Here is a 72,089-nt window from a genome sequence, read left to right as displayed (position 1 = left end):
AAGATACTCTTTAAACTTTTGATTGAGTTTAAACGAATAACTAGCTTGATGAAAAGCAATGAAACTGATTAACTTTAAGAGATTGATTCAGATGAAGACAATATCACTTTAAATTGAAGCGATGGAACCGATATGCCCCTAGCGATTGATTTGACTCAGATGATTGAGAGATCTCAACTTGATATGAAGCGATGAAGCTAAGATGCGATAAGGTTTTGTTTGACTTTCTTTAGTTGAAAAGATTTTTTCTCGACTTTTGATGAAGATTTGAAAATTTTCTCAACTGTGAAGATGTGAGGTCATGAGGTCATGAGTATGCCCCCTTGGGAGCAAAATCGAAAGAGAGCGCGGGTACATGATTTTAGGCAATTGGTGGTGATTATAATTATTTGAGCACAAAGATTGAGTCAAAGGAACATGTGAAATGGAATGCAAATTGAAGAAAAGAATGAGAATGTGATGAAAGCGCTTAGTGATCTCAGTTGTGCGAAATTGACTAAAAGAATGATCTCGTATTTTGATTTCAATCCCGAAAATGGAATCAGGACGGGCAAATTAGCTAAGGGTACAATTTTCATTTCCATCGGAGAAAGTTGAAAAATTAGGTTTTTGGCTATATAAGAGGTCAAAGTGTCATTTTCAATTCATTTTAGCCTCCCAAGTTTGAAATTCAAAAAAAAAGTCTTCTGCAAAGAAAAATGGTCATTCTGATCCAGGAGCACCGATTTGAGCGCCAGAGACATCATAATCGACCGCAGAATTACGAGCCAACGATAAGAGACTAATCTTTTGCCTTTTATTTCATCAATTTTGCTTTTTTTGTTGAATTTTTTCTTTTTGTGGCGTTGAAAGCCTGTCAATGTCGTTTTGTCGTACGAGACCATACTGTGTCTCGTACGACAAACTATTTTTTTTTGGTTTCGTCATTTTTGGCCATTAGATTTGTCGTCTGAGACCTCCCCGTGTATCGTACGAGTTTGTGCTTGATAGACCATTTTTTCATGTGAATGCGCGTAGTTTATCGTATGAGAGTCTTTTGTCGTGCTACTTGCATTCCTGACTCGTACGAGTTTCTAATTAGACTGTTAAATGTCGTATGAAAACAGTGAGCATTTTTAGGTGTCCAAACATGAAAATTTGATTTTGCAATTGATGTATTTGGATTTGTATGATGTTTAATTTGTTTTGTAGCGTAATTTGGATAATTTTCTGATGCTCTATTATTTGATTCTTGCAAGTTTGGTTTCCACATGTCCTTTTTCGATGTGTTTATCCTCCTACAATGAGGCTAGTTCATGAGTTATCCGATATAGATAGAGCACATATTGACTTGTGCGAGTTTACCCACCTTCTATAGATGCCAGATATTCGTGTGAATCACGGGATGCTTACTGCACAGGTTGAGAGATTTCATTCTGAGCATAACATGTTCCATTTACTAGTTGAGGAGATGACCATCACTCCAGAGGATGTTTACAGGATATTGAGGATTCCATTTGTTGGGGATAAGGTTAATTACGATTCTGCTCAGCGTCCTGGTATATTAGCCTTGAGACACATTTTTCATGATGAGGACATCCTTACTCGGGCTATCAGTTGGGATGATATGATGGCCAGGTACAGTGATCAGTTTCCCTTGGCACGTGTCTTGGCAGGATTCATTGGTTGTTTCATTATGTCAGACAGAGGACAACAGAGTTTCTTATGCGGCTGGGCTAGGATGCTGGAGAGACTTTTTTATCATCCTGAGAGATTAGGATGGGTTTCTTGTCTATTATCTCACATGTATCATGAGATGCATGAGGTTGTATATAGGGAGGGGAAGAGCATGGTAGCAGGTGTCCTGGTTTTACAGATATGGGCCTTGGAGCATATCCCAGTTTGCAGACCTATTGTGGATGATGCCAGAGATCCATAGTAGCCGATAGTTTATAGATATTCTAGATACATTACATTTTATCGTACAAGACACAGTATGGTCTCGCATGACAAAATGACACTGGCCGGTTTTCAACGCCACAAAAAGCAAAAAATTCAACAAAAAAATCAAAATTGATGAAATAAAAGGCAAAAGATTAGTCTCTTACCGCTGGCTCATAATTCTGCGGTCGATTATGACGTCTTTGGCGCTCAAATCGGTGCTCCTGGATCGGAATGACCATTTCTTCGCAAAGGACTTTTTTTTTTAATTTCAAACTTGGGAGGTTAAAATGAATTGAAAATGACACTTTGACCCCTTATAAAGCCAAAAACCTAATTTTTCAACTTGCTCCAATGGACATGAAAATTGTACCCTTAGCTAATTTGCCCATCCTGATTCCATTTTCGGGATCGAAATCGAAATATGAGATCTTTCTTCTAGTCAATTTTGTACAACTGAGATCACTAAGTGCTTTCATCATATTCTCATTATTTTCTTCAATTTGAGCTCCATTTCACATCAATCATCGCTAAATCTTCACATGTTCCTCTGAATCAATCTTTGTGCTCAAATAATTATAATCGCCACCAATTGCCTAAAATCATGTACCCATGCTCTCTTTCAATTTTACTCCCGACGGGGTATACTCGTGACCTCATGACCTCACATCTTCACAGTCGAGAAAATTTTCAAATCTTCATCAAAAGTCAAGCAAAAATCTTTTCAACTAAAGAAAGTCAAACAAAACCTTATCGTATCTCATCTTCATCGCTTCATATCAAGTTGAGATATCTCAATCATCTGAGTCAAATCAATTTCTAGGGGCATATCGGTTTCATCGCTTCAATTTAAGTTGATATTGCCTTCATCTGAATCAGTCTCTTAAAGTTAATCAGTTTCATTGTTTTTCATCAAGCTAGTTATTCGTTTAAACTCAATCAAAAGTTTAAAGAGTATCTTTGATCACACGCTCAATCTAAGAAGGTGTTCAGTTTCATTGCATCAAATCAAGCTGGACAATTTACCTTTGCTCATCTTGTCTTGATCCATCAAGTTCAAGATCGATTTTATCTTCGCTCACTGCGTCTAGTTCAATCAAGTTCTAGATCAGTAAGATCCGCTTCTTGATCAATCAAGTTCAAGTTCGGTATCTTTGCTCTTCATTGGTCCTATTTCAATCAAGTTTAGGATCGGTTTCTCTTTAATCAACTTTGTTTAGCTTCATCGCTTCAAATCAAGCTAAACACCTCGCTCTTCATTTGGTTCGTGATCAATCAAGTTCATAACTGGTATCTCCTAGACATCAACTATTCTTTGAACCAACGCGCTGCTCGCACATTAATTCAAAGAGGGGAAAATGTAATACCCTAAAATTGGTCACCTAAACCATGGGCCCCTAATCTCGACAACATCACCAAGGTCCTAACCAAAGGCAATTAAATCAACTTTGAGCACACAATTAATTAATTCTTCAATCATTAAATTTCACATGGCAAATGAATTATTCTATATTAATTAAATGTTTATTTAATTAATTAAATCATTCCAAGAAAATTATTTTTGATCAATTATCCTATTTAATTTATTAAATATAAATTTGCCATTAATCATAAAAAAGGAATTAATTTATTACAAAAGATGAATCAATATGCAAATCAAGAGTTAAATTAAAAATAAAATAAAAGAATTGAATTGAGAGAGAAATCAAACTTGAGATATTATTTCTTCTTCTAAATTGAGAACTTGAAATCAAAAAAGTAATTAAATGAATTTAATCATTCTCTAAAATTGGAACTTAAAGCTTTTGAGAAAAGAAGTTCGTTGCATTGAAAAGACTCTTTTCTTAAATAAATCAAAGAATATGTTTAAAATCACTTATTTTCATCTCAAGTGCATGGAATTAATTGAATTATATCTCTAATGCAAACTTGAACTTATAATCTGAATGCATTTCAATTCAACTATAATTGGAATCTATCTCAAGGTTAATTGAATCTAATCTCTCAATTATTTCAATTATCCTATATTGTATTTTTTATTGATCTCTCTTGTGATTCTCTATAAATTCAGCCTTCATCTCTCATTCAAAACACCCTGGAGATTTATTGTTATTATATAGTTTTTTCTCTAGAGTCATTGAAGATATTGTGCTTGTTTTTTGAGTTTATTGCATCTTAGTTTAGCTTTTTGCATATTTAGTTCAATTATGATTGCTTGAATTCATATAGTTTACTATTCATCTATCTAGCATAATCTTGCATTCATTTAGCTTAATATCATGCTCATATAGATTAAATCCTTCGTCTTGGTGTAGTCTAGTCACTGGTATTGCTTATACAAATCTGGGAGCAAGTCTATATACTCACATCTTTTAGAAGGCAATTGATCGATTTGTGATGGTTTTATTATTCATGTGTATATCTGTCTAACCATACATGTAATGACTTAATTGAAGTGTTGTGTCTTACAGCTTGCAAATACTTATTCCACTTTTCACACACCGGGATAGATCCAATTGGGATAGTCTCCAACCGAGATACAATGTTGACATCAATGACAACACTTAACCAAATCCAGCATATTACCAACATTTATGTCCTCTCAATAAAAATAAATGAATATTTCAAAAGCAAAAATATAAAACGAAAAGAAAGTGGGATCAGATGAAGAGTATGAAGTGGAAGCAGAATAATTCTAAGGGTGAAACTATTGAACAAAAAATATCACAGAAAGAGTGAAGTAGATATTTTTGAGTAAAATATTTACTTAGGGATAGAGGAAATCATGGTAAATAATTTTCACAAGATGAACTTCTCATGTAAAAGATAATGAAGTACACCAGGACAATTTATTTCCATCCACAGGAAGGTCAAAATAGAGAAATATTTCAGGAGGACTATTATTTTCTTGAAGTGTGAAGACGAAAGATTAAAATTAAATTATTTTAATCTTGTGAAGACATTTAATTAATGAAGGATGTGACTGATCATGTCAAGGGTTTCAACCCTAAAGTTGTAAATATATATATGCAGCATTGAATATGATAAAAAAAAAATTAAAAATAGAAATTAGGGGAGACCAAGATTAGAATCATCTGTAATATACCAATGACATTTAATGTACTTTTTATCAAAATTTATAATACAATATAATCTATGCTTTTTGTTCAAATGTGTTGTTGAAAACTCATATTTTAGATATCTGTTCTCCTATGATATTCATTTCTAGTAAATGAATGTTGTTTTAAATTATTTTATGAAAGAATTATTGATTGTCACAATAATTTGATAAAACAAGATCATTTGTGATGACCATATCCTTGTAATTTTGTTGATTGGTCTTTTAAGGGAAAAATTAAACTCAATCAAACTTATTTGTTGTGGTAAATAGTAGTTCAATTAGTATTGAGAATTGGATGTGTTGACAGATCTATCTAAGGGGTGGGTTTAAAAATTGTCTCATAGGGGTTATACGTGAGATTCTAGAAAGGAGTGACTTTGTAGCCCAAGCGATAGGAAGGCACTGATTGGTTATCAAAACATACTTACTCTTATTCAAAACATTTACATTTTTTAGTTTCATCTTGAAGATACAAGTAGGATATAAGTGTAGGAAGTAGGAACAAATAGGAGTTAGAAGAAGCTAAAGAATAGATAACTTTATCTCAGAAGCAATTGCCACTTGGAGATAAATATTAGAATATAATGTAAAGTATAATCTGCTGTAAAAAGAAGATCAGCCTAAGGAAGTTAGCTGGTGAATAGGTAAACCCACCTAGGTCCTACAGAGCCTAAAGTATAGGGAGTGATTAATTCAAAGGGTTCTCTATGTCAGTTGGCCAAGTCAGTTGGATGGTTCGAACATAAAGCTTGGAATCCTTTTAGAACTTTCCAATCTGTTGATTTGGGAACCAACAACACCTATGACAACAAGTTTGGCCCCAAAGTGCAGGTTATGTGGCAATTTGTGTCCCAATCCCTAATGTTGGATGCAAACAAACTAGAATGCTTCAAAATTAGGATGTAGCACAAAATCTCTTCCTAGAAGCTCATTGGAAATCCTTGGGATCATGATGGATCTTTTGTTCTGGTCCTCTTTTTTTTTCCCCTATAAAAGTTAGATCTAATCATCGTTGTCTTCTCTACTGAAATCTCCATCTATGGCTCCTAGATCTATCGCCTACACACAAAAAGAAGGTAAATAGTATTGTTGATATGGGTTTGACTCAAGTCGAACCCCAACATTGGAATTAACCCTTATTGAATTAAAATTTTAATGGAAATGTCAAAGTAAACTTTGAATGCTATACCTCACATCTGTTGCAATTAATAATGGATGATGAGGAAATGCTCTTTAGATGTGATCACAAGTGTTGATGCAATAACATGACTTTCACATAACATAAACATCAATGAAATAATCAAACACACATGCTTGCATGAAGATTGATGTAAATTCATTGCTCCATGATGGTTGAAGGATATGGTGGGATGAAATGTTGCCTTGAATGCTTGAGAATTATTGATGATGAATTGTACTAGGAATGCTTAGAATTTTAGACTGCTTAGATGAAAATGAATAGAAAGAATTCTCTTATATAGGGTTCCCAAGGTAATTTACTAATTAGGGTGACCTCCAATGGTAAAATTGAGACATCGAGGACCGAAATCATTGGGGCAGGGAAGTGCATTGACCCATTTAAATTTGGTCATGTTTAAGAAGGAATAAGACACCCCAAGCACCATGGTCTTGGGACTAGGATGCCCCAAGTGCCATGGTCCTAGGACCAGGATTCCCTAGGTTCCATGGTCCACCAAAAATAGGAAAAACCAACAGGTTATCAAGGTGTACAACCCGAGAAATATGTTCAGTTCTTTGTACAAATAGATGGCATCAAATTCAAGGTGAAAAGGTAAAAAATGGACCTCGGAGAGAGCTAATATAAGACACACTAAAGTAGGAGCACAAAGGGTTGTGTAAATTGCATAAGGTTACAATTTACAATGCTACATTTAGTCCTCACTTTAGCAAAAGTATGAGCCTATGCACATACTCATGGTAAAGTAGCAAAAAGATCGAGATGAGCAATCGAGAGCAAGATCACAAAGAGGTAAGACATCACTATATTTGAGGGAACAAACCCCCAAGATTAGGATATTAACACATACAATCATATGCAACTACACATAAGAAAATGACAAATAAAATATACATACAAAAATAAAAAAGACACAAAGGGGGTTAGTATGAAAAATAAAGGCTCTAAGTCAATTAGTTGAAGAGAACCCGATAATTAAAATATCTCAACTGCTAATATTCTCATAATGTTATTACAAGGGCACAAGTGGTCACATGGAAAGAGAAAGAGCATGCATCGAGTGGTAAACCATGATCCAATGACTAGCAAGGTATGCTATGCTTATGGGTTCATGAGGGAGAGAAGAGAGGAAGCATGGATTCCATAGGCTAGCAAGTTGTGTTATGTTACATGATCCATGATTGGAAAAGCAAGAGGGAACATGGATACCATAGGCTAGCAAGTTGTGCTATGCTAGGTGATCCATGAAAACATAGATTCTCATAGGACAACAAGTTGTATTATGTTGTCTGATCTAGTCATCCTAAAATGAGAGAGAGGAGTTGAAAGGTCTAGCAAGTTGTGTTTTGCTAGTCAAATCATCCTCCAAAAATATCGCCTGGTTTTAGGAGTTAAGCATCTTGTCTAAGATTTTTGCATGGTTTTGAGCCTGCAACAACCTGTATAAGACATGTAATAAGTATAACCAAATAAAACACATTGTTTGTAAGGAAATATGCAAACTTGAATCGAACAAGGATAACCAAGCAAGGCACTATGCAAGGAAATTAACTGGTTGAATTGAACATATGCTACAAGGAGGTCATGATGTATTCCCCCCCTTAAGATGTCAACATATACCTATGTTGATGTCTTGAGGAAATAATAGAAACAAGGATACACACCTTCATAACCAAGGAGATACCCTTTAAGAAACAATGTACATAACTTCAAGCCAAAGAGGCATGACTATTACGAGCAAGGTAAAGATATTTGTTAAAGAGATATCTTGGAACAAGTGTAAAGGGATCCTTTTGAGGGATGCATGGAGGAAGAGATATTTACATAAAGATATCTATCTCCAAAAAATAGAGGACATTTTTAATAAGGATAATGTCTTTGAAACGAGAAGAAGAATGAGAATACACACCTTCCCCGTTGCTAGAAAAAGTGGATTCTTAGTGAGAGATTGTACATATATTCACTAAGGAGAGATCAATCATGAAAGACATACCATTGCAAACAAAGAACAGATCCAAGCTAGAGACATACATGTACTCACATGGAGGACCATCATATGGAATAAAGTACCTCAAATTAATGAAAGATGCAACTCAACAAAGGAAAAGGAAATCATTGATAAAAAGAGAAGATTGAATAATACTCTTGCCCCCCAAGCATGGAGACAACTCTCTTCTAAAATATGGAAAATCTCCCCATCAGGGATACATTTTCCTATAAGAGGGATGGGATCCTTCGTAGGGATATGTACATCCACAATATAGAAGGGTTTGAATTATAAAAGATACAACTCAATAAATGGAAAGTGTGTGCTTAAGAAAGAGGAAGATTTTATGAATGATTAAATGTCAACACTAAGGAAGAGGTCCCAATTAAGGATACATACTTCTAAAGTGAGGATAATATCCTCATCGGGGATACTTATTCTAATAAGAGGGAGGGGATCCTCAACTGGGATATACACCTCCACAATCAAGAAGAGATCCTTATATAAAACACATCCTCAACAAAGGAAAAGTTTATTCTTAAGAAGGAGAGAAATGTTTAAAATGTATTCTTTCTCCCTAGCATAGAGATAAGAGAAAATACAAAATAGTCTATTATGTTGTTACCAAAGTATGATTGTGCATGAAATTGTACCACCATGAATGACAATGAGCCCCCAATAGGTAAGATACTAATGTCACATAGTGAGGAGAAACATAATGGCCACTAATGTTATTTAATTACATGATATATTGGATGAAGAAGTTGAATATGACATTTTAAATGCTCCACAATCAATGGAAGTGAAACCATACATGAGATGATAATCTCACAAGAAGAAATTTGTATAGTTGAACTTTTTAAGTTTGATAACTCGTAAAGGTGAAAAAGTGATCAAATGGTCTCTTCGGAATGTTAACAAGATTTGGTCTTCTCTAAAGAAAGGTGAGTGATTAGGAACTATTATAATATCATGCGAAGAAATGTGTCTAGACAAGAAAGAAGTAGGGAAACTTATATCATAAGATATAAGATCTTTAGGGTCAGTGATTTCTATATCATGTCCACTATATTCTTGTTTAGAAAGGATGTCAAAGTCAAGATTTCAATGCATGTGAAATTTTAATGAAGAGGGAATTTCATCACAAACCTTATTGAGATTGGTAGTGTAAGTATATTGTGAAACACCAAAAGGATGAATAGAATAATAAAGATTGATCTTTATTGGGAATACACATCCTTATTCACAAAATTCATGTCCATTTGGGAGGTAAAGAAGTCCTCTTTCATTTTGGGAGACATGTCTTCAATAAAGAAAGCATCATTATGTTGTATTAATATCTTGACCAACATAGTAGTCTCTATGGCAAGAATAGGCTTCTAATTCGTGTTCCTCTTGCACCCAAGTATTCTCATGGAGGATGTTATGTTTGGGAGGAGATTCATCATTCTTCAATGCTTCATCTCCAAGAGGGAGTTCATTAAAGGAAATGATAATGGTATACTCTTTTGGCACACAAATTTCCTTATGCATAAGAAAAAATTTAGGAAAGGGACAAGTATGATTCATTAGGGCTTCATTCCTATAAGGGAGGATTTTGGAATGAATAGAAGGTAGAGATTCATAAAGAGGATTTCCAACCATAACAACTTCTTGTATCATATAAGATTCTTCATGCATAGAATTTATTTTAGATTGAATGGAAGGGAAATTTTGATAAAGTGGATTTACAATCACTTCATCATGAATAGGATTGATTTTGGATTGGATAGAAGGGAAATCTTCATAAAGGGAATTGTCAATCATACCTTCATGAATAGGATTAATTTTGGATTGGATAGAAGGTGAACTTTCATGAAGGGGTTTTTTAGGAGGTTGAAGGTCATATTGATGAAGGTGGACAACAACTTGATTGAATTGATCTTAGTTAAATTCTTCATCTAGTAAAGCTTCATCTTTAGGATAGAGAGCATTTTCATGGAGAGGAGTCTTAATGGTGTCATCTTCTTGTCCTAAGGTATAAGCAAGAGTAAAACAAACTTTAGGAGAAGGAAAAATATAACTCATTAATGCTTCATCTTTAGAGGGATGGTCATTGAAATGGAAAGAAGGTATAGTGTTACTAGGAAAGATGTACGTAAATATCCTCCTCTAGCACCAAATGATCCTCATGAGGGAGGTACACTTTGGGAGAAGGATCAACATCACTCTTTAAAGTTTCATCCTTGAGAGGGAGATCTTTAAAAGAAGTGTTAATAGTTGCTTCTCAAACTAGTGTGTCTTCATGGGTGGGGCCGATTTTGGGACATGAACAAGCAATATTTATTAATGTTTTTTTCTTTAAAAGTGAGAGCATTAATATAAGTGTTATTGAAATAATTCTCTTTCATCAAAATGTCCCTAGAAGGATCTTTAGGAGTGGAGTGAAGGGTCATAAGAAGGTCTAAGAAACTATCACACCTAGGCATTATGAAATTAACTAAATGAAAACAATATGAATACAATTTTCAAATGACAACCTATTAAAAATGTGTAAAAAGAGATAACAAAATGCAATTTTTTAATTTTTTTTACTAATGCAAGTACATAAACCATGAGCAAATGCATTTAAATCTTATATAAAAATTATCTCTAAAATTAGAAATATGCAAGTGTAAGAAGAGTAGGGTTCACCAAAATGTAATGTATGAAAAATTAGAGTTTCACAAGTTAAGCCTTGTAAACTAGGAAATGACCCAACTTTCCAAACAATACATTAAAGGAATGGTGAACTCAATTTATCCAATGCAAAAGGATTGAATGTAGATCAAGTTATTTTTCCTTTGTATTATTGAAATTGATTTCAATCTATTTGAATGCTAGATCTAGGGTGAATGACAAAGAATTGACATGAAAAAACATAAATAATGAGCTACAAATGAGATAAAGAGACACAGAGCTAAGTATGCACAAAAGAATTATAGAGGCACTTGTGACAAAAAGTTTGGCTTGAAAGTGCAAGACCATGTGGCAATTTGTGTCTCAGTCCTTGATGTCAGATTCAGATAGACTAGAATGTTTTAGAATCAAGATGTCGCATAGAATTTGTTCTTAGAAGCTCGTCATAAATCCTCAAGATTGCGGAAATTGTTTTCTCTCATTCAAATGATTTTTGCCCTGCAAAAGTCAGATCTGATCATCATTGTCCTTTCTACCAAAATCTCGATCCATGGCTCTTAGATCTTTCGCCTACACACAAAAAGAAGGGTAATAGTGTTGTTGATAGGGGTTTTCATTAGGTCAAATCTCAACTTTGGAATTAACCAGAATTGAATTGAAATTGTAATAGAAATGCTAAAGTAATGGTTGAATGATATACTTCAGATTTGTTGCAATTGATAAGGGATGATGATGCATTGCTCTTTAGATGTGATCACAAGTGTTGATGCAATAACATGACGACATAACATGAAAATTAATGAACTAATTAAAGACACATGCTTGCATGAAGATTGATGTAAATTTGTTGTTCCATGATGCTTGAAGGATATGGTGGGATGAAATGCTACCTTGAATGATTGAGAATACTTGATGACAAATTGTGCTAGGAATGATTAGAGTATTAAATTGCTTAGATGAAAATGAATAGAAATAATGCTCTTATATAGGGTTCCCAAGGTAATTTACTGATTAGGCCAACCTCCAATGACCAAATTGAGACATCAATGACCGAAATTACTGGGGCGGGGAAGTGCACCGACCCATTCAAATTTGGTCCTATTTAAGGAGGACTAAGACACCTATGGGCCATGGTCTTGGGACTAGGACGTACTGGATACCATGGTCCACCAAAAATAGGGAAAACCAATAGGAGATCAGGGTGCACAACACAAGACACGGGTTGAGTACTTCGTGCATATAAATGACATTAGATTCGAGGTGAAAAGGCTGAAAATGGACCTAGGAGAGAGCTACGATAGGACATACTAAAGTAGGAGCACAAAAGGTGGTATAAATTGTATAGGGTTACAAATTATGACACTACATTATGCATGCATGCATGCATACATATGAATAACACTATTAACCTATTACATAACTACTAAACAAATACATTGTAGGACACATACATATGAATAACATGAGTTTAACAAACAAAGATTGTTAACCTGTTACGTAAATACAAAACAAACATGTTGTAGGACAAATTTAGAAATTTAACAAAAATTACCAACCAAAGGACTAGACACATATGTATACTTAATATCTTTGAATATACACATACATACATACATACATACATACATACATACATGCATACATATATATGTGTATGTATGAATGTATGCATGCATGCATGTATGTATGTATGCATGCATGTATGTATGTATGTATGCATGTATGTATGCATATATACACATATGTATGTATGTATGTATGTATATATATGTTCACATATATACATACATACATACATACATACATACATACAAACATACGTATCTACATACATAAATACATGTATATGCATGCATACATGTATATATACATACATGCACAAATATGAATGACAAATAAAAGAAAGGGGATGAAAAACAGTAAGAGTTTAACAAACTAAGACTATTAACTTATTACTCAAAATAATAGCAAGAGGAAGGTTGTAGAGCTATATGAATTCCTTTGTATGTATACATATATGCAAAGGAGAACTATTAACCTATGACTATAATCAAGAACAAACTAAAACCAATACATGATGGGTAACATTTGCAAATTGCATTCTCATAGTTAGTAAACACAAATACATGCACAACAAACTGGGAACAACATTGACATTGTACATACAATAAAAAAAATGTTCAAATTGAGATCTCAAGAAGACTATTTGACTTGGAAATTGTAGTATGGTATTTTTTGGGTAAGTATGATAGGAACAAATTAAGAATATATGTAAACATATCTATAAATAGATATCTACTTACACATTCAATGAAGGAATGCTCAAGATTTGTACACAATGCGGTAGACATAAGGGAAAGGGATGCAAAGTTAATGCCACTATAAGGAAGAGTGTAGGGTAATGACAAGAGATAAATGATTACAAGTTGGATTAAAGGGTGGCAAAGTTGACTATGAAGAGGCCAACTTTGTGAAGGATAGTTAATGAGAAAATTTAAGTCGTCTATAGACCTAGATAATAGTGATCAGGCTTGTTACAACTACAAGAGAGCTATGAAGGGTTTTGGCTTTAAAAAGACTCTTGAATTTGACAATGGTAAAGAATAATAATGATAAACTAGATTAGGTTATAAGTGATAGTCCTTTTGAAGACAACGTAAGCTAATTATGACACACATATATAAACTATAGCAGTAAAAGCAAGAAGCAAATTAGGTCAACTATGACAACGAACAAACCATCATAATTCCTATCAATAATAGTCACAATAGTATGACAACGAACAAACCATCATAATAGCGTGGAAAGGCAATGCGATGGACACAAATAATGTGTAGAGGAAATAATAGGAAAAAATAGTCGTGTGTGGGGTTTCAAACTTTGAATGCTAAGTATGACACAAATATATATCACTTATAATAGTAAAAGTAAAAGACAATTTTGACCAGGTAAACACCAAAAAAACCATCATAACACCTATATATGAAATGATGGGACTAAACAAAAAAATTAGTAGACATAATTTAGGTATTGGTGAGACCAAAGATACTACGTAAATGTCAACTTATAATAATTTGTAGACCAAAATGTCTTATGCTTTTGACTATCTTTGAATGAAGAAACCTTATTAAAGGTAACAAACTTAAATGCACAACAAAAAGCTAAAATAAAAGGTTGGAACAATATCTCTTTTGGTAACATCCTTCACAAAAAGAAGTTTCTAACTAATAGACCGAACAAGATTCAAACAAAAATAGAAAAAGGAGATTCAAATGTTAACCTATGTAAGGAAGAAAGAGAGTTGATAATAGAATGGTGAAAAATATCTAAACAGGAAGAGACTTTTTGGAAGCAAAAATCACATGTTCTTGGCTCACTAAAGGAGACAGGAACACTAAATTCTTTCACCAAGCCACTATGAATCACATGAGCCAGAATAGGATAAGCGACTATGAAGCACATGAGACGGAATAGGATAAGAAGTCTTCAAAAAGTGGATGGCTCTAATGCTTTTGAGGAAAATGAAATAGCAAAAACTATTGTTTCCTTCTTTATAGATTTCCAAAACGTGAATCTTCCATGGGTTGACTATGGTGATCTCCTTGAGGTAATCCCAAAGGTTATAGGTCCTGAAGATATCAAAAAACTTGAGAAACAAGTGACCCTTCAAGAAGTTAAACAAGCTATTTTTTCTTTTCGAGGTTTTAAGGCCCCGAGGTCGAGCAGGTTTCCCCTTGCCTTTTTTCAAGAATTATGGGATATTCTTACTCCATATTTGTTCAATGTAGTCAGAGATTTTTTCAGATAAGGTAAGATCCTTAAACAAATCAATGCTACATTCATTGCTCTTATTCCCAAATCTAAGAATTCTATCCCAGTGAAAGATTAAAGACCGATAAATTTGTGATACTATCTATAAAATTATCTCGAAGGTATGGTAAATAGACTTAAATTGGTGCTGGATAAAATGATTTCTACTAGTCAAAAATGATTTGTTAAGGGTGTGATTTCCTTGACAAAAATTTAGAGGATGAATGGATTTGGAAGTTGACTATGACGGGGAAGTTCTCAGTTAAGTCGACCTGCTCTTCGATGGAGAATCACACTTATATGTCAATGGATTGGAAACAAGTTTGGATACCCAATCTGATCCCTAAAATTAATTTTTTTTGGTGGTTGGTATCCTTAAATAAAATATTGACTATTGATAACCTCATTAAAAGAGGATTATATTTTGCCTATTGATGCTCTCTATGCTATAATAACTTAGAGGATGTTCAACATTTACTTCTACAATGTCCCTATACCTCGAAGGTTTGGAACTATGTTCTCTCCCAACTTAATGTTGATTGGGTGATGCCTAGTTGCATTGGACATCTTATCCCAACTTGGTCCTCATATTCGGTTTCACACCATGTCATTAAGGACTTATGCAGATAGATTACCCCCTTTGTTGTGTGGGGAATTTGGAAAGAAAGAAACAAAAGGATATTCAGAGATGAGAGAAGAGATTCAAAAGTCATAATCCAAGTTATAAAACAACAAATCAAAGAAAACATCAATGTTGATTCCTGAAGAAGTTGAGAAATACAACTTCAGAGATCCCAAGAACACCTGCAAGCAAAATACCTATCACAAGAGAAGAATGGAGACAAAAAAGCAATAATGGCTCTGAAGAAATAGATTATCATTCAGAGAGGGAATCAAATAAAAAGTACAATATAATCCTTATAAAAGGATAATATGCAACCCTGAAGTTGTGCAACCCTAAAGAAACCCTAAAGGGATAAAGTGTATTTAATAATTAGACCTACCATATTATTTAATGCCCAAGTTTATCTTAAGCATAGAGGATAATAGACTAATAATTAAATAAATAATTATTAGCTAATACATGATAACTCTAACACCCCCCCTAAGATGAACTTAGGGAGTAGCGAAAAAACTAAATGTATGAAGAAAAAAATGCAACTACATGATGAGGGCAAATTTGGGTTCCGGCAACAAAGCTTGATGAGGTGCCCAAGTACAAAAGATCTCTCACAACTGGAGAAAAGTAGAAAACCTCATGGGAAAAACTCCTCTCCTAAAGACAGAAAAAATACAAGCGAAGGACTGAAGAAGCCTCCAAACAAGAATGTTCCAAAAGATAGGAACAAAAGAAGAACAAAAGAATCATTGAAGCATGAAGAACCTGCAAACATTGTCGAAGAATAACTGTCAATCTGAAGAGCCTCCACTAAAATAGAAGATGATCAGGTAGAGAAGACTGTAATCTGCATGAGTGCCCTCAAATAACACTACTCGAATCAAATGGCAAACAAAGGCAAACAACTGAACTCGAAGATATAGATGGCAAAAAACACCAAAGTCTGAAGAGTTGATCAATCAAAGATGGAAAGTTGCCTCCAAAAATAGGAATGGAAGAGTGTCCATATGGAAAATGATCCATCTCATCGAAATGCATAGGTAACTAGCCACTACATCCGCCTAATACATAGGAACAAATATTGAATACATAGCTCACTCCAATGAACGAAGGAAGAATTAGAACCAACAACCAACATGAGAACCCCCCCCCCCAATAATGTTGATAAGGGAGAGGTGACAAGTACACCGAAACTGAATGCCAAGAAAAATTGCATGACGAAGAACCAGGAACATCCAGAGTGCAGCAGAAAGTACAAACACATATAAAGGCTAGTGTCGTGGAAGGAACACTCACTTGACACACATCATGAAGCTAATTTCGTGGAAGGAACACTCACGCGACAAAGGTAGATGGCAAACAAGGTAAACATCAAACCCCCCATGGCACTTTATAATGGAGTGCGAGTACAATAAGGCACAAGATGTGCAAGATCCCAAGCATGCAAGGCATAGTGGCACTGTATCTCAGTGCGTTTGCAAAAAGGAAAATGCTTACAAAATGATGTATACAATGCTCAAAGAAGACAAAATACTGGAAATACATGAAGAACAACCAAAAACAAGTCATCCCACGCAAATGAGAAGTTTCCACAACGTCATAGTCCAAGTAATTTACTAGAGTGTGAAAACACAAAAAACTGAATAAAATTTACCTGGAGTAAAATATGGAAAAAGTGCATGGATGGCTGCGAAGAGATTTGAAACACCATCCCAACGCCGTTGGAATCACGAAAATCAAAGAAACTGGTGAAAAGTTATGAGCTTGGGACTGAAAACAACACCTATGACTTCAAATGTATGTAGAATACACCAGCAGCAAAACCAGATGATGAAACCCACATATTTGTAAATTAGACAAAACCAGTTTTCCAACGATATCTCGTTTGCCCAAAAACGATATCGTATGCCTAAGATATGGCCAAAAGAAAAAAAAAACCCTCTTTTAGGGCACAAAGAGGGTCATAGGGGGCCATGCAAGCCATCTGTACCATTGATCTCAGCATGAAGTCATGATGATGTCAACGAAATATTCCTAGAATATTCCATGTCTACTAAAAAAAAATATCCCTTCATCGGAAAAAAAATTTGTCGCCTAAAAAAATGCCTTGTCGGAAAAATTTGTCTCACTGGAAAAAGATGTCGTCTGCTAGAAAAAAATACTCGTCGAAAACAATATGCTAGCCACCGGGAAAGTGACAGGGCCCGGGAGGCGGCGACAACAACAATGGTCGACGAGTGGGGGCCTGGGCGACGACGATAATGGTGGTGGCTGGGAGGCGGTCGGGGGCCTGGGCGGCGGCGGCAGCGGCCGTGGACAATGGAAGCAACAGACAAGCCGGAGGCGAAGCATGGAGCATAGGGCACGGGGCACAGGTGGGGCCGGGTCCATGACCTGTTGCAGGCCGTACAGACCTACAAAGGTCGACGAACCCCTACCTATGTGCTCTTTTTTGTTTTTAAAAAACTTTTTTACAAATTTTATATGAAAATGGGCATTTTCCGGTGTTCTGAGCTCAACGATGAGGTCTGTTTTAGCCCAAAATGCCCAAAAACAAAAAATCTCCCCAGATGCAAATTAAAAAAAACTCTAAAAAATCTTGAAACCCTCCTTCAAAAAATCTTCTGAAAAATCAAGAACAAGTAGCAGCAGATGTAGGCTCTGATACCATGAAGAAATTGAGAAATACAACTTCAGAGATCCCAAGAACACCTGCAAGAAAAATACCTATCACAAGAGAGGAATGGATACAAAAAACAATAATGGCTTTAAAGAAAAGGATTATTATTCAGAGATGGAATCAAATAAAAAGTACAATACAATCCTTATAAAAGGAGAATATGCAACCCTAAAGTTGTGCAACCCTAAAGAAACCCTAAAGGGATAAAGTGTATTTAATAATTAGAATTATTAAATACCTACCATATTATTAAATGCCTAAGTTTAGCTTAAGCATAGAGGATAATAGACTAATAATTAAATAAATAATTATTAACTAATACATGATAACTCTAACAATTCCTATGGGGCAACTAAATCAATGCCTAATTATACTGAGTTGAGGGTAAACCAACTATGGGGAATCAATCGGGATCTTCTTAAAATCAACTGCAAAAGATAGAGGCTAGAATGAATAGAAAATGTGAAGCTCTTGATGAAGGATGGATCAAATGCAACTTTGATGGTTGCTCAAAAGGGAATCCAAGAACCTCTGAGGTAGGAGGAGTTATTAGAGAGCAAAGAGGATATCTGATAAAGGCCCATGGGTGCAATATAGGACTCTCTTCTAACAAAAAAGTTGAAGCGTATGTTGCATGGAAGGGACTTAAAAGACTTAAACAAATGAACCTAGATGAGATTATATTGGAGGGAGACTCTAAACTAATTATCTCGATTTTAAATGGTCAAAGTATTGTCCCTTGGGAGATAAGAAAATTGATGGAGGACAACAGACAAATTATATGGGGTTTTTCATAATTTTAAAGTGGTTCATACCTATAGGGAAAGTAATACGATCGCAAAATTAATGGCAAATATAGCCTTAAATTATAGAGTAAGAAATTTTAAATTTTCAAGATTGTCCTAAAAATTTGAAGGAAGTCGTCTTTAAAGAAAGGCAAAAAGGTGGGACTTTTAGAAACATTATGTGTAATGATGAAGGATAACCCTCTTAAACACTCAAAGATGCGCAATTCTCGTCACCTCCGCATGAGGGAGAGATACCGGCATCAGAAGCCCCATCCAAAAAATTGGCTTGAATTAAATTTTAAAGTTAAGCAAGGGATGTGCAATAATGATTTATATCCAGAACAGTTGTAGTGAGTTCATGTGGAAGGACATTTGTATTATTGAGAGGCATGTCAGTGTTCGATAAATTTTGAAAATGAGTTTTTGTAAAAGCTTAAGCATAATTCCCCACAACTGCAAGTTTTTCGGTCTTGAAAGAAATAAGATGACTTTGCATGAGCAAAATTTGAGCCTTGCTGAAATGGGTGGAGCTATGAAGAGAACAGAGTTGAGGGATTGCTTGTTCTTGCAAGAGAATGAACAACTTTGGGGCCTTCTTGACAATGCTAGGTTAGTTCCTTATATCCTCTCCATGAAAGGTCATAACAAAACCTTGTTTGCTAAGTTTTGTAATTCCTAGTCTAAAGAAACAGTTAAAGTTGGTAGTGTTAGCTTCAAAGTCACTCTGCAATTGATTGTGGAAGCCACATGCATTAGTTATAGTGGAGTGAAGGTTGTTAAAAATAGTTTAGGTGATTATAAGGCTTTCATTTAGAAGTTTTTAGAGAAAGGTGAAAAGCTTAACATAGCTATTCAAAATGGTTACGAAAGGGAAGACCTCACTCTCCTATATGCCCTGCTTAGCTTGTATTTGATGAGGTATTTCACATTGGAGGGGTGCTACACAACTGTGCATGGATACCACTTCCCGCTCCTAAACCATATTCATCACAAGGAATTCATAAATGTGCCCTACTTTCTTTTCACCTCTTTGAGCAATAACATTAACAATGGAGCCTCTCCTCCCCTTCATCAAGGGTTGATATACACCCTTTACATGCATGAGCTTCAAAAAAGTCCTCATGGAAACCGTTTTCTCTCCCTGTATCTCAACAATGCTACAAGCTAGGTGAAAATTGAGTTGATTGAGAGTAGAGTCCATACCCCAGAGAAACCCTCTGGCTCCAAAAAGACAATTGCAGTCCAAAAGTGTTGGCCTTCTTTTGGGGGAAAATGATGTCTCACCTGATAGCTCCCTGGTGAAATTGTCAGGTAAGAATTCCCCAATCCCTAATATCCTTGATGAAGATGCCGAATTGATCAAGCTTAACTCAGAGAAACGAAAATTTTCAGAAGCCAAAATTGGTAATCCTAAGAAAAAGAAAGAAAAGCTGCAAGAACCAAAGTCAATTAGTGGGGTTATTATAATTGAGAAACACACCAATACCCTGAACAAATTACAAAAAAGAGGGAAGCGTCTCAAGAGAGAGGAGGTCTAAAAGGATAAAACAAAAAGATAAAGGTAAGAAGAAAACCAAACAGGAGAAGGTTACTAAGCTTGAGATGGAAGAGGAATACAAATTAGACGAGGAAGAGGATTCAGAAAAAAAACAGAGGATGATGCCGAAGGGGAAATGGGACAGGACTCTAAGGTGGAAGGCAAAGCAAATGTTATTCTCGAGGAAGAAATGGAAGAGGAAGATAACCAAAAAGACCAGTATACTAGCTAGGGCAATGAGGAGGATATGGAAGATGAAGACAACTAGAAAGACCAGAATACTAGCTTGAGTGATGAGGACAATATAGAGATGGGATATTGCATGGACTTGGAGAACATAAATGAGGGTAGAGACAACAACTTGTAGACCCAAAGTAGAGATTTGGATTTGAGGCATTATGGACTTGGAGGCACAAGATGAGAAATTCAACGAAGCCAAAAAGGAAATTGAGAGTACAATCAACTCCCTAATTCACAAACAACAACATAATGTGAAATTCGGTTATGGGAGTGGTCTCAGGAAAATCAAAGCTGAAAAAGATGCTTAAGAAAAAGAACAAGAGAGACAATAGGAAAGAAGAAGACAATGCCCTACAGGAGGAGGATTGGAAAATCAACATTTAGAAGCTGACTGATGCTTGGGACAAGACCTTAGGAGTAGATGATTAATGTTGTTGCTATTTATTATTCTTAGGTTTAGTTTCGGTTTAGAGTTTTTAGCTACTTTCTTTAAGACTAATGTCCTTCATGTCTTATGTTGTGATATTTTGATCTGCTACTCTCGTGGTTTGGATGGAACTATGCTTTTTCTGATGTGGACTATTGATAAGTTTTGATTCGGTTTGTTGTTTGGGGTTGGTGATAATTTGTAGTTTGTTGTTTGATGTTCCTTTTCTATTAAATGTTGTGTTGATGTAAGGGATCATGGCCCTCTCCTTGCTTAATAAAAAACAAAAAGCTAAAATTGGGCAATAAAACCCTCAAAACCCCCAACCATTCTTTCTTTGGTGATGTCGTAAACCCCAACTCACACAGTGTAAAACCCCTTAACATATTGGTAATTCTCAAAAATGTAACAATGATTTTTAACCAAAGATTTCACAACTGTAGGGGCCCTCCCCCCCTGTAGGGGCGGGAGAGTACCATCAGGTCCAGTCAAGCCCCGCTGCAAAGCCGCGAGGTAGGCAAGTTAATGAGTTGGAGAGCACTCCCCTGGGGGGCCCCTCTCTGAATTAAGGTGAGGGAAGATCCCTACCTATATAGCTAATTGTTCGCTCTCCTAAGGGTTATAAGAACAAAAAACTGTTCGCTCTCTCGAGGGTTATAAGAACAAAAAACTGTTCGCTCTCCCGAGGGTTATAAGAACAAAAAACCATTACCATAGAACTTGCATTAATAATAGATAAACCAATTTCCATATCTGCAATGACATTTTTTTGGACACATTTCATTATTGAATAACCAAATGCCAGTGATGTTTGAATAAAGGATTGCATTTTCCATTACAAATTTGTGTGTTTATGAACACAAATCTTATTGTTCATAAACACCCAACTCACAAGAGAAGAACCCACGAAAATCATAGTAGACAAGCACCCACAATTTTAGAGAACATCATAGTCATAGATTAAACAAAACCTATAAAAATAAAAATAAAAATAAAACTATAACAATAAAATGACAAATGGAGATTGATGTGCCTTAGTGAGGATTGAATCCTCACCTAGGTTGAAATGCCGAGTTGCATGTGTTGAGCGGCTATTCAAGCTTCAGGTCCATATGTCCAAGCCAAAACCAAGTGGAAGTAAATGCAAAAAAGGTGAAGCAAATGACAATGATAATCGACAGGGACAACCTAATGACAACAATAACCAAAATGCACACCAAAATGGACAAGAAAATGAGGAGGGTAATCAACATTTACCTGTGTTGGAGGGAATGAAGTTGAGGTGTTGAAGAACTAGGGTGTAGCCATCACCGAAGTGGAGGCGAGATTGGTGTTTGAAGTGAACATGTTTTGGAGTGAAAAAATTAACTTGTAGAGACCCTGGGTGAACATATTTTGGTGCCTAATGTCTCGAAGAGTAGAGAAGATGTGCAAATGAAAGGAAGAAAAGTTGGCTCAACTGACAAGGAGGTAAGAGCATTCAATGAATGTATGCTTGATTTTTACGCACAATGTGATGGACGCAAGGAGAAGTGACAAGAAGTTAATGCCATTGCAAGGAGGAGTGTAGGGTGACGACTGCCGATAAATGACTACATGTTAGCAGCAACCAAGAGGGAAGACTGAGAGGGGGGGTGAATCAGCCTTCACTAGAATAACAAACTTAACCACAAAACACAGATTTGATAAACTGCAACAATAAGACATATAAGCAAATTAACAACACAACACCAAGATTTTAACATGGAAAACCCAGTTAAGGGAAAAATCACAGTGAGAACCTACACACAGTAAGATGATACTCTACAGTAGTATGTGAAAATGTTACAATGGGGAATGCACATCCATTCAGGCACACTACCTAGAGCTCACTGCTCAAATATAATGGCTCAAAAGGCTACAACCCTCAGGGAAATCTCACTGACTTACAATAAGATTCAGACTACAATCTGGAAGAAATGAGCTAAAAGAATAGCATCTCCAAATGCTTGATTACAATTCCGGTTAAGCACAGATGGCTGCCCTGCAACACCAATCTCACCACAAACTCAACACCGAAGGATAAATCACTTGTTCGCACACATACCTCTCTCTGATAATTCAGACACAACATCGACACACAAACTATATGACTATATCACCTATATATACAATTCATCAACCTTGATAATAAAGTCGGCTAAACCCTCAACCCTCAATTACAAAATTACATCACACGATACAAAGATCGACCACCAGACCAATATAATGGTTTACATAGCATAACATGGTCCTAAATCAAATTCCCAAACTCACAACTCCACCAGAACTTATGCCAAGATCAACTGCAACATGCTACACCACTAGAAATACCGCATAACATGCAAATCATCACCGATTGATAGAAACCACCAAAAACTTGCATAACGATCAATGCAAATCGCCAAAACAAATAGGACATGACTAAGAAACATCAACAAGCACGTTAGAATCATCCAGAACAACTGCACCAACACCACTTTTCAAATCTTCATCGGTCAATGTCTGAAAGCTCAAGAACACAATCAATCAGCAACTGTCATGAAGAAAGATAACTTGCGGACCACCAAATCACGATCCAACTGAAATGAAGATACACAAGACCGTCCCAAGCAATGTCCCAAAAGCTCAGCACCAGATCTGATCACACCGAAATATACCGGAAGATATATCAGACTTTGCAAAACAGTGATCAACAAACCAACACTACAAACCGGATCAAAAAATCTTCCCAATCTGCAATCACCAGAATATGTTGACATCAATGACAACAACATATCCTAAGAGCAACAATGACTAGCAATATCCAACACTACAAATTGGATTGAAGGTTGGCAAGGTGATGGAATGCCATGGAGCCACAAAGTCTATTTTAGATGATATATCAGGCATGTTGTGGGGCTGGGCCCACACACATAACAATCACCACACCAAATAACAATTGTTGACAACCTAAACGAATTAACATGTTACACGTAACAAATAGACAAAATTAAAAAAAAAAAAAACTATTTTTTCTAATTAGAGCCTCGAAAGTCCACGTGTATAAAAAAATAGCCTCGAAAGTCCACGTGGACCTACGAAAACATTAGTTAAAGCCGAATAGGCAAGCATATCAGCTAACAAAAGACATGTTCCTCCGGTTATGCTTAGATCAAGATATCAATTCACTCTACGTTAGCCCATAATGATAACTTTTAAAAAATTTAAAAAAGAAAAGGCAGTTGGCGCGACGCGTGTGGGAATTAGTTTTGAGGCCGTTACTGATCCTCGCCTCTTTCCATTTATAAGCTGATGAGATACACAGCATCGAGTTGGGCAGAGGAGAAGCGGCGAAAGGCGGGTTCGGTTGGCTGTAAATAACAATTGACTGGTGTACAATGGCATATTCCCAGCAAGTGGAAGCGGCCCTGAGAGCCTTGTACCATCACCCTGACGCCCCTGTTCGCAGAGATGCCAACAAATGGTTGCAGGACTTCCAGCGAAGTATGGACGCTTGGCAGGTATGCCCTTCTTCGTCGTCTTCTTCTCTTTTACATGCCTCCACCTTCCACCAACTTAACTTATGTAAATACACTTTGTCTCAGGTGTCCGATACTTTACTTCATCACCCGGACAGTAATTTAGAAACTCTTATATTCTCTTCTCAAACTCTCAAGGCAAAGGTACGCTGCTGCTGGTCGCTATGCCATCCTTTTGCTTCTCTAACTTTACTATAAGAATTCAAAATTATATTTTTGTTTACTTTCTATGTTTTTATACTGTCAGGTACAGCGAGACTTTGAGGAACTCCCACCAGAGGCTTTTGTACCATTACGTGAATCATTGAAGGCAACTATAACACCGCTCTTCTCAATCTATTTTTCCCATTGTTTAGAAATGCATCCCACTGGTTCACAATAGTTACTGTTGGTTTGCAGAATTTGCTGAAAAAGTTTTGCAAAGGTCCCAACAAAGTTAGAACACAGGTATGATCAACAATTTGGGGACCGGGAATCATCATATTTTTGGATTCCTGATAGTTGTATTTTTATTTCTTTGCAGATTAGCATAGCGATGGCGGCACTAGCAGTTCACGTCCCTGCACAAGAGTGGGGTGGCGGTCATTTGAACTGGTTGATCAATGAGTTGGGCACTACACCTGAGTATATTCACAGCTTTCTGGAGTTAGTTACAGTAATACCACAGGTGATTCTTTCTCATTATGATATAGTTTCTGATTCGTAGTCGAATCTTAAATTTGAAATACACTGCATTTTTTTCCTCTAGGATTACCTTCATTGTGTAGATAAAACTTCTCCAACTTTTTGTGAAATCCAATTGTCTTCCATTTCGTATGATCATTAAACCTCGTATTCTTAATCTAGTTCAAGCTCAAGCAATGTTAATGATGTTCCTATTTTAGGATAACTCATCAGGAGAAAATCTGGACTTTTGAGAATTAAAAACTAAAATAAGGGATTTAGCCAACCACATATTGCTTCTGATCGCTTCTGCACTAGCTTTTGTTAGCCCTAATACTTCTGCTTACTTCTGCAGATAACGATACAAAACCAGTCTTGATTGCATCTGCAGGTGTATAGACTATACATGATATCTCTCAACATTATTTTTTTAACAATCTGTACTATCTTATACAAAAACAAAACTAGGTTACTGTCTACCCGTATTTATAGTGCCCTTCAATTTCCCATTTCCCTTTTCTATTCGAACAAACAACTTATCTATCATGATTGTCATCATGTCTGAAAGAACTTTTTTAATGTTTGTTGTTTTGCTGTGTGAGCACCTTGATATATATTTACAAGTATAGTCCATGCCCATTTTGAATGTACAACACCACTAGTCCTAGAAAAACATGAGCGATTTGGAGAACCCTTAATGAGAAATAATACTTCGTTGTCTTTTTGTTCATATAGTTCTTTTTTTTGTTGATTATTTAATACATTGATATTCTCTAGTTCTTCATTTCCACTACTAACAATTTCCCCTTAAATCCTTAATTTCTAGCAATGTTTGCATTCTTGTACTCCAATAAGCAAAATTGGTCCCATAAAAAATAGGGATCAACAACCTCAATGTTCCTGCTATATTTGCCATCAGAAAAAAAAATGTAGCAAAATACATTAAAATCAACTTTCCCAATCAAATTTATTTAGAAACTCCTTCCAAATCCTTACAAACTTCTAGCAAATTTTCCTTGCCCCGAATGAAATTGAAACCCATACAATCCTGTACATCTTGAAAATAGATTCAATGACACTTGCAAATTCTAATTATATATAAGGCAATGGCAAATGTTGTCTGATATAACATAAACTATGAGTGATTGGATTCATGGACTTGTCTCCTCTACACAGAAAGAATTGTCCTTGCATCCTTACCTCATTTGCATTTTCTGCACCAATGCAACTCAAGTCGTTTCTTCCACATGTTCAATGATAAATTTCTCCTCTTCGCACATAATCTACCAAATACAATCAAAGCTCTACGTGATTAACAACTCATTCTCTCAACACATCACATGTAATACTCTCCCATGTTCGACCCTCTCACAAGCATGCCGCCAAAGATCGGGTTCCCTTGTAGGAGCATTATGGAGCATTATGGATAGAAAACAACAGAATATCAATGGTGATCCACATACCCAACATTGTGTACTTTACATTCTCTCTGAACTACAACTTTCCATGATGTATTTTGTCCCTCTAGAACCTCCTTTTTGTTAATATTAGAACTAGAAACATAAGACATGGAAATCTGAAACTTAGAAAATCTCACAAGAACAAGATACACAGAATTTATCTTGGGAAAACCCTCCTCCTGAGGGTGAAAAACCCAACTGCAAACAAAAATATTTTATTGAATGCACAAATTGTGTACAGAACTTAAGAGATCAAATCCTTACACACAAATGATCTCAGCTGAACATAATAATTATATCAGAAGACTGAAGATGATGCAAGGTCACAATAGCAAAGTCCTGAGCTTTTCATCGATAATCATCAAATACATCAGAATATCAATCACATTAAACTTCATCCCTCGGCATATATATAACATATAACACGACCCGATATAGCTCACGAAGAAGAAAGACGGAAGGCCAAACACCAAAGAAGATGTCAGTTACACAACCGACATACACAAAGAGCCAAAGAACTTCAACGGATGAAATCCACGATGGAATAAATGCTGCCAGCACATACACAATACAGAGACAGAATACTTCCAGCTAATCGCCGAACAAGAAATAAGGAACAACAAAACGGAAAGACAACCATTAACACTCCCTCTTAGCAAAGGAGATATTAATTTCTGATTTTCAAGTCATATGGAGTCTCTCAACATGACAAACACAATGGCTACACCCATATGTGTAAAAAACAACATTTTTATCACGGATTCTCTCAACGTGATAGCATCATGGATTCACTCAACATGATGTTCACCATGGCTACTCCCTTGAGTGAAATAAACACAAGCTCTCATCACGGAGTCACTCAACGTGATGTTGTCATGGAGTCTCTCAACATGACATCCACCATGGCTACTCTCAGAGGGTGGAACAAGGGCTTTCACTTTAAACTTCTCTAGAAGAGAAGAATGCATCAACAAGGGCTTGCACCTCAAATTTATCCATCACAAAGAAAAATGCATTACAAGGGCTTTCACCTCAAATTTCTCCATCACAAAGAAAAATGCATTGTAAGGGCTTTCACCTCAAATTTCTCCATCACAAAGAAAAATGCATTAACAAAATCTTAATGATGATGTGGCTCCCTGATATCAATCGTCTGACCTACTCGTCCAAGGTTGCCTCTAATGAAATGACAAGCTCCTTCGGAAGCTGGATGTCAGGGTCCCTCTGAAGCTGAAAAGACCACGGTCCTAGGACCTAGAACATGTGTATCCTTCATCTCTTTATTGCCGATTCCCATTGAGTTAGTCCTGTAACTGAGTCTTATCTTCTCATAAGACTCCTCCAACATTGTTTTTTATATCAAGAATCTTTTGGTATGCATTAAGGTCTGCTCAAATACACCGCATACTGAGTATTCTCTCCTTTGAACAAGACAGAGATTGTAGACAATAGCGATGACAACAATGTGATAAGTGATCATAGCAAATACAAGCTGATAGGATGCAGATGCCAGATAAGAGCAACGACACAGAGAATCTGTGATCTTGTCCTTCCAAAACAATAAAGTGGACCTCACACGATGCGATACCCTCAGATCAGTTGCATTACAGAGATCCAATCGCGTTTTGCAGGGCTGCTCAAGAAATCCATAGGCAGAAATGAAGTCACAACTTAGAGAATGGCGTTGTCTTCAGAAAACATAGATCGAATAACATCAAACAATAAACAAGCAACCCTCCCAAAATCCTGAGGCCTCCTGTGAGGGAGACGGCCTCAGACTCGCTCTGATACCATGTTAATGTTAGAAGCAGAAACATAAGACACAAAAATCTGAAACTTAGAAAATCTCACAAGAACAAGATACACAAAATTTATCCTGGGAAAACCCTCCACCTGAGGGTGAAAAACCCAACCACACAAAAAATATTTTATTGAATGCACAAATTGTGTACAGAACTTAAGAGATCAAGTCCTCACACACAGCGATCTCAGCTGAACATAATAATTATATCAGAAGACTAAAGATGATGCAAGGTCATAGCAGCAAAGTCTTGAGCTTTTCATCAATAATCATCAAATACATCAGAATATTGATCACATTAAACTTCACATCCCTCGGCATATATATAACACATAACACGACCCGATATAGCTCACGAAGAAGAAAGACGGAAGGCCAAACACCAAAAGTTGATGTCAGTTACACAATCGACATACACAAAGAGCCAAAGAACTTCAACGGATGAAATACACGATGGAATAAATGCTGCCAGCACATACACAATACGGAGACAGAATACTTCCAGCTAATCGCCAAACAAGAAATAAGGAACAGCAAAACGGAAAGACAACCATCGGAGAAATAAATAAAATCTCCTGAAGTGTACACAAACATTAACACTTTTTAGTGCTATGATACCAAATGAAGGAATTCAAAGTACTTTACCACTGAGCTATAGGCCATCTTGGTGATTGGTTCATCTTTGGTTTGGGGGTGGCTCATTTTCCAACACCCTCCCTTTAGCCACACTGCAAGTGCTAGGGGTCCTAGCTTGGCTTGGCTCTGCTGACCTAGGCTCTGATATTATGTTAAACTTTTCATGGATCAGCTAGAAGTTGAACCTAGGACCTCCCATTTGCTGCTGGGGTTACCAGTCCTCATGGTGATCAAAGAATCTTTGGTTTGGGTGTAGCTCATTTTCCAACACTTATAAATTTATAATCTGACCAAACTTATTTATCACAGTTTAAGTACTAAAATTATAACCACCTAATTTGATGGAAAATTCGTTTGTAGTTTCAGCAGCTTTATAATACATTATGCCTGATAGCTTTTCCCCAGCATCTGGACAATCAGAAGCACTTACCATTTCTGGCCCTGGTACCATTCAGTCACTCTCAGATTCTGTGGTCTCCATTATTCCCATCTTTATTATTTTTCAAGAAATTCAAATAATCTCACTCTTATCATTTAGTAGGTGCCTCCGTCATAGTACCCAATTCTCTTTTTCCACAACTTCTGTTCTCAGCACATATTTATTCTAGCACTGGTAGATAGAAGAAAAAACTATCCAAAGCAAGCAATGATGGTTTCACAAGGACTTATATCTTGCACTTAGATAATAGGGACTATACTTGGGGCACAAAACAGAAGCAGTGTCAGCTTTAACTACTTATAAAAAATTGGCTTTGGTGATGGGGCTGAAATATTGCATGCAAAATATTGAGACAGATCCTTGGGGTGACATTTTGAACATGTGTTAACTTTAATTACTTTCTCATTTTTGCCTGTCTTGGCCACCAATTTTTCCAACAACTTAGGCCATTCAGGATATTAAATTACCAGTTTTTCCTAATGCTTATGCCTTTTATTGTATTACCTTACCAAATTGTCTCAGAACTTATGCCATTTGTGATATTACCTTAGAAGCAAATTTTCCTTGCCCACAAATTACCTTAAACAATGTCATGCGATTCTCAAATAGAATGCCTTATTGTTTTTTCTTTGTGTCCTTTCACTATCTTGTAAAGCTTGAAGGCTTAGTTAATGGGAAAGAGTCAAATCTGTTGTAGAGGTTTAGATGATACCCTGCCATTGCATAATGTTCTGTTCATGTCAGGGTTCTGGCCCTGATTCCTATCAATGGTACAAGATTCTTTTGCCCACGTTGTGGCATTCCGTTATTGTTTGGACTTTGGAGGACAATCCTTCTTAAGGGAGCAACTACTGTAGAAAGCATTTTATATGGTATATCTCAAATACAAAAAAAAATGGTCTGCTGAAAAAATACGATATGCAGAGAAAATATAGAGTAAGTTGTATATTAAAGAAAAAGTTACAATAACTAAGACATAAATACATGGATAAGTTACTTAGAACTGCTGAAGAAATCATAACGAACTTTGAACAATGGATATATTAGCAGAAAGGTTATAAAATCTCTCAGATTGCTGGGCTGCCATAAATTTTAAATGAGGTTCAAATTTCTTCTCTAGCATTAATGATTTATAGAAGTTTATTTAATAATTGTTACACTTAGTTTCAGGCTATTTAAAAATAAGGAACATCATATTTTTTTCTAAATTCTCTACAAGTTAAAACTGTTTTTTTATATATTGGACTGATAAAAAAGAAAAAACATGATAGATATCATGATACACTTGGCACTGCTTAGAAAAGCTTGTGGCTAATTAACTTACCCTTGGCCAAAAGCTCTGCTGCCTTATTGTTTCCTCTGAGCATTGGAGCAATAAGGAGAGGTAGGTTCTATCAGGATATCCTTAGTATTAATCTCAATTACCATTGTCAGTCCCCCTGTGATAATTCTCCAGCCCTATTATTTCAGATAAAGATATGTTTAGATGCAAAGAAGCCTACAGGCTACAATGATCGATTTCTATCTTTGGTGATGCCCCCTTTTTCAAAACAGCATAGATTTCCCTTGACTACTCCACTAAAGTTCATTAAATTTTAACTCCAATACCTTTATTGAAGGTTAATGTTGTTCTTTGAAAAGTTCCAAGAGGTAGTGAAAGTAGAAGGTTTTCACAACAAAAGTTGAAGACATCAATGTGACTTGCAACGCAGAAGGGGTTTGTGCTGAGTAACACATAATGTGATAAAATTCATTTACTTACATACACATGGATGATTCCCTGAATCCATTATATGTAATGGTAGCTTGTAGGGCATTACAATATTGTTCCCTCAGATGCTTATCAATCAAAAAGAAAATTACGGGAAAGAAGAGCAGGTCTCATACTAACTAAATTAGAAGTTGGAATAAAGGAGAGTAAGTTGTTTTATAGTTTCTATTAATTCAAGTATAGTGTTCAAGCAAAACTGCAACTCAGCATACAGAGGGCTATAATTGTCATTGTTGTTGCAGCCAATGTACAAATTCTAACAGCTGATAAAAAGCTTCTACACACTCCAACAGCATACAAATTTTTTCTTGAGAGTTATTAATAGAAGCAATTTGAAATAAAGTTCAGATGTTTTGTATATTGTTTTTAGAATCTCATTATTAGAAGAATACACATTGCTGCTTGTGGTAAATGCTTTTTTTTGTTAATAATATGTTGTGATCAAACATTGTGTAAACTAAGAATTATAAACATTGTAGAAAAGTTGGTGGTCAATAAGATTTTCTTGCATTATTAGTCAGGGGAACTTTAGACTGGAATCTCTGAATAAGCTGCCTATGCAAATTATATATATATGTTTTCTGAACTGGTATTTTTGTGGCACTTTATCTCACATATTTAAAGCCATGAGTAGGAACGAGTTATATGTCATGTAACATATATGCATTGTACATTAATGTCTTTCTTACCGATCAATGGTACTACATATCATCTTTGAGTTATCTATTATAGTTTTGTCTTCCAAATTTACATGAATCTCATGTAATCCAAATCAACGTGATTAATATATCATGTCAAATTTATATTTGTGTCTCTTTTAAATTGATATGTTTTCCTTTCTAGTCAGCACTGCTTGTTTCAAATTGGCAACCTTTATCGTTAGACATTTTCTCAGTTAGCATGTGAGCACCACAACTAGCCTAATTGGTTGATTCATCTAATTTAGTAGCAGATTGGATTGCCTTGTGGCAATGTACCATACACTAATCCCTTTTAAGTAACAATGGAATATTGAGTAGTTTATGTAAAACAATGTCACTTAATAGCTATAGTTTCATGTACTGATTTTTTTAGGAGGCATACAGCTACAAAATTGCAGCTCATCCAGAACGGCATCGACAATTTCTGAAAGAACTTGTTGCGTCAGTTGAAGTTGCTTTTAACTTGTTGGATTCGTTTCTGGCTTTTGAAGAACTTCATGAGCAGGTATGCGTTATTGTACTCCATTATTCTGTTTGTATTTTTTTGGGTGAAAGGATTCTGAATGCTATTTTATGCTTTACATTCCTTGGTAAACTAACATAAATTGAGACACAGTTGAGCAGTTAATTCTTTTCTGGAACATTTTAAGTTTGGTTTGACTGCATAATAAATTATGTTCTAAGCACTGTGCAGTTAAGTTCAATTTTTTTAAGCACTGAACATCCTTGAGATTTCACAATATTGTGACATTTTCTGCTATGGAATTTCCTACTTACAGATTTTCTGATGTCAGAGTATAGCCTTGTATCAAGTTTCCTTCGTATCCTCTAATGCAGCCTTTCTATTCTAATATTTTATTTCTGATGGCATGGAAATTTGTGAGCTAATGATTCAGTGTTTCAACTTCAAAGCAGTGGAAACTGGTTGTTAAGAAGCTCACAGAAGCAATGCTGTAAACATTACCAAGAATTGCAAGGTTTTAGCATTGAAAGATGGACCTGAGGTTCTTTAATTCTTTTCTGGAGCATTTTAACTTTGGTTTGACTGCATAGTAAATCTTAAGCACTGAACATACTTGAGATTTCACAATATTGTGACTCTTTCTGCTGTGGAATTTCCTTCTTACAGACTTTCTGATGTCAGAGTATTGCCTTATATCAAGTTTCCTTCGTATCCTCTGATGTAGCCTTTCTATTCTAATATTTTATTTCTGATGGCATGGAAATTTGTGAGCTAATGATTCAGTGTCTCAATTTAAAAGCAGTGGAAACTGGTTGTTAAGAAGCTCACAGTCACAGAAGCAATTCTGTATACATTACCAAGAGTTGCAAGGTTAACTTTTAGAATTGAAAGATGGACCTGAGGTTCTTTAATTGTGACGGACTCAAATGAAGAGGCCATGATTATATTCCGTAGTGTTGTATTTGTAAATCAGATCTAGAGATGAACATCGATTCGTCAATTGTCTTTCATGTAGAGCACTATTTAAAGAAAATGGATTAGAATTCAAAAAAATGTTCCGAGCATAAGCTTGGCATTCTATTGTTGAAATTGCTGGAAAAAATTAAGTGTGATAAACCTGTACAATAGAAGTAGTGCATATACAATCTGACACCAACAATAAAACGATAAAAATAAGAGACAATATGGAGTATTTTACCCTGGGAAAACCCTTTGGGCAAGACTTCAGCAGAGGAAATATTTTTACCTTTGATACTGGGTTTGTTGGTTAGGGTTTGGGTGTAGGGCTGAGTGTGGAGCTAGGTTTGGGTCCGGTCCCAGTTTGGCCCTGGGTACGTTCTAGATTTGGCCTTGCCGGCTTATGCAATCAATCCGTTCTACTTTGTCGTTTCTGATCCCTCTGTTCTGTCCTCTCTGTTTTGTGCTCTCCCTCTATTTTGTTTTCACTAGACCGATGAAGTTTGCACAAAGACAAGCTTGAATTTCTTATTTTTAACCCACACAGCTTCTATAGTATTTTTTTTAATTCTCTCTCTCTCTCTCTCTCTCTCTATATATATATATATATATATAATATTAATATATACAATAAATCTATTATAATATATAACACATATAATATTATTATATTACCCGTACCCGTACCCGTACCCGTACCTGTATCCAAGTGTAATGTCCCCATTTTGAAATAGGAATAAATAATAAATAAGAGTAGACATAAAATAATGAAAATATAATATACTATAATTAATATCTAATTAAGTTAATGAATGGTCAAAAGGCATGGAATGAAGAGTTGTGACTCTCAAACAGGATAAGGAGGGGGAAAGAAATGAATGAAGCATGGGAATCAAGGAAGGATTAATGGAAGAAAGGAATGGGAAGTAGTTAAGGTTGTCTCTTTCAAAGGGCAAGAATTATGAAGGGTTGTATTATTTCAGAGGGTGCTAATTGTGAAAGGTTGTGTCTCTTGTCAAGGGGTAGGCATGATGAAGATATAAAGGGAAGAAGGTTCATTTGAGGAAGAGATGGAAGGGAGATTAATTTGGAGAAAAATATATTATTCTCAAAAGTGGTGACTTAATAGTTATGAAAGGTGGGTGCCTCAATTCCTATTGAAAGTGGTGACTTAATGGTTATGGTCCATGGAAGGTGGTGCCTCAATTCCTATGAAAGGTGGTGACTCTTCCACCAATAAAGTATAAAGGAGAGATCATTTAAACGACATGAAGAAAGAGGGAACAAAATATATAAGGCATAAAAAGCAGATTTAGGAGCAGACCTAAATCAGAAAGTCAATCAAGATTGATCAGATCAGATTGAATATTAATAATCAATATATAGCAGGTCAAACGTACTTGTGGTTTGGTATGAGTTATTTATGCATAGCATGATGAATTCTATTTATATTTGTTCATTGATGATTAATAATATGTTGTGGTTTATGACTGATTAATATATATATGTATATATAGAATACATGCATAATATTGGATTCTTTATATGTACTGATTGTTGATTTAAGTGATGGGGTCATCTTCTAGGTATGCCACTTCATGGTATAAGATCGGGGAGTCCCATGGGGCCAAAGGGGTACAAAGGGTACTGCCTTTGGACTTAGAAAGGATGGATTTTCGGGGCACCCTATTGTGAATTCTCCTTAAGGCTCTCTATCATGGTAAATAAACGCATTAAGGATGTTCAATCATGGGAAGTAGGATAGAAGTGGCAAGATTGAGGGGAATGGTTGTAGGACACCTCACTAGGTACACCACCTCATATGGATGGCATGGGCCACATGAGGCCAAGAGGGATGGTATATTGGCTCTTGGGCCTAGGATAAAGGATCTCTAGGGCACCCTATCAAGTCTTCTTATCCTAGCTTCCCTATGGTTGAATTTCTCCAATAAGTTAGAGATATCTTATGATTAAGTTAATGTTCCTAACCCTAGTAGGAAAGCTACTTGAAATTGTGTTTTTAGGGCAAAAAACTATGGCATTTACAAAAAGGGACATTACACCAAGGATTTTTTTTTTGTTGTACCTGCACTCGTCCCTCCCTAATAGGCAACTGAGATTTTTACCATTGCAAAAAATCAACCATTCTTCAATATGATAATGAATCTCTCTATCTTCACTCTTAAGCATGTGGGGATATAAATAGGCACATCAAAAGCATTTTAAGTACTGTTTAACATATCGCATGCAATCATGCAAAAAATAAACATGAGTTCTTTAATGAATGGGTGAAAATAAAAAATACCAAAATAACTAGTGTTCCGCGGGGATGCGTCCCCCCCCCTTTTTGGGCGCGTCCCCCCGTAAGAAACGTCCCGGAGACGGGGGGACGGGGACGCGATGTCCCTCGCCGCCCCGCCACCGCCACCCAAACGCCACCGGGACGTCTCCGCGTCTCCCAGGGAGACGTTTGGGCGTCTCCCTGGGAGATGTCTGGGCGTCTCCCCGTCTCTCTCGAGATGCCCAGACATCTCTCTCGAGACGGAGAGACGCCCAGACGTCTCTTGCGTTCCCACGTCAAAGCAAACAAAAAGCATTTTTTTAAAAACATGTGACTTTTTGGGGGGTTAAGGGGTAACCCTAATTGGACATGGGCCCCACCCTACCCCCCAAAACAACACAAAAACACGTTTCTTTCAGATTTCACTCTCATTTTGGAAAACTGATTTTTTTTCCAGCAAGCTGAAGAGGAGGAAAAACTTGAAGAAGACTGATTGAAGGGGTGAGAAAAGTGATGCAAGCATGATAGGAGCTAGAAGAAGCAAGAAGAAGAGGAAGAAGAAGATTCTTCTACATTTTGGAGAGATTTTTCAAGCACAAGGTAGGGTTTTTCAACTTTTTCTTGTTTTTTTTTTGTTTTATTTTCTGATTTTCATTGTTCTATGTCATTTTTGGATTTTTTTTCCCTATTCATCTCAAGACTCAAAATGAGATTATAAGGAGGCAAATCACATGCAGTTTTACATATTGCATGAATCCCCTAGGCTAAGTGGGTAGGAATCTTGTTGAAATGTCACTTGACATTTTGATTCCAAAAAAATCCTATAGCAGTTTTAGATTTTAAATAGGTACCAAAAGCAGTTTTACATATTGCATGAAATCATGCAAAAGATAAGCATGAAAACTTTAATGCATGGATCAAAATACAAATACAAAGTAAGACCCAACTTTTTCTTTTTGAAAATGTGATAAAATGCTATTGCATTTTTTCTGATCAACTTGTAAGGTTGATCCCATCCATATTGTTGATTCCATCTAGCTTATTGATCCTATCTAGGATATTTGACATGGAAAGCATACAACACTTAAGTAATAGAAATCAAATATTTTACTTTTCATGCTGATTGGAAGTAAAATAAATTAATATGGTTTTTAACTATATGTATAACAACAAAATTGAATTATAATACCTGACAAAAGACTAATTATGTTATTTATACAGGTAGGTGACATGATATTGATGGATTGATTTCTCTAGAGTTTTATGTATTGACCATAATTTATGTATGGCATTGGCTCAACATTGTTGTTGATACTCTTGGATTTACCTTCGACAAATAATGCCAGTTACTACATTGGTGTCTTTGATTCGCCTACGTTGAGTGGGTAGGAATCTTGTTGAAATGTCACCTAACATTTTGTTTCCAAAAAAAGTCCTATAGGATTTTAACTGTCCCATGTACTGTAAAAGTTTGCATCTATTCTTGATCTTCCATGTGTTCCCAAGTAGGAAGGCCATCCAATACAGTGTGGCACTAAGAATCAGATTTAAATTAGGCTTTGAACTAATCCGAAAGTACTTGGTTGCTAGGCATTCCCAAAGTACATGAGTAATACTTTTTCTTTGCTACATAGTATTCATGTTGCATTTGTAATATTGGCCTTTTGAAGCCTCGCCTTGTTTTCCAACTCATGATCTTATGCATCTCATGGATTCTAAATAGATTGGTAGCACATTTTCCATCGGATTTCAAGATTTCTTACCACACACATCTGGTTCAGTCAGGGAGTGAGCACTAATGCATGCCTCACTATCCATGAGTTCCTTTCTCTTATAACTTAAGAATTTCATACCATTAAGCACCATTTCCAATCTTCCCAAACTGGAGCAAAGCACCTGAAGCTTCAATCTAATAAGAAATATTTTTGGAATTATAGACTAAGGTTTTGATTAGCTATCTCGCCTACCCTAGTAATTATTTTTATTAGGATTTAAATTTTAAAAGTATGCCACATTTAGATTTCATTATTCAACAAATCTCCCAACCAAATCAACCCTTGTTTCACTTACTCATAAAGGTCCCTTCTACACTAATTTCAGAAAGCCTTCATTGCACCATTTTCAATGTATCTGGATTTCATAACCTATAAAGCTGCAATTAGGTTACAGAATCATTCTACAAAGGTCAGATGAAAGTTTTAGGTTGTGTTTGAATTATGCCAAGTGTGCCACTTTTGGATTTCATGATTTTATAAATCTCCAAACTAAACCTATGATGATGTCTCATTGAAACATAGACGTCCTTTCTTTCTTCATTTAAGAATGCCTTCCCTCTGCACAGTTTCTAATCTCTCTATTTCGACCAGGCCCTTGAAGCTGCAATTTTAAAAGATATGTTTATGGAATCATCCTACAAATGTTTGGATGAGCTATCTTACTGACCCCAGTAGGTTTTACATGGGGTTTAAAGCACTCCTAGAGTACTACTTTTGGATTTCATGGTTTCACAAATCTTCCAACCAAATCTAACCCTTTCCAAGTGAGAGCCTTTTGGGAAGAAAAAAGTGAACTGCTATGTTTATATTTCGTTGGGGTGAAAGGGGTCACTTTGGTGGCTTGTGATATTTGTGCATTGCAAAGAGAGCAAGGTGGATTGGGAATCCCTCAAATAAGAGTTCAAGGTGGAACCTGGCAATTTGTAGTTTGAGCACTTACCCATCACTACATCCAAGATTCTCAACATATTTAGGATATTAGGTGGTACCTTTGAGATGTTTGATACCATTGGCATTGCCCATACTTTCGGGTTCAATAGATGAGTGGGCAGCTTGGCAGTTAGTGTTTGTTTCTCTTCAATAGAACTTTGAGGGTGCATGGGATGCTTGGAAATTAGCAAGTTAGCATCTCATGACCTCTGAATTTCATGAATTCTTATATTAAATTTGGCTATTACTTAAACCACTACATAAAATTTTACACTTTAGATAGATAATGTTAAAACGCTTTGCTTCAAGCTAGTTATTCTGGCATGCTCTTCCCAGTTGTGGGTGAATGATTTTCTATCATGTGTTAAGTGCTCTTCTTTTCTATTCTAAAATATATGTACATAATCCCATTGATCTATTATGGTCATTTTTTAACCTTACTATATATATATACATTGACAGACTTCAGAAGCTTGCAGTTTTTTCTTATAATTATTTTGATGTCTCTGTTATACATTACAATATTTTGAAAAAAATAAAAAAGGTTGCAGTTGGTCTTCCTAAAGTATCACTAAATTCTACTAACTCTTACTTTTCAGGTTTTAGATGCTTTTTCATCTTGGCTGAGACTAAGTAATGGGTAGGTCTTACTTTCACTGTGATGCCGTAATACCAATTTCTATATTTTTTTTTTCTTGTTTGAAATGGACATCAGAAAACAATGTCGATATGATTATTTTTCAGAATTCCAGTTAGCACACTTGCTTCTCATAATCTAGTGCAAGCATCCCTAGCAGGTTTAAATTCAGACAAGCTTTTTGATGCAGCAGTAAATGGTATGACACCAATTTTTTTTGCTAAAAATAATCTTCATTGTGTCCTGGAAGTTGCAAACCATGTTAAACCAATGGTTTTAGTTTTACAATTATTTCATTCAAATATAGTAATTCAGGAAATGTACTGCATTCCTTGGCAAGATATTGGCTGGTATTTTCATCCTTTAGAAATTTTTTGAGATTAAGTAATCATTTAATTTTTTAAAAAATTTGAATGTGCCTTGTTGGTAAAATAACCAAGAAGATGGTCTTTATACAGCTATTTGTGAGTTGATACATTACACAGTTTCAGGAAGTCCTGATGACATTCAGACACAAATGCCTTTAATTCAGGTACTTGTGCCTCATGTCATGGGACTTAGATCACGCTTTGGGGCTTCATTAAAGGTATTTTTTTTCTGTCTTATTATGATTGTGAGTTTCAATTCTTCCTTACATGAAAGGTGCAAGACAAAATATCTTATTCCCATAATGTTTTCAAAATTCAGAGTGCTCGAGGGGAGGCTGGAATGGGTAAAACAATCATGGAGGTGAATTTCTCTTAAATATTTAGTCTTAATTGTATATGGTGGTTGTATTTGTATACCAATATCTATTTCTTTGTCTTAGTTGTTTATGTATATAAATGAAATGAATTATTTATGTGGGTATTTTAATCCTTTTCTGGTGCTGTGAGATTTCTTTGTAGGATGAAGAGATAGTGAAAGGAATGGCTCGCTTATTTGTAGAAATGGGTGATGCATATGCTCAGATGATTGCCACTGGTATGCGTAAGTTCAGTTTGACTTTTTTTTGGTAGCACTCTTAAGTAAATGTTTACCTTGCTAGTTGATCCAATTGTATTTTGGTTTTCAGGATCTCAAGAGTCGCTAATGATTGTTGATGCCATTCTCGAAGTCACATCACACCCAGAATATGATATAGCTGCAATGAGTTTCAACTTCTGGCATACCCTCCAACTTATCTTGACAAGAAGGTAAGCTTTGCGGTAATGACTTGAACATATTTTTAATGAATTCATGCTGGAGACTAAGTAATCTTTAGGTTAGTCTTCTGTGTAATGCAATCTAGATTTTATTTTGGCTCTAATATAAAAACAGTGTACAGGGAATATTATGGGTCTTTTCAAAACGATGCAACTATTGATGCTGAAAAGGAAAGGAGACTGGCTATCTTCCGTCCAATATTTGAGTTACTAGTGTCATTGGTGAACTGCCTTATTCTCTCTTTGATGGATTTTTAGTTGATATACTTCCATTCCTAAGAAGTGGGGTTTTTAAATATTTGTTTAATATATTTTCAAACACAAGGCTTACTGCAATTGTCTTGAAACTTATTTCCTTGCAGGTTTGTTTCCGAGTAACCTATCCCCAAAATTATGATCAGTGGTCAATGGAGATTCTCACAGATTTCAAAAGAACTAGATATGGTATGAAATTTTTATTAAGTGGCTAACATCATAATTATGTGTACGTTTTTCTTCCCATGCTATCAGAATTGTCTTCCCTCATTTGATTCTGTGTGGTTTAGAGTTGCTTTTTGATGATAAAAGCATCATCCCATTATGTGGATTTATTGTTGTTGGCTTTTGCAGGACAGTGTATTCTCTCTTAAACTTGACTGATGCACATTTCTATGTAGCATGCCTAATATATAAAATATTAGGAATCCATTTTGTGTTTCTCCTTCTAGAGTTTGAAGCAATGTTGAAAAAATCATGAATAGCAAGTTTTTGTCTAGTGTTTGAATGATTATAAGAAAAAGAGGGAAGGAAAGAAGAGAAAGGAAAACTAGAAAGGAAAACTAGGAAATATAAAATTCCTGAAATTGAAGCGTGAATACCTTTTCTGTATTTACTCTTTTATCATATTTTTTATTTAAAGTAATTTTCTTTGTAACTTTTAGTTACTATTTTGCTTTTGAAAAATGCCAAAACATTGTGCTGTGAAGGTTGAATATGAGTATGACTGATTATGTTGTCTTGCTTTTTTCTTTCATCATGTCTGTGAGCTGTGTTTGGCCTGGTGGGAGAACTTCAACCAATGCAATCACAGAGTGGATATTGAATTTGTTTTGATTCCATTAACAGTATCTTTTCTTTTGTTGTTTAATTTTAAGTGGTCAATGTTTTTCTAGTTTATTGTTACTGTTGATCAATTAGTTGAAATGTGAATTCTCCTATATCCTCCATTGGAGAGCACAAGGATTGTTTTTATTATTTTATATATTTCTGTAATTGAGAAGTGAGGCAGGGAACTTGGACTCATCTAAATTTGACCCATAAGAGATTTTTAAACATGTTTAATAAAGTTTGTTAAGATGGTGTATAAAATGACCCAAGTTTATATTCAGTTTAGTTATCAGAATCTTTTTGGATGAACTTCATGAAGAGTAACCCAACAATATGCAGCCAAGTGCATCATAAGGAAGACAGTTGAATTGTGAACTCAATTTGCCTAGTATTGTAGTACAAGGTTGCTATTAACTTCTTTCATATTGACTGAAATTTCTATATTTTTTATTTCAATTGGTGAGATTCCTGATTGGTATGTTTTTAAATAGTTTTGGAAAGTGTATTACAGCCTTAACTAGATTGTGGACCTGTTGGAACAATGAATGCTACTTGCAAACAATCTTTTGTCTCTGTCTGAGATGTTCTTATCAGAATTAGACTTGCTTCATCTGTTATATTTAATCTTGCTAGGAGGTCTTCTTGGACCTCCTAGAAATATGATTGGATTAAATGTGGAAGTGTTTGTAATCCTTTCCTATTGGATTGCTTTGAGGTTTTTTTGGGTTGAGATGTGCTTGAGGGCAGCCAGGGTCAGCTCAGGGGCCAGTGGTTGTACCTCCTATCTAGTTGTGTTTCAGATCTACCTAGAGTCTCCTTGTGGGTTTGTCGGGGTCTTCCATGTTTAAATCTAGCATCTATCTGGGCAGACATAGGGTCCAATTGGGGTTCATTGCGGTGCATTGTGTTGAATTAGTCAGTGACTATTGCATACTTTTTTTGTGAAAAGACTTTTGCACAGTTGTGCCTTTTATCCATTGTCAGAATTTACATGAGTCACGTAGTAAATTTAATTTTCTAGTGTTCAGCAAAGGCCAATGCATTTTCTTAAGCACATTTTTGAAATGATTCCAAGTTTCTTTGGCAGACTCTACCTGACTGATTCAGCAGAAAAGCTGCAAAAACACAAGAGGAGTATGCGCTGTTATATAAATGGAAAGATGTAAATATAAATATTTCAGAAAGATTTCTTTCCCTTCATTAAATAAGTAGCATTACTCTACATGTGTCCTCCACTGCTTTTGACATGCTTGTAACCGTCTCCAAACAGCTACATATCATCCTTTTAATAGGAGTAACCATGCTTTTTTCTTTCTAAGAAAGCTACTAATTTCTTTGTAGGCCATCTCCTTTTAAATATATCAAATCTAAAATTACTGTTCATGCTTCATAAGAAATTTCTTTTCTGAAGAGATAACAATTCCCAACTGTTTCCACATCAATGATTTACATGTATTAAATATGTCCCATGTGTAAATATGTGTGTAAGTGTTTCAGCGAGAATTCTATTCTCTGTCCTAACTTCTAATGCAGTCCTTAAATTTAAGAATTTTGGGTTTTGATCATGCTTCATAAGAAATATCTTTTCTTAAAAGAGAGATTCCAACTCCTAACTGTTCTGCATCAATGATTTACATGTAGTAAATAAGTCCCAAGTGTAAATATGTGTGTAAGTGTTTCAGTGAGAATTCTATTGTCTGCTCTGATGTAGTCCTTAAATTCAAGAATTTTGGGTTTTCATCATGCTTCATAAGAAATCTTTTCTTGAAAGAGAGATTCCTCCCAACTGTTCCTGCATCAATGATTTAATGTAGTAAATGTGTCCTATGTGTAAATATGTCTGTAAGTGTTTCAGCGAGAATTCTATTGTCTGCTCTAAGGATGGTTTAAAGATTGAACCATCTGCAGACCCTTCTTCATTTTTATATTTTTCATTTTGAGTTTCAGAGACTGCCCATTAAAATTTACAAAGCATCTGTTGATTTACAATTGCAACTTCTGCCAGCCACGTCACTGCAATACACAGTATTTACACATTTTGTGTTCTTTTCTTTGGTATCTGGACTTAAAGGAGGAGTAGTCATTTTGTATCATGCAGAAAGATAAACAGAGTGGCTGTATACCCCCTTGGCCCTTCCTGGGTGTGCAAACTGCTGCATCCAATACAGATACGGCTTGGCTACGCATTGCGTGCCCAAAAATGCCCAGATACGTGTCCGATACCATATCCACATGTGCCCAAAAAACACTAATTTTCTAGCCATGTCATGTACTGTGTGATTTGATTTTTAAAAAGTTTGACATGGACCTTCCTAGACTTAATTTAAACTACTTCATTCATGCAATTTTTTTTATTTTTCTATTTTTTTGTGAAATTTTATTTTTTAAGTTTAAATTATTATTTTTAATCTAGTTCTTTATATTAAAATTTTTAATTTTTATATTTAGATATTTTTCTTTTTTTTAATTAATATTTAAATTTTACTTTATTTTATCTTAATTTAGATTTAAATGACATAATTGTTAATTTAATTATAGGTATCATTTGTATATTGTAAATTGTTAAGTCAGTTTATAATTATTTATGTAGCAATAATGTGTTTATGTTGCTTTTTAAGTAATGAAAATCTCCTCTAATAACTTAGGAAATTCTGAAATAGTGTTAAATATATGTGTATGTGTTTTTTTATTTGTATCTGCATCCATGTCCATGCAACTTTGAAGAAAAAATAAAGATTGGTATACCAAACAAACTAATGAAAACACAAAATTAGGAGCTACTGATGCTTACAAATTTACAACTATATAGTTATGCATATACTTAGTTACTTCATAGTTTCATATTTAATTCCTATAATCATTGATATGCTCCACTGCTTCCTTTTGTGCCCTTCTCAGACATGAGCCTATGCTTAGGTTTAATCTGAGCATGCTTTTTCAGTTATGTTTCCTAATTAATTCCATGAGTTGAGAATAGTGAAAATGACATTATGATGTACATTGCAATCTTCAGTTGTTAATTTTTATAATTGTTTTGACCAATTAGATCAGGGTTTTCAATATCAGCACCAATGGGGGCCAATAACACAATAACCTACTACGTTGGGTGTTTTTGGCTTTAATATTACCATAGTCTTTTGTCTGACTAAAGCTTTTAAATATTATGGAGATAGACATCTTTATTCGACAAGGTTTTTTCCCTCATTATTCCTTTAATAACCATTGTATTTAATTTTTAAATTAATATGTATGCTCTAAATTTTAGTGATTATGTTACCAAAACAATTTGGATCATGTTGTCAGCTGTTGGAGACATGCTGATGGATGCAGCTTCAGTTTTGGGAGGCGAAAACATACTCAAGATTCTGTCAAATAACTTTATCCAAGTAAAGGCTTCTCTTTCCCATCATGGTTGAGGTTACAGGAAATGCTTTGACAGATATCCTTATGCTTTCACAAAGGCCACTTCTCATGGTTCTGTAAATTATTTTAGTTTATATAATTTGCTTTTCCAATACATAATCATAGGGTCTATCATAATTTCAGGCCTCATTTGCTTTGTTTGTTCCACCTACCTTGCATTTTATAAATTCTCTCAATGAATAGCATATTTGGAACTTACTTTCCTTATATAGAGTATTGAAAAAAGGCTAATATGAATTGAAGCTGGCTACAAGAAATGTTGGAAATGATGCATCTTGGGATTGGCGACCTGTAGAAGCTTCATTATATTGTATTCGAGCCATATCAAGGGCAGTTTCAACATCAGAGGGAGTTGTAATGCCACAGGTTAGATATGAAAATTAATGTTTTTATAAAAATACTTTTTTTAAAGCTGATTCAAAGCAATCAGTTTCCAATAAATTTTGTGTCCATATCTCAAGAATTTAGGCTCTTATGTTCCGAAACAGTCAAAATGAAAGGGTTTTAAAGTGAACTGTAATAAACTAAAGCTTAGTCATTGGTTCTTGTGATTAAACTGTGTTCAATGCCATTTCAAAAATACAATTTAATAAGAAAAAGAATTGCAATCAGTTAAAGATATCACAGTAAAGCTGAAGGTTGTGAAAATCACAGGAGCTTTAAATTTAATCTGCTTGAAAACTGACAGTTGATGTACGAAATACATGAGCCGTTAACATGGATTTCATATTTATATGTCAGATGATCTTTTGTAGGTTATGGACTTGCTACCGAAATTACCTCTTCAGTCTCAACTTCTTCACACAGGTAAAGTGATCAATGTGCATATTTACTTCAGGGTGCTTATTATTGTTCAGCAATACTATTTTTTTTTCATTACAGATATTATTCAGGAGCTTATGTCAAGACTGACTCGTTATGAATCTCTTGCTAATTTTCTTTGTTTGTAGTGTGAGCTTACTCATGCATTTACATGATTTTACAATTGGATGCAGAATGCTTGACCATTGCGGGATATTCAAAATGGTTGGGAAGTGCACCTAGTGCACCATCATTTCTGCCTTCCATTATAGAAGTTCTGATTAGAGGCATGACTACAGCACCGGATGTTTCAACTGCAGCTTCATTGGCATTGCGAAATGTTTGCAATGGTACCCCACCAAAACTCTATTTCAAGAATATTTAATTTCCTAGTCAGTGTGTTGAAAAGTATCAGGTATATTGTGCCACTTAGAAAATGCGAATAAAGACCCTACTGTACAAGCCAGTTGTCCCATTTTATATACCTAGGCCTACATCCATGCACCTGGTGTTTCATGGTCTGAGACTTTGAACTATACTTCTTCTGAGGTCACAGATAACATTTGCAATTCTCATTTCACAAACTTTGGAATGTGCAAAAGATAGCTAAAAAGCTCCTCTCCTTTTGCATTTCATAAATAAAGAATTTTTTCATTTCACCTAAGAAGAAGCAAGAACTATTATCAAGAATTTTACTTGCCATGTTATCTTTATTGGCATTTAGATATGGAATGATACTTCCGTTAAAATCACATCTATACTACTACAATTGTTAAGTGCTCCATATTTCCAGATTTTCAACTTATCTTGTATCGGGCATAGCACTTACCAATTCATTGTTACAGCACTTTGTTTGCAACCATGTGATTTACTGTTGGTATGTAACAACCACCTTTGTTACTACTATTTTATTTTTCGATTCACCACAAGTACTAACTTAACTGATTAAGCATCTTCCATCTAATTTAGAGGTGCCAACTTCAAAATCTTACCAACCATAGTTGTGGGCCTTGTGGCAACAAATGCCACTAATTATATACTAACACTAGAATGTGATAAGCTTCCAATGTCAGGGTCAGCCTTAGACCCAGATCTAATAATCCTTGGGGGTTCATTCTTGACCTATGTATCACTTTTTGGGAATCATAGGCTCTCTAGTTTCTACACAAAAACTAGAGAGAATTCATCTACACCCAATGCGGCTCACCCTCGTTTGTGTCATACACATATGGGAAATTAGCTCTTATAAATCTAATAGGTACACATGGGGGTTAGCTCTGGCATACCTCACCTATACATAGGGTGACTAGCTCAAGCACAAAATGAATATACACATTGTGAACAACTTAGCAAGTTCACAAGTACAAAAAGTGACCAGCCAACAAAAGGAAGTAGTTGTAACATTATTGTAAGCATGGCTTCCTTCTCCTAGTTCACTAACACAAGCCTGTAAGTCATCCCATCCAAAAAAGGAATGTCGGTGCATCCCATGTTGTACCATGGGTCCCATACTTTTTCTCAATCCATTTCCACTTACAATGACAAGCAAGCATTCCATACAAGTCATCATTGGCAATGGCAAATGTATAACAACATGCACAACATCTGGGACAATTTACCCACAAATACACCATGTTGACTCACATGCATAGTGACAAACTAGCATCAGGAGTGGGTGTGAAATCAATGCATGCACCTTCCATTACTTGATTCACTAACACTTACCCTTTTAGTGCATCCTAGCCAAAAAAGAAATGTTGGTGCATCCCATGTTGCACTGTGGGTCCCATCATATGGTCTTAGTGCAAACCCAAGACTATTGCCTGATGCCTCTACTATTGATCACTAGGATTGTATTAACAATCAAAACCTTGAAAACCATACCTAAAGGAGACATAGCATAGGAGACACACATTTCTTTTGATACACCAATGCCATTACTAAACTCCTAAGATGGGTAGATCTTCGCATCTAATGCATGCATGCCATGGGCAACAACCTATCTAAACCCCATGAAATAAGGTAGCTCTTGGCATCTATAACCTACATGCTATTGGTGAAATCTGGAAGACCTTATGATACGACCAAATGCTTCTTTTGTTAGAGAACGCTCCCTTGTAGCAACTATAAGCTTTTCATCAGTAGGTTTTAGGTTTTACAATTTTATTGAGTGGGACAAGTTATGTTAAGAGGAAAAATATCCTCTATCTATGCTGTCATATATAATCCCTTGCTCAATCGTAGTTGTGACATTAGAAAGTATCAATAGGTTGATCTAAAACATACTATCTTAAGGGTTTAAACCCTAATCTAGTTAATATGGTTACAATACCCTAAAGGGATTCATTAAATTATTCAATTTTATTTTAGGTCAATTTACCAATACATACATGACACATTCAACCCACATGAGCTGTCTCTATCCAACACATATATAAACCAAGACAAACTCATAGAGAATCAAGGTCCATCCACTTCATTCAGTTATTGGCCGGAAACACATTATTTAAATAGACAGGATCAAACCCATAGATGTAATATTAGACAATATTCTATCTTTGAGTACAAACTTTTTTGGTATATTCCAATCACGACTTAGCACCCCATGGAAAAAATGTTGTATGATATTGGTAATATCATTAATTTCTCAAAGCTAGCAAGTGCCATCTTGAGGAATCAATTATGAACTTAACATAGATCTAGGTACATAATTATAGCAAGTAGACCATCTATACATACAAGAGTTGTTCACACCCTCAAATCATAATGGCTTGGGTCAACATCATAATTAAATACATGTTAGTTCCATAAATCATTCATAGACAAATCATGGAAATATATCATGCCCTTATTTCTTGGAAGGATTGACCACCCTAGTGGGTAGAGGCTATATACCTTCTATGCATATCACTAAGCTAAGACGCAAAGCCATAGGGATCAACACCCAAATAATGATTCAAATAAGTTTAGATGCATTCTTCCACATTCACCTCAAAACAAACCACAATGATAGTGACTCTAACATTTCATCCAAGGTTGGAGTAGATTTTGGGACACCCTAAACCTTAGATAAGCTTGACAAAGATAAATTACCTATATCATGGGGACATACCAATTGGAAGGTGAGATCATTACCATCTATGCAAATTTCCCCTCAGATAAGCTTGACAAAGATCAATTGCCTATATCATGGGACATATCAATTGGAAGGTGAGATCACTGCCATCTATGCAAATTTCCCCTCAAGTTGAAGCATACTAAAGAGGGAAAGTTGATCAAGTTTAAGAATCACCCCTAACCCTAGAGACATTCTCTAACCCTACCCTTTGGAGTTGGGTCACAAGTGCATCCTTTGCCCAAGGATTGCCAACATACTTGCTTCCAAATTGGATCGAAGTCCCATGTTTTCTCTTCACCTTAATCCCTCGAGGAACATAAACATAGTTTCATATACCTAGTGGTTTCACAACTAAAACTACTCATGGGAGTGAAATGGAAGGAAAACCCTAGGAAAGATTAAAACCCAACAATATAGCAAAGTACCATTTACCAAGATCCACTCTAAAACGAGGCCATAGCCATAGAGTTTCACAACAACTCAAGTAAAACTACTCATGGGAGTGAAATATGAGCAAAACCCTAGTAAAGATTAAAACCCACCAATATAGCAAATTACCATTTACCAATATCCACTCTAAAACAAGGCCATAGCCAATTGCATATCCCAACAAGGTTCCTTTTAATAATTTCCATCAATTAATAATGCCCAATAGTAGAGTGGGAAAACCCAACTAAATTCGCCCTTGAGCACACATAATGAACTTTCAAGGGCATCAACATCTCAAAATTAGATTTCTACACCCTTATGATGTGTAACTCTGCATATTGTGACCTTTATCCTTTAATATTTACAGAACTAAAGTAATTAATGGTTCAAGTCTTTGCCTAGACCCAACAAGATCAATAGAGAGTTAGACAAGATCTCTACAACCCCTTTCCAATTTCCCTTTTAGGTATGAATTGTTGCATTCATTAATACCTTATCTATGACTATTATCTTACATTCCCCGCTGATGTTAATAAGGTATGGAGCTGAATATTTTTATGCATTTAGCTCTACTCACATTACTACCCCCTTTATATTGAGTCTTATTGACTTAAGGTAAAATTTCATTATTGCTCAAATTTCATACCAACACTTATAAACATTGCTAGAGACAATCCCATGCACCGAAACATGCATAAGAACTTAATAAATCAGTTCATGTCAATGCATAGGTTAGTGCCAATCAAAATATAATTACCAAGCAATAATTATGCCAAAGTCCCAAAGTGGCTCCAAGTGATGTCCTAAAATAATATGGTTCAATGATATCAAGTATCATAGTTATATATGACCTCCTCTTGGATGGAGCACAACATGCATCCTTAACTTAAAAATATCTACCATAATAGTTATAAACTTGCTTTCAGCATGATTAATACCCAAGCCATACTCAAGACAATCAGCAACACTATATCCGTTGGATCTTCATATAAATCATAACAATATTCTTAAAAATATCTACCACAATAGTTATAAACTTGCTTTGAGCATGATCAATACCCGAACCATACTCAAGACAATTGGCAACACTATATCCATTGGATTTTCATATAAATATATGCACTCCATAATATTAGTGATAATAATAGTATGAACCTTTTGATTTTATTTACCTTATGGGGAACCCTAACATTCTCATAATAGTCTAATACAAGCACTAGATAATAGTCACACTTGACATTACACTAAATTTGAACTAAGTGTAACCTAAGTGACCCCATACGTCAGAATTAGGTTTGCAAATCAACCCTTATTCTTGGATTTTGGCTGTCATAAGATGTAGAACATCACAGAGTCACAACACATCTTTCAATGTCCAACATAATGCTACAAACAACAACTAGATACAGCACAACATAGATGCAAGGTCTTTAAACTCAATCAATGGTCCTCGCAATTTAGTACCCGATAATGGTTTTCTATTTTATCAGTTCAAGCATTTTATAAGGAGAGAGATCATAAGTGCCCTCAATTCAATCAATTATTTATGCCAAGTTATGTCCAACACAAGATTTCCCAAAATTCCAACATCTACAAATGACCCTTCGTGCTTTTTGCAATTGTTTGGAAGGCTATAGCAAGGCATCTTAACTTAGAACCATCATTATTTTTAACACATCCTACTAATATCATACCAATATCATACCCATGGCCAAGATATTATATCGACAACCTTAAAAAACCCGATATCATCCTTGCATTTAACTTACTATTAGCTTAAATGAGATTTTTATCTCACCCTTCATTTACTAAGGTTGACAGTCCAAATCAAGAGCTAATGTAGTTCCACTTAGCCTCTATTTGTCAACTTAATTTAAATAAAATATGCAATGATGTTTGATTTCCGTTTCACCTAACCATATGTTGCCTATGACATGCCACTAGGATGATAACCTACATATACATATTATCATTATCTTATACTTTAACAATATCATGTTATTGGCTGATCATTTTATATAAAATTTGACTGTATACAATAATCATGCATCATACAATTGTGTAATTACATAATCAAGATGTATCGCTTAAGACTTTATTAACAATCAAAACCATAACCATACCTTAGACAGACATAACATAGGAGATGACTCCCTCCTAAGATGAGTAGATCTTAGCAGCCATTACCTACATGCCATTGGAAAAATCCTATCTAAGCCTTATGAAATTGGGTAGCTCTTGGCATCTTATCACGTGTATGATACTAGTGAAAGCTGGGTAACCCTATGATACAATCGAATGCTTCTTTTGGCAAAGGATGCTCCTTGACTCTTATCAAATTGGAGCAATGATAAGCTTATCTATAAGCAGATCATAGGTTTTACTCTTTTGGTAATCAACTTAGGATGAGTGGGACAAACTATGTTAGGAGGACAATTATCCTCTACCATTGTCCTTGTAGAGTTCCTATCTCAACCCTAGTTGTGATGCTAAGAAGTTGCTCATATATTGATCTCAGTTCAACATCGTGACATTAGAAAGTACTAGGATGTTGATATAAAACGTACTATTTGATGGGTTTACAACCTAGTCTATTAATTCGGTTACCTTACTTGAAAGGGATCCATTAAACTATTTAATTGTCTTAAGTGATGGGGTCAATTTACCAACATATAGGTAACACATTCAATCCATGTGAGTTGGCCTCTATCCACCACATATAGATAACCCAATACAAACTCATAGAGAGTTATTCAATTAATTCAAATTGTTAGTTGGACACTATTTAATAGATAGGATTAAATCCACAAATGTAATATTAGACAATATTTTGTTTATGAGTACAAACAATTTTTGTTATATTACTAGGTTGCCGGTTCGGGTTCGGGCACCGGTTCGGGTTCGAAGAACCGGTATGCCGGTACAGCAAGATTTTGAAAAGGTGTTTGGGTTCGTTAGTACAAAAACATGTACATTATATATATATGCAGCCTATAAGCATGCATTAAGATAGCATCATATAAACAACAAAACCAACATAAACTTGTAATCATAGCATCATGATCATACCATAACAGCATCATATACATCAAGTTTAATATCAAAATGATAAAATATTCAAGTATCATTGTTTCAACTTTCAACAATTTAAAGTTTGATCATCAAAATGGATTCTCTAATTCGTCATCCTCATTCTCCTCCTCATCATTGACATTGATATTAGATGAATCAATGCCAATGCCAATGACACTTGCACTTGCACTCGCACTCTAAGTTTGCTCGCTATCTGAGTTATCAAATGCAACAAGCTGATAAGTGAATTTATCCAAATCAATATGTTTTGGCTCCATATCCCACATCTTCGTTTCCCCTTGCTTGTAGTCATGTTGCTTGTGTGAAATGAGCCAAGTTAATGTCTTAAAACTCACTTTTAGGGTCATTTTAATTTTTTATGTGGTGGAATTCAAAAAAAATTAAATTTTGCAAAAACAAAATCCATTTTTGGGCTGTCAGACCCTTGGGTTCAACCTTGGGTCTCCTTGGGTTCGCCCTGGTTCGAACCAGGCCTGTGAGCCACGAACCTTGTTCGAACCACAGGCGAACCGGACCTGAACCCCAAACTAGGACCGTACCGGACCAGTACCAGGGATCTAGGGGGCCGAACCAGGTAACTCAGTTATATTACAATCATAAGGCTTGCATCCCATATATCCACCACATAGACATAAAGACAAATGCCCTACCATATTGTTTATACTTGTGGGTGAGGGCCATCCTAGGGACTTAGTCCTAAACTCAACATAGATCCTGATACATAATTAGAGCAAGTAGACCATCCATACATGCCCAAGTTGTTTAGACCCTAAAGTCATAATGGCTTGAGTCCACATCATAATTAATAAATTAGTAGGTTTTCATAAATCATTCATAGCTAAATCATGGAATTTTATCATAGCCCCTATTTCTTGAAGGATAGATTTGCCTACTATGTAGAGGCTACTTATACCTTCTATGTAGAGGCTAGAAAAAAAATTTGTTGTCACACACGTAGGAGTCGCAGCCAAGGCGCATAGAAAAACCAGAGCAAGAAATGGGGAACAAACTAGGAGAACGCGACCAAAATACTATTGTGAAAAATGATGGCAAAAAAACATGCGTCCAAGATAGAAAAAGAGCTCAAAGTCGTGGAGGGAAAAAAATAAAAGGGTCACCTGCGAAAATCTTTGTCAGGTACATAGGTTGTGGCAAAAAGAAAAAACACGCAGTCAAAAATCGCAGAACACAATAAAAAAATCCGACGAAAATCCTCTAAATTCTTCCAGCAAAATGTTTTATGCGACTAGCAAAAACGAAACCATCACCAGAAAAAAACTAGAGACTTCGTTTATAAGAGAAACCCTAGCTCGCCCAAAACTGATCCTAGGATCTCGAAACAAACCTCAAATAATCGGATAATCTATTCAATGATATGCAACACAAGTGATAAGAACATAATAAATCCACTCATGTCAGGGCATAGGTTAGTAATAGTCAAAACAGTGTCACCAAGCAACGATTATGCCAAAGTCCCAGTATGGCTCCATGTGATGTCCTATAATAATATGGTTCAACAATATCAATTATCATGATCATATATGACCTCCTCTTGGATGGAGCACAACACACATCAACAAGGTCACTTAAAATATTTTAAACTTCAAATGATCTACCACAATAGTTATAAACTTTCTTTGAGCGTGATCAATACCCAAGTCACATACTCGAGACAATTGGCAACACTATATCCTTTGGAACTTCAAATAAATATATGCATTTCATAAATTAGTGACGATAATTGTCTGAACCTTATGATAGTCTTGTTCAAGAACTAGATAATAAATGAACATAAGGGTAATCAATAAGTGATTCCATATGGCAGCATTGGGTTTGACAATCAACTGTTATTCTCAAATTTTAGAAGTCATAAGATGTAGAAACATCACAAAATCATGACACATTTCAATGTCCAACATAATGTGATAAATAATAGATGCAAGGTCTTTAAACTCAATCAATAGTCCTCACAATTTAGTACCCAATAATGGCATGATAATTTCTTAGTTCAAGCATTTTAGAAGGATAGAAATCATTAGGGAATCAGGCCCTCAAGTCAATCAATAATTTATGCCAAGTTAAGTCCATCACAAGATTTCCCAAATTTCAACAGCTACAAGTGACTCTTAATGTTTTCTTGCAATTGTTTCGAAGGCCATAGCAAGGCATCTTAACTCAAAACCATCATTAGTTTAAGAAAAAACTACTAATATCATACCCATGGCCAAGATATTATACTAACAACCTTACAAAACCCACATCATCCTTGCATTTATCATTAATTATACTACTAGCTTAAACAAGATTTTATGTCACCCTTCATTTACTAAGGTCAATAGTCCAAATTGAGAGCTAAAGAATAGCTACTATATTTTTAAGTGTGGTTCCACAAAATTTAAATAAAATATGCAATGATGTTTGATTTCCGTTATACCTAAGCATATGTTGTCTATGACATGCAACTAGGACGCTAACACATATACACATTATCATCACCTTATCTTGTTAAAATATTATGTTATTGTCACAGACTAATCATTTTATATAAAAAAAATTGATTGTATACAGTAATCAGCATCTCTTGCCATTGAACTATTTTCCATTCCTTAAATGGAGAACATCCAAATCAGTACCTGATTCAAGAAGCTTTTTTGAAATGATCATTTGACAGCTTGATCTCTATTTGATGTTCTTCAATTAAGAAATGAATTTCTCCCAAGAATAGATTGGAGTTCCCTCTTTAGGCATTAGGATTTCTTGCATGCTCGGGCTATCGAACTCTACCCCAAGCTGCCACCCTTGAGGATAAAGATAGTTTTTTCAAGAAATCCATTTTGTGCAACTGCTACAATATTTGCATTCCACAAAACCACATTTCTTGGAAGCATATTTCTTTAAAAAAAGCCTTTAGGCCTCTTCAGAAATATCGTACTGCACAAGTCCTGCAATCATTGCATTCCACATTTTTTGTATATAGGTCTTGCCAGTTGCTGCATAGAAAACAAGTTACCTGGATGTGGAATATCCTTCAGAGGAATGATTCAAACCCCTCTCTCTGCATCTCCTACTTGTCATTATGTAACAACATTTCAGCCTCTAAGCTTTCATTTGTCATAGATCTCTTCACTTCCATCCTAATTTGTAGATCGCTTTATTGGCAATGCTAAGTTTTAATATGCTATATCTGCTAAGAAATAAAGAAAAAGATCTTCCATGCTAAGTTTCTGGTTGATCCATGTCTTTGCCCATTCAAACAAATGGGTATCTGCTATGTTAGTTTTCCCCTTTGTATCAGCTTTGGCTCAGTTTCACATTTTAAAGTAGACCTCAGTTATGCAAAAGTAGAAACATTGGGGAGGGAAGAATGCCTTGGATAATTACATAGAGAAGTTGGGGGAGCCCCTTCTATAGTCTTGGTTGCCCATCGGAATGTGCTTCATAATTGAAAAAGCAAATGAGTTATGGTGTTTTGATTCACAGCAGATCAACTGTATCTGATAAAATTCCTCCATCCTTGAAGTATTGAGAGGTGTCCTTAGCCTGTTCCAAAGCTCTCATTTCCATGCAGGCAGAGAGGATGTTGTCAAAGGTTGTGGAGTCTGGCTTTTATACCGGCTTATTGCCTTTGCTTGGAAGTTTCTAAATCTTTTAAACAAATCAGTTTTGTGCGTATCCTGCAATCATGGTACCCCATGAGAACACATTTCATTAATGCAGTGAGGAATGTCCATACCTTTGCCTTTTTTTAACTCCCTGTCCTCAAACTAGCGCATGTCCTCCTCTTCATGTAGTACCATGCCTCATTAATGGTATGACACCCCTCACTCTTGGTTGTCGTACTGGTTGATGTGTTTGAAGAATGTCGTCCTGCCTGTCCTTCCCCCTTTCATGTCCATTTAATTCCTTTTATTACTTTATTTGTATTTTCCTGCTCCTAGACCACGAGGGATGTGACATGTTAGAATAGATATTTTGAATATTTATGTGGTTAATGATATCAGACTATCTTGAATCCCTAATTATTCTTTGGGAGATGACAGCTTGCAGGGACAAGTTAGCTAGTTCACTAGAAGGTCTTTTTATGATTTATCACGAGGCTGTAAGTGGACAAAGTAATTACAAGCTGTCCAATGATGATGCCTTGCAACTTATTGAAGCCTTGAGGTAGCTTTCTCATTAAACCCAGATACATGAGTCCCCACCAGAAGCTTTTTAACAGAACTAATAAACCTGGACTTGCATATTTGGCTTCCAATCTATTTTGTCTAAGTTGTGTACTACAACATCTTGCAGTACGGTTATAACTGCTCTTCCAGCAGAGCATGCAAAGAGAGCACTGGAGTCATTGTGGATGCCTGTAGTTACTCCCTTGCAGGTAGATGCGTATTTCATTTAAGATTTTTGCTAATTTGAAATATCTTCCTATAATATTCACGATGACAACAGTGCACTTTTCTGATAACTGTAGCAAGTCATAACACAAGAAGCACAATCATCTCAACAGATGAATGCAAATCAGTACACTGTTCCTATTGATCGTATTGCAAACATTTTCAGGTATCTTGTAATGTTTTTACATGGTATTTTGTTAATGTGGATCTGATTTTGATCGGCTCCTCGTATGTTATAAAATATTTATTTTACTCAGTATCTGGTAGGTCATTTTTGTATGTTTGGTTTTACAGATTTGTGAACCTCCCTGAAGTTGTCACTGATGCATTCCAAAAAATGTGGCCAATTTTTAAAGAAATCTTTGTCCAGTAAGTAATAACTAGGTGGCAATTTACACAATTTACAATATCAGACAAAGTACCCGTTTATATTAGATTTTTGAACTATCAATGTAAATTTAAGTTCCATTCAACCAACCTGAGATAACTGGTTTGCAGACGAGCGTGGGATATGATAACCATGGAGCGGCTCTGCAGGGCGTGCAAGTATGCCGTGAGTAGAATATTGCAGTGGATAGAGAAACAAAATGTTGTTTCAATACTTTCTTGGAGACAAATCTACAACAAGAATTTTTGGCATAGTTTAAATAGAATGTTTGTTCTTGCAGGTGAGAACGTGTGGAAAATCTATGGCAATTATTATGGGTAATATGTTGCAGGAGGTCCAGATGCAGTATACAGTACATCATCAGTCTTGCTTTCTTTATCTTGCAAGTGAAGTAATTAAGGTATTTTGAAGGTTTTATTTGTTTACGAAATTGCGATGCTTTTTTTTTCCGAGTCTGCTAACAAATCTCTATCAATGCACAGGTCTTTGGCAGTGATCCTTCATGTGCAAATTATCTGGGAGGTTTGATTACAGAGCTTTTTGGGCAAACCGTAGGCTTACTCAAGACAATTCAGGTTGGTTTATCCTTTTTCTTGAATTTGGATAAATCATGGGAATGATAATACTAGTGCAGGCATGTCGAATAGTTTCTAATTTCTGCTTTTTGAATTGTTGTGGTCCCAGGAATTTACATCGAGACCAGATATTGCAGATGATTGTTTTCTTTTGGCATCAAGATGCATTAGATACTGCCCACATTTATTAATATCCTCAAGTGTTTTTGCTTCACTCGTTGAGTGTGCAATGACTGGCGTCACAATACAACACAGGTAAACAATTGAATCCCGAATCTAAGCTACTACGTATGTATTGTCCAGCAATGGCAGGTGAATCATTCTGCTGGAATTTTTTTATTTGTGCATCTCTAAACACAGGTGAACCATTCTAATGGTCAAATTCAATCAGAGAAAAATATCTGTTAATAAGAGATTTATAATTAACATTTTCATATTCCATGAGATTCAATGGTTGCTTTTGGAAAATAAATTGTGTTCAATTATTTTTTTTCCCAATGGCATGATGATGGCATGATGATGGATCATTGGGTGTGACCCAAAACATTGGTGCAAAAAATATGTTACCATTGAATTTGTATGAAAGAATAAAAAATGAAACAATTAGAAGCCCTACCATGGGTTCTTAGCTATAGTAGCAGAACATTGCAAGCCCAAATTTGACGTGGAATTGGCCCAAAGCAACCGGATCTCCTTCATGCTCCATTTCTGAGGCTTCTAGTAAAATGTAACATACATTGAAATCCTTTCTTTTGTGCGTGTAAGAAAAAGTACATCTGATTTTTATGTTGTATTTTGTATACAGGGAAGCATGCCAATCGATTTTGACATTTTTTATAGATATCTTTGACATAGCAATGCCCCCCACTGGAAATCAGTACCGCTCAGTTATTGATAATGTTATATTGGTTCGCGGTGCAAATCTTACTAGAATTCTCCTAGCTGGTTTGGTTGGAGCTCTTCCTGAGCCTAGGGTTGAAGAGGTAAGGCAAACTAACAATTGCTTTTGATTCAACATTTTAAATCACACTCTGTAATTCATTATAAAATTGAGTTAAAAAATGATATTTGAATTTTATATCTCATTGAAAAATTATTAACAAAACATGGCAGGTGATATCTGTGCTTTTGTCATTCGCACGAACATATGGAGGTGAAGCAATTAAGTGGTCACAAGAGGCAATTAACTTGATACCATCCACAACAATAACAAATGAAGAAAGATGGTCAGTTTTGCAATCAATATCATCTGCAGCCTCTGGTGAGAACAATCCTGGCTTTACATGTTCCCTTGAAGATCTCTCGGATATTTGTCGGCGCAGCAAAGCCACTCAAGATCAAGTACAAGAAGCATTGCAACTTCTTTCTTATTGTAATCACAGCCCATGACATGGCCTTCTCAAATCTCCCTTCCCTGCCCTGCCTGAACACTTCTCCATTTATTATGTGAGGAGTGAAAGATTCCCTCGTGGAAATTGAAATCACACGCTGTCAAGCCTACAATTCTTTCCAGCTGTATCATTTATGATCTTACCATTATTTGAAAGGTGGCAAGTGTTAATAATTTCAAATCTCATCCTCCTGATTCAACGACCAAAGTTTAGCAATGTTTTCTGTTTTTTTCAGCTTAAACTAAAGCTTAACAAATTGTTATTATAAATATAAAGAATGAATGAGTTAATTTTAATAACATTCACAAGACCCAATGTTAACTCATTTTCAAGTTTCTTTTAATGTTTGTTTTTCTATCGTGTATCTAAATTAAAAAACCTGCTGTTATGTGAAGCCTTGTCTCCTCAAAAATCTAATTCAGATAGTCCACTTTCAAAATATTTCCAAATTGAGTATGAATCTTTTCATACACTGCACATTCTAGGATGAATTGTCATTCAGTTTGAAGTTTGAACCATCCCTTTGCTGTAAAAAATGCAAGTTTGTTCTTCCCAATCTTCCTTGGGGACCGTCCATCTGCCTATCTAGATAAGATGCCGAGACCCAACCGAGCAACTAAAATTTTAGCCTTTTCCCAGCCCTCAAATAAGCTTTTACATCATGTTTCCACATGAGCTTGAACCGATTGATTTGGTGCATTTTTTGGACCAATCTATTTTGTCCACATGACATTCCTGATTTTTTCAACACCCACTCTCTTTTATCTCTTCATTGGTATTAGGACATTCTTATAAATTAATGGAATCCTAATATATATGCTTTTTCATCATGTGTCCACACGACATTCCTGAATTTTTCTAACACACTCTTTTTTACATATAGTGGGTATAATATGGGAATTATATTATCTTATCTAAAGATGAAAATATCTATACTTAAACACACACACACACACACACACACACACACACACACACATATGTATATATATATATGTATATCTATGTATGTATGTATACATATATTTACACGTAATATACATCATATAATGTATATACTTATATACATATGTATACATGTATATATGCATATATATGTATATATGTATACATATATGTATATTCCAAGCTCACTTTCATATTATTTAGTGAATTATGGAGTTCCAAGGAAATTAAATGAATTGAGGTTATTTAGAGAGTTCCTTCTACCTACCCTTATATTTGAAATTTTGTTTGTGAAAATCATTTGTAAGGGATGGGATAGAGGATATTTTATTGCTCTCATAGGTATAATATTCCTTGTGAGAGAATTTGAAATGATAATTGAGTAATTAAGATATTCGATAAAACTACTTGAGAACCCTAGTTAGCTATAGCTCATCTTAAGCTTTCTTAGTGTCAAAATGCATCTTCCACATCCTTTTGTTGTTAACAATTGTAAAAATCTAGATAGTAAGGATGGACTTACTAAACAACATTTTGAAGATCTTAGAGGAGATAATTAAGGCCCATTAATTTCTAGAAAGGAAATTGCTTCATGTTGCATAGAAAAAAGGTATTGGAGAGTTCATGCACAAATTTCTTGTGAGTGTGATCTTGGGAAGGTAATTGTGCCTAACATGGTTTCCGTAAGCCTAACATTATTTAGTGGGAAGCAAAGTGTTGTAATGAGAACACTAGGGAAATGGGTTACTTGGTATTTGGGTTTAAAACTCAAGCTAATTATATAATTAATTTAAACAAGTTAACTTTGGAATATGGGTGCAATAGAAGTGTATATTGGAGTATCCAATCATATCATAGAAAATCGAAGTTGGCAAGTATAAAGTGGAAAATTGCACCCTAGTGACTCCCCACCTAGGAGAGAGAAAGGAAGTCACTAATGATTTTCACTTGGAGGAACTTTACATTCAAAAAAGGGGAAACAAGGATGTGAATTCCAAGTGGATTGCAAGGGTTGATGTGTGATTTACCCTCTTTTATAAATGAGAAAGTTGACTTGTTGACTATGCAGAAAAGAGAGAGGAAATGAGTGAAATGAGGAGCTACTGGTTCGGGATTGCGTTGTAACTTCGGATCTGAGATAATTAGATTGATACAGATTTGCCCTGCAAATTTGGAGAAAGTCGTCGGGATGGTGGTGGGAATGTACACGGTCCTCCATAAAATCTCCGAAATGAAAAGGGTTCTTCCGTCTTTACAAATGAAACCCAAACCTGCAATTATAGCTGCACGCTTGCAACCTACACACATAAAAGAGAGGGAGAAAGGTTGTGGATAGGGGTTTGCCTCAGTCAAAGTCAAACTCCAGTTGAGGAATCAACCTTGAAAGAAAGTAATTGCAAATGCTTGAATGTAAACAATGGAAATGTATACCTTGTAGATCTGTAACTTGTTGATGATGATTGCTTTGCTTCTTGAATGTAATCACATGTGTCATATGAAATGACATGTAACATGACAAAACCCTAACACACACACATGCTTGCAAATGAATGTTGTAATGTTGCTCCAATGGATGAATGAAGAAGACTTGAATGCTTGAATGCTTGATGACGACCTTGAAATTTCGTATCTTATCTTTATGCCTCTCATCCTCCCTAAATGAGGGAATTGAATCCCCTTTTATACATGCCTCAAGGATTAATTTTCAACCACTAAAGGCCGACAAAGAGGAATTACAAACCCTAAAGGCAAATTATGCATAGGAGATTGGGCAGACCTAACTTAGGGCCACCCTAAGGGGTGGGGATAGGGGCGACACACCCCTGTCCTACCCTATTTTGAGGCCTGAATAGGATCAAAAGCAGCCACAGGTCTTGAAGGAGGAAGGGTGAAGGGGTGAGAATGCAAAAATAGGTATTGGTTGGGGAAGAAGATATCGCCGCCGAGGTGAGGACCTAGAATGTGATTAAAATTGTAGGAGTCACAATTTTATGATACTACATTTAGCCCCCACTTTAGCGGGAGTATATCCTACGCCAATGTTGCCGGTAAAGTAGAAGAAAAGGAAAGATGAAGAGGAAGGGTGTGGAGCTATACCACAAGGAGTATAAGACATCACTAATATTGAAGAGTAAAAAGCCCCCAATCTTAGGGTCTCAACTCACGCCAACATATGCAAGAGAACACAAAACATGAACAAGACACACAAAACAAAGACAGTGCAAAAGACACACAACAAGAACAAGACATAAGATGACAAAGCAACTAGGGTTCTTGATTCATTGGATAGTGTTACTTGGAGACCACATATTGATTGTGAGTCGTGGATGGATGATGCATGGACATTACCATTTATTATGCAGAGTAGATATCTTATTGGTCGAACTCCTTACATTGTTGAGAGACAATTGATGAGTCGCATTCTTAGACAGTTCAGTATCATTCAGCCTATGCCCACTGGTGTCATGATATATGCTCGGCGGTACAGAGATAGGCGAGATTGGGGACCTTCTTTGTCATTTGAGATTGCTCGCACAGAGTTTCTTGCTACTTCGAGAGTGGCTTATGATATGAGATTACACATTCTTGATCCTGGTGTTACTGCAGATTATGCTCAGTACATACTAGCTCATCCATTTCCTAGTATCACTAATCTAGCAGATCCTCCTCCCAGCTCAGGAGATGAGGATGACAATTCAGATGATCCAAGTGTTAGGAGACGGAGACGGAGACGAGAGCTTAGAGCTTCTCAGGAGGCCGGGGGAGGTGGTGATGAGGGTGGGGATGGAGGTGGTGGCGGTAGGAGACTTGGACGAAGAGGAGGTCGATTGAGAGTCCGTGGAGGACTGTTTGGACTAGTTGGCAGGATTGGGAGACCGCGTCCTATGGGTGGGAGAGATGGTGGATAGATTGGGAGGGATACTGGCAGGGAAGGGATGAGATCACTGAGAGGGTTGCCATTGACAGGAGGAGGTAGGATGACTGGATTGGATGGTGGTTGCGGGAGATGCATTGATTTTGGTCAGATTCAACCAGACCCTAGGGTTATTGCAGCTCATGGTGGAGATGATGAGGATCCAGAGGATCATGTTCCACTCATTAGACGACGGGTTCTGAGAGCTACTCGAACTCAGATTCCAGCAGGTGGACAAGGAGGTGGAGATGAGGGTATTGGGGTTCATGTGCCACAATAGGATGTGCCAGAGCAGGATGTGCCAGAGTAGGAGATCATTGATAGTCTTAGAGCACAGATTGATCATCTTAGAGCACATATACAGACACTCATGACAGAGAGAGACACAACTGTTAGGAGATAGCAGGATACTTAGGGCCTTCTTGATCATATCCAGTAGGTTGGATCGGGCACTCTCTCAGTTGATATTGTTAGAGCACTAGTTCGGGCTGGGAAGGAGACTTCCCATTGGCGATGACTATATGACGATGTAGTCGCAGAGAACTAGAGAGTAGGTAGCTATCATACCATCGTGTTGGTGGATACTAGCAGTGGTGGAGTCATGGGACCTCCTCAGAGGAGTGGTGATCATGGGAGACAGGCATCTGGAGGATCTTCGCGTCCATAGCCACAGAGACGAACAAAGTCAGGTGGTAGTGGTACAAGGCAACCTTGACTTGACTTTATATTGATGAGGCATCTATACTTTTGATCTGATATCATTGTAAACTTGGACTTTTATTGTTTTATGATGATCTATATGCAGACATGGACTCTATATGATGATCTTTATTATGCATGTTATTCTATATGATGATGATCTATATGCATTGATTACATGGATGATGATCTTTTCTTTTCTTTTCATTATGATGATGATCTATATGATGCAATGATGAATACTTTTGATTTTTGATGCAATTGAAAATGATTATTAACGTAAATGATGCAAATGCAAATGATCTATATGGGAATGCAATCGTATGATTGATTTGTTTTTTATTTTTAATGCACATGGATGCAATTGAAAATGATGTGAAAATGCAAATGATCTATATAATATGCTTTTGATTTTTATATGTAATGTTTATAATGATTATGAATCTAAGTGCAAAGATGCAACTAAACGATCTTTAATGAACTTTTTAATGATAATGCAAATAATAATGATGATACACTACATGATTAATGAAATGCACTTAATTGAATGCAAACTAATGCAATGATTAAAATGAAACTAAATGAAATGGATGATGATTAAAATGATTCTAAAAATGAATGAACCTATAATGGTCAAATGCAACTTGTTTTTGTTTGTCCAAGTATACTCAATCTTTATTCGTGACCATTAATTTGTGAATGAAATGAAATGCTTATAATGCAACTGACATTGAATGCTTATAATGTAGACAAATAATGAACTAATCTAAAATGATCTAACTAAAAAGTGATACTGCCATTCGTCATATGTTGTAACAGTGCTTGATTTCATCATTGAGCTTTAAAATATTGTAAAAAAATACAAGCAACTTGACATAATGATCCAAGATGACCTGAGTATTTCTTACATGGATTTTGATATAGCAAGTTAATACAAGCAACTTGATATAATGAATCAAGTTGACCTGAGTATTGCTTGCAGAATAGACAAGGATTATCTCCTTTCATGCATGACTTGGAACGTCCTCCTTGATCTTTTGCTGATCATATCCTGAGACAAGTACATACTTTAGTAAGAGATAAACCACAGACAACAATCAAAGAAAAAAAATCATGCCCCATCATAGCTTCTCTAGTCATGGACATCCTTGAGTCGCATAGAGTACATGATTAGTAATAAAATCAAGATATAAATACTGAATCTTGTATGTCATTTACATGTTCTCATGGTCATTAACTGATATAATCATCTTGATGAATGATCTTTGATAATCCTTTATTACTTGTTGGTCGATCCTTCATTTTCTGAGTTTCACGATTCAGTTGTTACAAGACGCCTTGATCTTCATTGCTTTGTTGCTCAGTATCTGTTTTAAAACCCTAGGTGTTTTTGGTTTTTTCTAAGTTTTCCGAATCTTTTGGATTTTCAAAGATTCAAAAGATCACCTTAGAAAAAGGAATTAGGATTTTGCCCCCAGCGGAAACAAAACTTTATTATGGATGTATGAATTGATCAAGATCCAAACTATGGTGGGATACGAATACAGATTGATTGATTGATAAAATCTAAGATAGTGACTATGACAAGAGTGTCAAAGATTGATAATTGCTGGTAAGCTGCATATTTTCTACCAATAGTTCAGAGCAATAGATGCGAAAGATGAAATGGATAAGCTAAGATAGATGGAAGTGATAGATGCAATATGATGGAGTGGATAGGTGCGCAAAGTGATCTCATAGATGGAGGAACTCACTTTTTAGATAGCACCTGTTTACCAGGTTTTCACCATCTAAATTTATTGCATTTTTCTCTCTCTTTTCTCTTTTTTTGTTTTATGTTTTTTAGGGATTTTCTGTTTTTCTGATTTTTAATGATTTCTTCAGGACTTTATATGTTTTTTATTGATTTTTTTCCAGGACTTTATATCTCAAGCATAGAATTTCTTGAGATGAATAGAATTGATAGGTTCATCAAACCAATCACCTTCAGGGGTAGATAACTTGTATGCTCCTGATCCATATGCTGCTACTATGACAAAAGATCTTAGCCAATTTGGTTCAAATTTTCCCTTCTTTTTTCGGTCTTGCTGATTTCTTGGATTCTCCCTTAGAACTATAACTTCTTGCCATTCTTTGTTGATATACTTTCAAATGATCTGTTGCATTTTGGCGACATTCCTAAATCAGTTCAAGTTCCTGGAGTCGAGAGACTCGTTATTCTTCTTTTGGTATAAGACCTTTCAAGGATACTCATAGAGAAGGTGTCTCTACTTCTATAGGTAATATGGCTTCTGATCCATAGACCAAACAATATGGAGTTGCCCACATTGGAGTGCAAATGCTGGTTTGGTTTGCCCACAGAGCATGATTTAGCTGAATGTGCCAATCTTTTCCAGCTTCATTGACTATTTTCTTTAAAATTTTCAAGATAGTTTTGTTTGATGCCTTAACTTGACCATTTCCTTGTGGATAATATGGAGTAGAAAACCTATGTTGGATATGAAATTGTTCACATATCTCCTTCATATCTTGATTCTTGAATGGTCTTCCATTATCAGTGATAACGGTCATAGGAACTCCATAGCGACAGATTATATAATTCAAAATGAATGATGATATTTGTTTTCCTGTCATTGTTGTTAGAGGCACTGCTTCAATCCATTTAGTGAAATATTTAGTAGCAGTCAGAATAAACTTATGTCCATTAGAAGATGAGGGATTTATCTTTCCTACCAAATCAAGGCCCCATTGAGAAAATGGCCATGATCCTGTCATAGGATATAATTCTTGTGTTGGTGCATAAATGAGATTCCCATGGATCTGACATTGTTTTCATTTCCTGGCATATGTGAATGAATCTCTCTCCATAGTAGGCCAATAGTAACCCATACGAAGAAGTTTCTTAGCTAGTGTTAAGCCACTTGAGTGTGTGCCACAAATACCTACACAAACTTCGTTAAGAACTTTCTCAGATTCTTCTTGTTCAAGACATCTCAACAAAGTACCATCTAGACCACGCCTATATAGGATATCTGCAATAATAGTATAGCGAGAGGACTGACGGATAAAATTCCTTTTCTAATTGCGGGATAGGTCAAGAGGAAGGATATTCTCTTTTAAGTACTGATAAGTTTGACCATATAAGGATTGACTGGTTCTTGATATATGGAAAATCTGGTAGATATGTTGGGATTGAATGGTAGGGGTTAAGATATCTTCCATGAGAAATTTGTAATGATGTTGATTCTCCTTATTTTGCAAGAGAGATGCTATTGTAGCCATTGCATCTGCTGCTTTATTCTCATTTCTTGGAATCTGGGTGAATGATATTTCTTTAAAGTGTTCTTTAAACTCCTCTACCAGTTGTTTGTATGGCATGAGTTTATCATCCTTAGTTTGTTAATCATCATTTATTTGGTTGATGATAAGCTGTGAATCACCATAGACATGTAATTCTTTGATATTCCATTCAATGGCCATTTTGAGCCCAATAGCCAATGCTTCATATTCTGTAGTATTGTTTGTGCATGGAAACTGCAATCTATATGATTTCAGAATTGTGTGTCCCTGAGGTGTGATGAAAAAGATTCCTGTGCTTGATCCATATTGTGTATAAGAACCATCAAAGTGCAATTCCCAAAAGTTTGTACTTACTGTCAGAATGTCTGCATCAGGAAATTCAATGTGCAATGGTATGTTATTTTGTAAAGGAGCTTCAACTAATTGATCAACAATGATCCCTTGATAGCTTTTCAGTCAACATACTCTATATCAAATTCACTCAATATCATAACCCATTTGGCTAGTCTTCCTGTCAAGGTTGACTTGCTCAACAAATACTTTAGTGGATCTATCTTTGCTATTAGTTTCACATAATGAATCAACATATAATGTCGCAGCTTCTGAGTTGCAAACACAACTGCTAGACATGTCTTCTCTATTGAGCAATAATTTAATTCATAGACAACAAGCGTTCTACTGATATAATACACTGCTCTTTCTTTTCCTTCTTCATCATGTTGAGCTAGGAGAGATCCTAATGATACATTTGTCATTGAGATATAGAGCAATAATGGTTTCCCTTTGGCTGATGATACCAGTACTGGAGGATTCATAAGATATTCTTTTGTTTGCAAAAAAACTTCTTCACATCTTTGATCCCATTTGAATGAAATATTCTTATGTAGAAGATGGGTGAATGGACGACATCTATCTGCTAACTGAGAGACAAATCTCTTGATTGATTGCAATCTTCCTTGTAAAGATCTCAATTGACTTATGTTCCTAGGTGACTCCATCTCCATGATGGCTTTGACCTTTTCAGGATCTACTTCGATTCCACGAGCTGATATAATGTACCCAAGAAGTTTTCCAAAGGTTACTCCAAATGCACATTTCTTTGGATTTAATCTCAACTGATATCTTTCAAGCCTGTCAAAAATCTTACTTAAGATATTTAAATGTTCTTGTCTTGTATGAGATTTTGCAAGTATATCATCTACATAATCTTCCATAAATGTATGCATCATGTCATGGAAAATTGTCATCATAGCCCTTTGATAAGTCGCTTTTGCATTCTTAAGCCCAATTGGCATAACATTCCAACAATACGTTCCCCATGCACAAGTGAAAGCTGTCTTTTCTTGATCTTTAGGTGCAATTCTTATTTGACTATATCCCAAAAATCCATCCATTAATGAAAACATCTCATGTCTTGCTGATAAGTCCACAATTATATCAATGTTTGGTAGAGGGAAATCATCTTCAGGACATGCTTTATTTAGATCTCTGAAATCTGTACAGACTCTTATGCTTTTATCTGGTTTTGACACTGATACAATACTTGAAACCCATTCTGGATAAGCAACAGGTCTTATAAAATCCACTTCTAATAGTTTCTTTAGCTCAGTTTTTACAAGAAGAGCAATGTGTGGATGCATCTTTCTTAGCTTTTGCTTACTGGTTTTTCTTTTAAATCCACATTAAGATGATGCATGATAAGATCTGGATTAAGTCTTGGCATGTGTGCATAGGACCAAGGAAAATTTATTTGTCTTTGTTTAAAGAATTCCATGTATTCTTTCCTCTCTTCATCTGATAATGAGGTAGCATAATGAAGTATTTTAGGGTCCTTTGATGTACCAATGTTTACTGCTTCTGTTGGTTCTATTAGGATAGTAGATCTCTCCTGAATATATGCAGGAAGAATGTCAAACTTTCCATCTTCTGGCACCTCAAAGAGGTTTTCACCATTAGATATGTCCTTTATTTTCCCTTTTGATTGATCTGGTGTTGCCATGAAATGGTTTCAACAGTAGGTCTCTTTCCTTGTTTTATTTCAATTTTGTGACTGGAAAGTTTGGCATTCTCCTCACTACGAGAAATGTTACTTGATTTTGCAATGGAAGATATCTTAATGGGTTCGATAACATTAAGATACATGGCTAAGTCATGATCATTGGAAAAGACATCTAATTCAGGTTTTCTAAATTATCCCAATCAATTAGTTCAGGATGAAGAAGGGGTAAGTCGTAATCATTGTCATTGTTAGGTGTTTCAAAGTTCATGACATAATGATCATAATTTGGCATAGAGCAGGTAATGTCATAGATCGAATGATTTTGAGAATTGTCTCTCCCAAGTGTCTTCCAATTAGTTCTAACAAAGTCAGTATTAGTATTTTGTAGCTCACACTCAAGTGTTTCTTTAGCCAACGTTTGTCCCTTAAACGAATGGATTATATAAACACACATGTCTTTAATACTGCAAATTCCTTCTTGATTACTTTCAATGACTTCATTTGCATTTTGGAGTTGACATACTTGTGTACATGATAAAGAGAATTCTTTTGCTATATTTTGTCTCCTTTCAAACTCAACTTCTTCTGGACTAATAGTCAATCCTACTTGACTATTTATTAATTCTTCTATGGTTTTGCCACATCCTGATACTCCTGTTCCTTATTTGATTGAAATCTGATATTTCTAGATGCTTGATCTATCTTTGTTTGTACTTCTTGTGGCATTACTTCTTTGTCTTTTTCATTCCCTTTCCTTTGTTGTTTTGTATATGCCTCTTTTCTCTGAATTCTGAGTTCTTCTCGTCTTCTTTCTAACTCCATCTTTTGTTTTGTAATAGATAAGTCTTCCTCTATAATAGCTATTTGTTCTTCATTGTTTTCTTTACTTGATGTACTAGATAAGACATCTGGACACCATTCATACTCATTTGAATTTGTCTCTGAACCATGGTCTAGGACTACCCCACTATACCATATAGGGATGTTACATGGTGCAAAAGGTTCCCTGATTTCTGCCATCTCTATTTTTACTGCTTCAGGAATATCTTGTTCAGATTCTGCATTTGCTTGTATTTCTTGAACTTGTTGACAAGATTCTTCTTTTCCTTTGATGGTAATCTCTTCTTCTTGCTTCTCATGTTCTTCTTGTTTCTTCTATTCATTGGATACTATTTCTGTTGCTTGATGTAGTTTTTCTTGCCAATTTTCTTCTTTAGAGGTTGATTTCTTTCTCCACTTTGATTGTTGATGATTATGGTGCTTTTTTTTTAACTTTAGATATCCAGGTCCCGACTTATCTTCTTTAGATTGTGAGTGGGGACAAATTGGTTCTGAAATACCTTGATGTCGTTTACCAATTGGTCCTTTTCCTTCATATCCCATTTTTTGCATGATTTCATAACCTTTGCCATATTGTTTTATGGGAATATTAACTTCTGCAGTTTTTGCTATAGTTTCATTTTCATGCTTGTACAACCAACCAAGAATGTCTATGTCTTCGGTTTCTTCATCAAGATTTTTAGCTCTAACAAATGTTCCATTAAACATATCTTTTGATTTCTTTGAGGTCTTTGATTGGATATTTGTAGGCTTTCCATATGACTTAGGGGAAAGTGGAAAATTATGAAAAGAATATTTTCCCATTCCTTCATCATTTAATTTGAGCTTTTTCTCAAAGGTTTCCCATAACTTTTCTTGAATTTCTTTAGTAGGATATATTGATTCTCTGTTATGTGGAACTCTTGTATCTTGTGTTGGCTTCAAATTATTGCAATATTGACTAGAATCTGCAATTATAGTGATCTCTTGTCCTTCATGAGGAAATTTTACACATTGATGATACGTAGAAGGAACTTCTTGCATATTGTGAATCCATGGCCTTCCCAAAAGAATATTGTAAGAGAGGTTCAAATCTAAAACCTGACACAATTTATTCCTTTCCACAGGTCCTATTTTGATTGGTAACACCACAGTTCCTTTAGAAGAACGTTCTGCTTCATCATAAGCCTTAATGGTTATTTTCTTCTTTGGATCCATTGCATTTTTTGAATATCCCAAAGCTTTTATCAAACTTATGCAAAAATGTTTAAGCTGGCTCTACCATCTATGAGTACACATTTGACACGTGTTTTATTAATAGCAACTTCAACATGTAAGGGAGAATTGTGAGGATGTTGTAAGGATGCATCATCATTTTCAGAAATTATAAGCAATGAGGGGATATGGGGTGTCCCTGTTGGTATTTTGATGATGTTTTGATTGTCATTGATGGACACACACTTTCTTTTTGTACGAGTTATGCTCAACTAGTAATTGTTCCAACCGGTATTATGTATTATAGTCTTTAGACTATCGGTGTTTTGCAGAAGATGTTTACCGGTCACAAATTGACTGAAGACCCAAGCGATATGGTGAACTCAAGCAGTATGGAGACCTCAAGCGGTTCAAGGATCACAAGCGGTACAAAGGACCCAAGCGGTAGTTAACACTATGATCTACCAGTCTTCATCTTGACAAACCGGTAATCGGTATATTGTATTAACCGGTATTACTCTGTGATGAGTTACCAACCGGTATTTCTGTAATGTGTGATGAGTTATCATCCACCGACACTTTGGCGGTGATTTTGTGTCGTGTTACCAAATGTGTCTAGATGCACTGAACCTAGGAACTTGTAGTTTAATCCTATTGGACCGACATGAAATCAGTTTCCTTTATAAGGACATCATGTCTAGGGTTTACATGTGTGAGAGATGTACGATGTATGAGAAGAGTGATAAGGTTATGTGCGATCTTTGCAGAGAAGATTAGGCCTGTGTGAAGAGTTAGAGTGTGGAGATATTGAAGACTGAAGTAATGATGAAATGCATTAACAATGAGCTATCAAGGATCTAACCAAGCATATTGTGCTAGTATCTAGATCACTCACTTGTTGATTACTCACATCTTCGACAAGTCTGAAACCCTTAACTGGGTAGGCCTAGCAAAGCCTTTATAAATCCTCTAACAAGATGGTTCACAACTGTGGATCTGAAATCCTCTCACAAGGTAGTCTTTAACAGGACTTATCTCCTAACAAAGATCTAGATTCCTAACAGGATCTGTTTTGGTGAAGAAGATTGTATGACCTTAACCGGTCTGGTTTCTATTCTACAGATAGTTACTTGTGAGTTTCTTCTCATAGTGGTTTTTCCCATTTGGGTTTCCACATCAAATATCTTGTGTTATGGTGATTGTGCTCTTGTGGGTGAATGCTTTGTTTTCTATTTGGTTTGCATTTATCTTAACCGATTTATTAGTGAATCTGTTAAACCG

The 72,089-nt window shown here is 35.7% G+C and overlaps 1 protein-coding gene across 1 annotated transcript; it reads left to right on the top strand.

Annotated features, from left to right (window-relative positions):
• Positions 1-24,249: 24,249 nt before the first annotated feature.
• LOC131060150 (transportin MOS14) lies at positions 24,250-59,097 on the top strand. The gene is made up of 28 exons (XM_057993266.2): positions 24,250-24,506; positions 24,591-24,668; positions 24,772-24,834; positions 24,924-24,971; positions 25,048-25,191; positions 32,369-32,500; positions 39,001-39,041; positions 39,146-39,237; positions 39,497-39,624; positions 39,726-39,767; positions 39,926-40,001; positions 40,093-40,213; positions 40,345-40,444; positions 40,585-40,666; positions 44,612-44,694; positions 44,975-45,097; positions 45,487-45,538; positions 45,727-45,882; positions 56,213-56,336; positions 56,466-56,547; positions 56,641-56,729; positions 56,858-56,932; positions 57,062-57,116; positions 57,232-57,351; positions 57,434-57,526; positions 57,636-57,781; positions 58,332-58,509; positions 58,640-59,097. The coding sequence occupies exons 1-28, from the start codon at positions 24,384-24,386 to the stop codon at positions 58,913-58,915; spliced, it is 2,922 nt and encodes a 973-aa protein (XP_057849249.2). The 5' UTR covers positions 24,250-24,383; the 3' UTR covers positions 58,916-59,097.
• The last annotated feature ends 12,992 nt before the right edge of the window (positions 59,098-72,089 follow it).

Source organism: Cryptomeria japonica, chromosome 7, assembly GCF_030272615.1.
Source record: "Cryptomeria japonica chromosome 7, Sugi_1.0, whole genome shotgun sequence".
NCBI classification, from domain to species: Eukaryota; Viridiplantae; Streptophyta; class Pinopsida; order Cupressales; family Cupressaceae; genus Cryptomeria; species Cryptomeria japonica.
The sequence above is the reverse complement of the archived record's forward strand: the minus strand, read 5'-3'. Positions and strand labels throughout refer to the sequence as shown.

What these genes read in the sequence shown, in the direction of transcription:
- LOC131060150 (XM_057993266.2), top strand. Translation starts at nt 24,384, where the DNA reads ATGGCATATTCCCAGCAAGTGGAAGCGGCCCTGAGAGCCTTGTACCAT. An exon ending in CATTACGTGAATCATTGAAG is followed by an intron (nt 24,835 to 24,923) that starts GCAACTATAACA and finishes GTTGGTTTGCAG; the next exon opens with AATTTGCTGAAAAAGTTTTG. An exon ending in TGTCAAATAACTTTATCCAA is followed by an intron (nt 44,695 to 44,974) that starts GTAAAGGCTTCT and finishes TATGAATTGAAG; the next exon opens with CTGGCTACAAGAAATGTTGG.